Raw genomic sequence first — 72,089 nt, forward strand, 5'->3', positions numbered from 1 at the left:
AGATTAACAGCCACATTTCTGGAACTCATCTATGCTAGGTACAATAATTGTGGTGGTAATGTAGGATATCACCACGTGTTTAAAAGTCATGTTCATGTGTTTGAACAACATCTAAATCAGTTTTTCCCACGACTGTATTCTGTTTCCGACACTGGGCACAGGCCTCGGCTGATGCTTCGGCATTGTTGGAGTGTTTTTTTAAAAAAACGGCTGTTCAAGTTCAGCCCAAACTGTGGGAACTTAGCATGTCAGGTTATCACTTGCATAAGTGATCTCCAAAATGGTAACCTTATATTTTCATTAAATGAATGTTAATCTAATGGGACTGTATTTTATATATTTACACGCGCACACACACATGTGTACATACATGTGTATGTACTATTGAAACAAAACCTGTCATTTGCATTTTTGTCATTCTTTACTGTTTTTGACATAATTGGAAATCACCAGCTTCCCTTTACATTGTATATATATATATATATATATATATATATATATATATATATATATATATATATATATACATATATATACTTAACATTGATGGTTCTTTAAGGGTTCTTTAGTAAAGAAAATTATTCTATATAGAACCGTGAACATGCAAAGAACCCTTTGCATGATTAAAGGACTCTTTGCATTGTGAAATTGTTCTTCATATTACCAGAAAATGTGCTATAGATGGTTCTATATAGAAACTTTTTGAAAAGGGTTCTACATAGCACCGCACAGTGTTCTTCTATTGTTACGAAAGTCAGGTTTGTCACCCTATTCAAAAAGGCTAGAACCATCTACAGCGCATTCTCCATCAGTCATCCCTTTAATCATGCAAAGGGTTATTTGAGGTTTTCACGGTTCTTTACAGAACCGTTTTCTTTACTAAAGAACCCTTGAAGAACCATCATTTTAAGTGTGTATATTATGGACCAAATCATTGTTTTATTCATCTTTAAATATAAAGATATAATATATATAAACATATTAAATATAATATTATATTTATAATATATTATAAAGAATATAAATATATATATCATTTTTATATTAATATAAAGAGCTGCGAGTGCTTTCAAATGAGCTATAAGATCTTGATATGACAGCGACGTCATACGGTAAACAAAGCCTATAGTGTGCAGTAACTATACTGTAAACCTACTGGAATGTGGTTTTATTACACACACCATTAATCTCTTCATAGAGAAAGATGTCAGATGACACAGAAGACCCATTTGCTGATAATTAAAGAAATGATGAATGTCTTTCATTGTGTCTTAAAGCTGTAAAACATCTTATAGAAAACTTTCCCATAGATAGATAACATCTCCGAACTGGAGAGGGAGGAAAGAGGTGAATGCAAGTTTAGTCCTGAAGAAAAAAAAAAGTTTTCACACATCTGAAAAAGAAACCTAAAAAGCTTTTCAGTCTGTTCCAGCTCAACAATACAGATTTTAAAGGATAAGCGAAAAGTGCACTTGTAATCAGCAGAACCAATTCTTGTGGGATTTAGCACAGACAAAAACAGATAAACAGAAAACTATTTACAGAACTTTTAATTTCCAGTGTGTCATCAATGATTTATTTCTCATCACCTGCTGGGAGTGCATAAATATTAGGCACTTGGGCAACGTATGTGTGCATTATTTTATTCAGTGAAAAGTTTCTGCACTTAAGTACAGCAATAAAACATTCTTGGCTTGGACAATGAAAAAAGGCAGTTCGGAAAACTGATTTATTTGTCTGTTTGTCTTTGATAGAAAACATATCTCTATTATCTGTCATACGAAATGCACACAGATGTGCCAAAGCTTCATGAGCTCATTACATGAGTCATTCTCTAAAAAAGCCTTCTTTGATTGTATGTGAACTCGCTCTATTAGCAGGACGAGCTGCTCTGCTTTGCGCTTGAGGCATATTTATGTCACAGTGCATCAAAGGCTTAATGCAAAGGAAAGCATTTATAACCCGAGTTGCGTACGGATCAAACTTATGCTTTAAAACCACTGAAATATAAGCAGTTGATGACTGCGTTTAGGATACAAGTGATAATTTACTTTCCTCATCTTTGGTAGCTTTAGGCTGGCTTTACATGGTGAAACGTTCATGCAGCTTGAAACAGTTGCTTGAAACCTACACGAAACTAAACTGCACCTGAGTAGAATAAATTGTCCTGCAACTCATTTGAAACTCGGCCGCAACAACTGCAACCATCTCAACTTTGTGGAACAATTTTGATGAAACAGCTAACGAAAATGGCAATAACGAATCATGGTATCACGTCGAACGACATACCATCGAATTATTGATTTTACCAGATCAATGGACAAGAAAGTAAACAGAGGATGGTTTATTGAGTGGCTGAAAGGTAGTTTTATATTTAGTTTCCTGATTCATGATAACAAATGTGAGTTTTTTAAAGCTAATGCTTCTGTAACCAACTGCGTTAACTAACCAGCTAATGTGAACACCTGTTTAAACAGCTGCTTGTGCCACCTTTTCCTCTTCTTTAGCTTGCTCTCATGATTTACTTACTGTTTTCTCTTCTTTTGATGTCCCTAATTTTACACAGACCTCTGATTTATTTGGGATCCAAATTTTGAAATTCTTACAGAATGGGAGACTGAGATGTGCTCAACGATGAACTAGTTGTTCGTCTACACTCTTAAAAAGATGGTTCTTCAACGGTTCTTTAGTAACCAAAATGGTTCTATATAAAACCATGAATACTCACAGAACCCTTCGCGTGAGGGTTCTTTGCATTGTGAGAGTGTTCTTCAGATTGATGGAGAATGTCTTGTAGATGGTTCTATACAGAACCCTTTTTGAACAGGGTTCCATGAGCACCAAAAAGGGTTCTACTATTGTTACAGGCCAAAGAACCCTGTTTTGGTACTATATAGAACCTTTTTTTGGCTAAGATTGTAGGACAGAATGAGTGAGACATCAATTAGGCTACAGAATGTAATGGCTAATTAAATATTCATTTTCAAAAGCTTACCATACACACAACAAGTATACAGTAAACGAATCATAAACAGATAAAAGACAGATACATACATTTAGAAACAAACTAAAATATGCAAATTACACCTAATGAATGACTTTATATAGTGGTTACGATATGTATCAAACATACCAGGTGCTGATTTGTGGAGTAACTGAATATGTTGCGTGCAACTTAGTTTGCATGGAAATTATGTTGCAGGCAACTCACAGCATGCAACTTGTTGCATGAAAGTTTCACCATGTACAGCCAGCCTTAGATGTGTTCATACACTTAACAGTCTACAAAGGCTGAACACCATCATTCGGATTGTGGCTGCTTGGTAGAGATGCTGCTTCTTGTACCCATTAAATAAAATAGCACTCATGGGCTTCGGAACTCCAGACATATGTGACTCACTCCGATAACTACAGTTGGGTGGTACTGATCCAATTCAATATCGCAATATTTAAGCATTTAATGATATTTAAGATTGTAAAGATAAAGTTAACCCATGCTGACTGAGTATTGCATACTCTGTAAATACCCAGTAAATATTAACTAAACAGAAAGGAAACTTACTGTTTATTTAGTTGTAGGTAGTTTTAACTGTCCTTTCAAAACAATTCAAAGCAACAAGCAAATGACAGATATTGTCGTTATCTGTTGTTACCTGAATGCCATGTGTAAAGTGCACAGAGTTAGAAAATTAGAATTAGAAAGCAGAAAAACTTGGCAGCAGGAATACTGCAGTTTTATGGAGTAAAATGTTTTGCATATGATGCTCATTAATTATCAATACCACTAAAATACCACTGAAATAAATGTCATGGTGTAACACCAATACTGGTATACTGATATTGATTATATATATCGCACAGCACTACCCATCACCGTATTGTTATTCATCATTTTGCACTGTTTTCCACACAGTTACTGAGTAAAAAGCCTTAGGAAATGCTTTGTCTGTGAATTTTAAGGAGTTAAACTGTATTTTACGTAGAACTAAATAATGTATTTAACTAGTTAAATGGCCAAGAGCCACCAATGGGTCCAGACTACCTTTGCACAGTTTTTCACGTAATTGCTAAGTAATGAGCCTTAGAATGTAATGAGATGGTTAGTATGTGAATGAAGGAGGATTTACGTTACATTAAATGGCGGAGCTAGACTGGAAGCTTTTCTCAACGACAGAAATCCTCTCTTCCCGGACTTTTTGGTGAGTCCCACTGTGTGGGACAGTCAAAAGAGGCACATCATGCTGCGTCACCGTGAGACCATTCTGGGTTCCTGTGAGCCCCCTGCTGAGCTGAAAGCTCTGACCTTCACTGATGCTGGAGCCCTGCCTGGGACGTACAGACTCAAGAGTCTGCACCCGTCCGCTCTCCACAATCCGAACGCTTCCAGACCCAATCTCGGAATGTCCGAGGAGAACTTGAGGCCCGCTGGCTTCAACTATTGCAGCTTCTCTCGCCCGCTGGCCAGTCTTTTCCACCAGCACCTTGTTGTGGGTCTGCTTTAGACCTAGTGTGGACGCTCCCTGGGCAAAGTCTGCTCCCCTTTGCTCCACCAGCACCACATTCTCCTGCATGCCCATCATAGGTGAAGCAGCAACCAGCAGGGTGGATTGAGGCTTGGGGTCCACCACATAGACCGGCGTAGAGGTGTAATACACAGCTGGCTGTTGGATTAGCAGGGTTTGGCTGGGAACGTTATGGGTTAGCACACCTGCTGCGGATGTGCTGCTCCTCTGGTGATAATCAGTGGCTGTAATATGAGTGGAAGAGGCAGAAGTAGATGCAGAAGTTGAAGCCGAAGCAGAAGCATAGGTAGAGCTGCTTGCCCCAGCATGTGAAGCACCCATGGTACCTTCTTGCCTCACACCCAGATGTGCTCCAGCCTGAGCTGATTTACGTGCTGGCGGCTTTGTGACCGAGCTGACCTCAACATCGATGGCCGAGCCATGGCACAGCTCAGCCAACGTCTTGAACTGCGGCCCAAGGTCATTGAGGAATGCCAGGTCGTCTCCTTCGCTCAGTTGGCTGCAGATGTCCTCGAATGAACCATGTAGTGAAGCACCGTCGCCTTCAAACTCGTACATCAGCAGGCTGTCGCTTGCAGCACAGCCCGTCATGTTCTTCAACTTCTGTATTAAAAAACACAAAACTATTCAGCATCGAGCCTGGCACCAATAACGGTAACTTACAACAGTGATTTACACTTCAAACTTTATCCAGCCAAGAAAGTGACTCATTGCTGTGAAAAAACATTACATCTCCAAAATAGCAACCTTGAGGAAAAGCAAAAAATGTTCATAACTTAGTATCGCACGCCAGGCTTAAGCCAATAATCAGAGAGTTGCTTAACTGGACATTCTGGACCAGAACTAGAATTTAGTATGTTATTTATTGTGTTTTTGTCTGTTTTTGTCTGCCCTGTGATGGACTGGCGACCTGTCCAGGGCGTTTACTGTTTTGCCTTCGGCCCAATGACTGCTTTTAGCTTGTTGACCTCCTCATTTGAGTCATTTCTGTAATTTGAGTGATCTCTCCATTATAATGATGATTTTAGGAGTTATTACTATTATACGACTGAAATAAGTCTCTCCTGTATTGACCAGCTAATGAAAAACAGCCCCTCTCATCAAATGTCACTTGCAGTTTTTCAAAGTTTTTCAAAAGTATTTGTTTTTGTTTAAAATTACTTTTTAAATGGTTCACGTATTCAGTGCCTATTTTGCTGTTGCACTTTGGCGTATTGCCCAGTTCAGGTCATAGCAAAATGATAATTAAGCGTGTACACACAGATGTGTGGATAGCCAGTCAGAATGCAACTGACAAAATCCAGACAAGCGTGAAGAGATTCATTTTCAATAGATATCAGAAGTTAAAAAGGTACTTTAATTCTCTCAGTTTATTAATTATAAAGTAATTGTACCATTTCTAGTGATCGATTTATCATTAAGTATCAAGATATAAAAAAAAATTGAGATGTTTTCTTACAACAGTGATGATTTTTAAGGGTCACACTGAGCATATTAAAAAAAAAAAGTAGCGCAGAAGCAAACAATGCTTGAAACGAAGGTTTCTGGAGGTTTCATTATAATTCATTGCTCACGTAAGATGGTCTTTAGTTTGAAAAGCTGTTTCTGGAGGCTGGGATTTGTACAAAATGGGCTATTTTTAAACCACAGCCCCTGCAAAAAGACATTTACATGAACAAAAGGGGTAAGGCAGAATAATGAGAGCTAAATTAGTGTTACCATCATTCTGTGGGGTGTGAACATTCCTCCAGGCCACTTAACATTTACTTTTCCTGCCTTGTTGCAAAAGTGATGGATTTTTCAACAAAACTCTACAAGTCTGCCTCAGGAAACGTTTAAGTACAGGTTCATTTGTTTCAATATATAATCCCACTTGAACGTCTTGCCATTAAAGCCAAATCCTATCAGTGTATGACATTCTACTGTCGTATATCTTGAAGCTATTTGCATTCAGGCTGTGAAGCAGGGCTGGACAATACTGACAACATACCATATATCAAGGGGTGGAAGCGTGAAGGGTGTTCTAGTTCAGAGCTTGAAAACCTAGGCAACTAGCTCAACCTACAGCTTATTCAGCCAATGAAAAGTCCCGTTGCTGCCATAGGGTCTGCCCACCCATTCTCCATGGTAACGTCTGTCAGTATGCCATATGTTTGGAACGTGAAATCAGCCAAGAAACTTTGCAATCGGTCATAAAAGTGCTGCTTCATTTTCTGATTTTCTTCACACATTGTTGGAATTTGACTGAATATGTAGTCTACCCAGTGTTATTAATGTTATATATCACAGTATCAGATAATGTAGAAGTTATCATTAATAAAGTTAATGAGCCCATGCCTCCTGTTCCTCTATATCAAAAGAATGTCTTACAAACCCTGATAGCTTGTTTTGATTACACTGTTTTGTTCCTTTTTTCTTGTTTTTCTTACGTCTTGTAAACAAAGTAACTTACTATCCTTTTCATTTTTTTTCCCCAATTTCCTCCCTGATTTAATCATATCCAATTCCACCCACTAGTTAGGACTCCCCCAGTCACACGATACCACCAGCGCTAGGATGGAGGCTAGCACAAGCTTCCTCCGAGACCTGTGAAGCGGCACTGCATCTTTTCGAACTGCCACTACCATAATGTTGCTGGACAGCTGAGCGCGCTTGGAGGACAGCGCCAACCACCAGATCTGTTACATCAGCTAACAGACGCCTGTGCTGGCTAGCATCGCGTTGGGTGATGGGGGAGACCGGGGGCCATCCTACCCACACAGAGAGAGCGAGGCCAATTGGGCTCTCTTAGACTCCCAGCTACGGATGGCTGTAGCATCACCAGGGATTGAACTCACAATATGATGATAGGGCCAACATTTAGACACTTGCACGACTCGGGAGCCCCACTTTTACGGAATTATTCTTTTAAAACAGTCTGAAACCATCAGCAGGCACTGCGGTTCCGCTGTCAGGTCCTGGATACCATGACTAAAGTGTGTAAAGTAAAAACTAGCCACTGGGTAACAAGGACACCACTTTTTTATGGGCATTATAGTATGTTTATAATATTTATTGTCTGCCAAATACCGTGTAAGCTAAAAACATCACTAACACTAATAAGTATGAAATGATATATTAGTATAGACTATATTAGTATCCTGTATCACTTAGCCCTACTGTCAACATAAAAAAGTACTAACCTTTGAATAGTAAGAGGACAAGAACGCTTCAGACAGTGCAATGCCTTCAAAGGCCCCCAGCCCCTGAAGGTCATAGTATGTCTTGAATGCCATTGAAGAATCCATAGTACTGTTAAAGTCTTTGCCGTACTGGTGATAGTACCACTCTTCCCAGGTGTTGAACATCTCTCTTCCGCCGCTTCCACCTCCGGCCCATGCCCCATTCCGCTCCCCTCTGCTCCCCACTTGGCCAAATTGACCCCCAGAGTCCAGCTCTGTGGGGATTTGTAAGAGCGGGATTTTCTGTTGGAGTACAGGGAGGCGATTAGGTCAATCAAATGAAATTCTGCTTATCAACATTTTATGTATATTGATGAATACTCTAGGTATCCTCATGTATATTGATAATGACAGCATTCAACTGCGCCCCTTTTAGAATGTGAAAAATAATATCAAAATGTCAGAAATGATTAGAATAGATTATAACAATATTCAGTTAATAAAAGTATTTAAGTACATTTTCGCTGTTTTTCACCAAAACAAACGTTTTATACCATAAAACTCCAGAAAAGCATATGCATATGGGGCTGGGTTGTTAATTGTACCAAATCGGTTAAATAAATTAGTTAAATTAGTTAAATCAGTTTAATTTCAGTTTACATTAAGGGTAAGCTCCACTCTAGAGAAGCTTACTGAGTCATAATTGCTCACAGTGGTGGTGATAGGAACCAGATGTCTGAAGCCTCCCTCACAGAAACGGATTACCTGCAATGGTTACAAACTTGCTGCCTGATGTCTGAGACATTGTTTTACAATAGTTTAATAGATAAGCTTTTGTCCTGAAATGAATTTCCTAAATTCCATTCCTGGTGGGGAGGTACACTCAGTGTGGTATGAGGCAAAATAGCCCCCAAAGAAAACAAATTTTTCAGGTTTACCACTATTTATCAGCATCAACATTACATATAAAACCTGTGAAGACACGTTTAGGTTAACTAGCGGTTAAAAGTGGCTATATCTGTGTTATAGACATTGGGACCCCTGGTTCCTATCACCACCACTGTAAAAATGTCTCTCTACAATGAACTATTTCACATCAGAACACTTTGTTTAAAATCAACAGTTGAATTATGCATCAATTTTGAGAAGTCAGTGGAATTCCCCTTGAACCCCCCCCCCTTTATTCAGTGATTCAGAAACCTTAAGTGGCCCACTACAGTCTGAAACATGTAAACAAGTAAACTGCAATGCATGCAGCAGACCTCTAAAAGCCAGCATGTAGTTCTATCCACACTACCTTATCCTCCCCTTGGCCTTCAGTGTGATAGGTGATGAGGTTTTGTGTTTGGTCCACAGGGAAAGGTTTGAAACCCGCGATAGCTGCGGCTCCTCCACACACGCAGAACAGCATGAGCAGCGGAATCACTGCAAGTACATTCAACACTTCTCAGTATTTCACACTTTTCTCACTGCATGGATTCATAAGGTTTCTTTTCTCAGGTACAGCAGGTTCAATACTCAGTCTGCCACAAGAAGCTCAAAGTTATCCCTTAGAAGAGGAGGGTTATACCTTCATTTTTGCTGTACTGTTCAATTGAAATCACATAACACTGTTGTCAGAAGAAAACCTTGTATCTCCAAAATGGTAACTTTATAGGAGGAGGAAAAAACCTACTTCACTTTTAATGTAAGTCAATGGAACCAGACGTTTTACCAAGTCATTTTGGGTCATATTTTTTGGTCCATTCTTCATGAAATTTACACACAATGTAAAGGGCAACAAGTATTTTCAAATTATGTCAAAAACTGAAAAACAAGGTTTTGCTCCGATAGCAGCGATAATGAAATATTTATATACGCAGTAAGTTATGTAATTATATACACTTACATTTAATGCTAATTATGTTCTGTTTACATTCAATTTACATGTACACTTTGTCAAGCTAAGAGTGAGAAATAATTATACAGTCATGTGCAAAAGTTTGAACACCCCTGGTCAAATGACATGTTTTGTTGATTTTGAAGTTAAAATAAGTGAATACACCCTCTACAGGGAACACACTTAAATATGACATTTTCCTGCCAATTTTAACACACAATTTCTATTTGCTGACTGAGTTTAACATACTGGGGAAAAAAAACATGAAATATAAAATGTGCCAAAACTTTTGCACAGACTACATTTTAAATTTGTTTTTTTAAGATGTTAAAAACAGCAAATACACCATAATTGTGCATTATAATGTGTAGAATCGTGTTCTCTCTGTAGAGGATGTGTTCACTTATTTTCAACAAAACATGTCATCTGATCATGTTCATATATGTAAACATTTAGAACTGACGAATGATGGACCGATGTTTGTGTGCAGACAGAGGTAAGTGCACTCACACAGCAGAAGCAGCAACCCCAGCAGCATGATAAGAACTCCAGCTGCTCCCAACCTCACATCCGAGCTCGTCCGTCTCTTCGGAATACACACCTTCGCCTCGTCACACGTGCACACGGACAGGTGAATGACCTGATTATCGCTGCAGAACTTTCCTTGCTGGTCCTGCACCTCCAGGCCCATCGTGTAGTGTCCAGGCCACAGGACCTCCTGAGACCGCAAAATGGCCGTAGTTTCTGAAAATGAAAACAGTCAACTACACAAGAGACTATCGGAAAAGAGTAAAAAAGAAATAATGAAAATAATTCTAATGAAGAATGGAAGTAGATATCATAGCAAAAATCTACTTTACATAATTTTCCTCTCGAATCTTAAATGTAATCAGTCAGCTAAGACATTAAGTACGGTGCTGTGCAAAAGTCAGAGACCACCCTTTCTTTTTTTTCCAGTGCGCACTAGAGTGCAGTTTTAGGGATGTAGTCTAAATTTATAACTGGGAGTACTTAGACTGTGATAAGTGGAAAATGCAAACAACTTCTAAGACTGAACTTTGGAAGTGTGGAAAAATATCCCTGCAGATTTCCTTGGATGACTAAAGGAAAATGAATGAAAAGAACGGAAGCTGTAATAAAGATAAAGTGTGGATACACTGAATATTACGGAAGTCTGGAGAGGCCATGAGGTAATTATAATTTTCTAGACTGTTGTCTTGAGTTAACTATCTTGTGATCTTAGGCTCACAAAGTTGTTATCTTGAGATAACATGTTAATTGCCTTGTGACCTCAAGATAACATAGTTGTTATCGTGAGAAGAGTTAATTTACTTGTGTTATCTTGAGTTGTTGTCTTGAGATAACAAGTTAATTATCTTGTGATTTCAAGATAACATAGCAGTTATCATGAGATAAAGAATTAATTGTATTGTGCTATCTTGAGTTGTTATTGTGAGATAATGAGTTAACTATCTTGTGATGTCAAGATAACAAAGTTGTTATCGTGAGATAATGAGTTAATTTTCTTGTGTTATCTTGAGTTGTTATCGTGAGATAATGAGTTACTTATCTTGTGATCCCAAGATAACAAAGTAACAGTTATCTTGAGATAGCGAGTTCATTATCTTGAGATCTCTAGATAACAAAATTGCTAACAAATTTGTTATCTTGAGATCACAAGATAATGAACTTGTTCTCTCAAGATAACAATCCAGAAAATGTAGCAACAGCTCATGGCCTCTCCTGACTTCTGTAAAATACTGAAAAATCAGATATTAGTTTTAGTTGTTGAGGCTTCTGTGTAAATTTCTGTTAAATGTGTTTCCTGCATTTTTTCCTGGTGCTAAAAAATAAAAAACTTGTAATTAATGGCTGTTTTGATTGTAACTTAAATAAATGAAGGGGGTTTCTGACTTTTGCACAGTGCTGTATGTTGCATGGCCAAAAAACGCCAGTTCCAGTCATCCTGAACTCTGAATTCTCCCTGTACTGTCGTGATGTGTGAAGATAACAGCATGTCAAACTACTAAAAGCCTCATAAGTGAGTCTATTTGAGATGAATGAAAACTCAACAGGCTTTGAGGCCAGTTTGTGATGATTTGGACACGCAGTTTGTATGAACTGTTGGCATAAGCTTCCATTACCTTTGCATTATGACAGCCTTGTAGCTCCAGTGCTAAGCTAAAGAACCAAACTATAGACACCAAACACTCCACGGCTGATAGACTATGTTTGGTGTAACTGTGTAAATTAGATTTTTGGCCAGACCTTCATTTTAAGGTTATTTGTGTAGCACATAATTGGCTAAATGAAGTGCTGTATTATTGTTACAGTGCAACAGGTTTAAGAGAGTAACGTCACCATTCAGACGCTCAATGCTCCATTTCTCCTTCGTGGTCTTGGTGACCACCTTGAACTCAAAAGGTTCTCCATTGGGGAAATCGTCCCTATCTTCGGCAGTGACGAACAGAACACTGTCTCCGTAACACATCGTCTGGGCTGAGCTGGTCAGCGTTGGGCAGTGGTCGTTAAAATCCTCAACCTGAATTGCGATGGTCCCTGTAGCAGTTTTGGTAGGATGACCTGCGGGAAATGGCCTGGTTATGAGTGACATATTCAAGACAGAGGGTACTTACACTCGTACACTTACACTCTTTCACACATTCTTATGGAATATATCACGTTTGCACTGTAGTTATTATATCAAATATATATACAAAACTGCACATGAACACAAACGTTTATGGATGCGTGAAATTTGTATCCATGGAAAAAGAGAGGAATACAAATAATCATTCAGTGAGTTACCAAAATCTAAAACTTTACAAATAATTTTAATGTTATGAGAATAAAACTGAGAAATAGTGATAAAAACATTGTTTTTTTCCTTTCGTTTTCCTGTGCTGGTCAAATAGCATTCAAACAGTTTGAGCAGTTGGGAATCGATTTGTAATCACTATTTATGCTGAGTATAAAGACAGAATACAGCACTCAAGAGCGTCTTTACTACAGGTGTAAAAAAAAAACCTTGAAAACACAGCATTCTCAGGATGTGGACACACCACTGAGATCGATCTACACAGTACTGTATTAACCATAACTGCTGCAATATCATTGAGTCCACACTCGTTCTGCTCAGTGCATGTGGTCAGCATTGGCCTGTATAATCATGCACAGTGTATAATGATGGTATAATCATTAGTAAAGCACCCAAATTAAAGTTCTTGGATAAAACAAGACTGAAATTTAGAAAACACTGTGCAGAAACCAAAACGTATCACTTGATTCAATCTAAAACATGTACTAGGATGTAGTGGAATTTTACTGCCAATGTATGAGTACAACAAAATTTCGTTTTCCCACTCTATTTTCCATAACACTGTTTTCAAAACAGCTCCAAATGCAATCCATGTTTTGAATATACAAACGCTTCAGTCAGCTCCTATTTTGGCAGCTAGCATACCATTAGTGATGCAGAGGATTTTGGCATAGTATGTCCCGTTGCGCAGGAACTTGGACTCACGATCCGGGACTTTGTTGAGTCTGATTTCGGCCGTGTTCTCGTCAATGATCAACCAGTTGTCGGCATCTTCTCCCTTCACGTATCTACGATGATAACAATTATAAGCTTTTTTTTTAATCTTCCAGGCCCAGTTCTAACCTTAACCTGTTCTAACCTTAACCAATCATATACAGCACAACACCTGGCCTACCAGATCAATCTATACTCTACACATAACCTACACTTACATATTGCTGCTGTCGGAACAAAACCTTGCATTTCAGCTTTTGGCATTTTCAGCTTTTGACATAATTTGAAAATATCTGTTGCCTTTTATGTTTTGTCTATGATGAATGGACCAAAAGAAACAGCCCAAAATTACTTGGAAAAAAACGTCTGGTTCCTCTGACTTACATTAAAAGTAAAGCTTGTTTTTTTCCTTCTCCTGTAAAGTTACCAGTTTTGGAGATACAAGGTTTTGTTCCAAAAGCAGTGATATGAGGCCTTGCTGGCAAGAGTGAGGTGGATACAGGCATAAACACTGTGAACTGTGAAATATTCCTTGGAAAATGTCTCGGGATGCACCAATATGGAGATTCTGTGCCAAATTCAATATCTCATTATTCCTGTTCCTAGCTGCGATAATATTGCAAAATGTAGGCATATGCAAAAGTTTGGGCACCCCTGCCAAATGTTTTGTTGAACTTAAAAAAACTAAAGTCAATACATCTTCTACAGAGAACACACTTCTGCACACCTTAATACACAATTACTGTTTATATGCTGAATTTAACACCCTGGCAACAATGAGGTCTGTGCAAAAGCTGCATTTATATTTTTCCCAGTATGTTAAACTCAGCAAACAACCAGAAATTGTGCACTAAAATTTGCATAAAAAGGTCATATTCAAGTTTATCCTCTGTAGAAGGTGTGTTAACTTATCTTGACTTAGAAAAAAAAAAAACACGTAATTTGAATGGAGGTGTTCACATGTTTACACATGAATGTATTTCTGTATGGTTACAAATGCACAAAAAATAAGAGTGAACATACAACGATCAGGCACAACATTATGACCACCTCCTTGTTTCTACGCTCATTGTCCATTTTATCAGCTCCACTTACTATATAGGTGCACTTTGTAGTTCTACAGTTACAGACTGTAGTCCATCTGTTTCTCTGCATACTTTGTTAGGCCCCTTTTACCCTGTTCTTCAGTGGTCAGGACCCCCATGGACCCTCACAGAGCAGGTACTATTTGGGTGGTGGATCATTCTCAGCACTGCAGTAACACTGATGTGATGGTGGTGGGTTACTGTGTGTGGCGCTGGTCTGAGTGGATCAGACACAGCAGTGCTGCTGGAGTTTTTTAACACCTCAGTGTCACTGCTGGACTGAGAATAGTCCACCAACCAAAAATATCCAGCCAACAGCGTCCTGTGACCACTGATGAAGGACTAGAGGATGACACACATGAGCTGCTGTCTCGGACTTTACATCTACAAGGTGGACCAACAAGGTAATAGAGTGGACTGTAGAACAGGGTAAAGGGGGGCTAACAAAGTATGCAGAGAAACAGACGGACTACAGTCTGTAATTGTAGAACTACAAAGTGCACCTATATATATGTAAGTAGAGCTGATAAAATGGACATGGAGCGTAGAAACAAAGAGGTGTGAAGCAGCAAATAAGAGAAATAACTCACAGAAAACCATTCTGTAGATTTAGGCTACGTTCACATTACCAGGTTGAAGTGACACAAATCCGATTTTTTGCCCTAATGTGACTCAGATCTGATGTTTTCAGGGCTGTGTGGACACAAATCTGATCTGTTCACATACGACCTGAGCCACTTTCATATGTGGTCCTAGATCGGATACATATCTGATGGCGTGCGCCATCATTCAGCGTTACCATGGCAGCAGCGCCGAACAGAAGTTAAAGCCTGTAAACAGTGGAAAAGCAACACATCTCAACATTTTCGCCTTCGTCTCGCTCTAATAATGAACAGCTGATCAGAGTTAATTATCTTCACAGTGAAGCTCGTTAGTTTGTGCTGATGATGCACGTGATTCATTCACGTGACGTTACTGAGTAGGATGTGCGCATGCGGGTCATTTCCGGACGCCGGTTCGTTCACATTAATAACAGACTTGAATCACTTACTTAAAAGAGGGTGAACCATCCTGTTAGAGAGATCGGATTTGAGCAAAAAATCGGATTTGAGCAATGAGGCTGAATGTGAACGTAGCTTCAGTTAATGTTACATAGCAACTACACACATAACACATACCACATTACATACTCATACATACATATACATAATACATAATTCCTCTATAATGCTCACTCAGCCATGTCCTTCTCAGACTCACCTGACGTTTTCAACTATTTCCAGCGTGTCGCTGTCTATAGCCGTGTAGGTGGCTATGATTTTCTTTAGGTTGATGGTGGTGCTGTCTTCAGAGATGGAGATGACTTTGACAGAGGGATGGAATCGAGGCCCCTCAGGCTGGTTGATGACTCTGATCTTAATGGGGTAGCTTTGAGGTTTGATGATCTTGACCGAGGAGTGATACTCCGCTACGTTGGAGACTGTCACTTGCATATTGATCTCTTTCAGCTCTTCATAGTCCACATGCTACGATATAAAGAACAATCAGTGAAAGTCCAATTGTATTAAGTCCTCTAACAAACATCAGAAACTCACAGTCTAAAATATATAATGTAGTCTAATATAAATCATAGCACTGGTGTAGAATTACCCATAATTCCTTGCACTAACTTCAATTATTTACTGGAAATTTGTGCCTTTTATGATTTTATGTTTATGTTTAGGTTATGTTTCCCCCTTTTTCACCAACCTAAGAACACCCATGATAAAATTACCAATGGTAAAATGATATCAGAGCCTCTCGTGGTTTACTGCTTATTTTAATGCACATAATATGCCCACTAGTTTACCTTCTTGATAATCAAAATGCCCTCATTGGTTTTGTTGTCGGTGGTGATGTCGAAGTATTTGGCCTCATTTCCTGAGATGATCTTATACACAGCCCGCCAGTTATCCGTGTACTTTAGATCATGGTCAATGGTCTGGATCCGGACCACTTCCACATCCATGGTGTTCTCCTCCACACTGCCCTCATACTGCCAACAAAGGAGTTTCAACTGTTCAGCGGATACTTGTATTTCTTGCGCCTCCTTTATTATCATATATAAAGTCATATGCAAAGGTTTGAACAGTCCTGGTCAATTTACATGTTTTGTTGCTTTTCTAAGTGAAAATAAGTGAACAGGTAATGTAACATCATATCTATCAGTATTTCATTTGTCTACTCTTAACTTTTGTGCTAGAGAACACACTTCAACATGGCTTTTTATTGCACATTTTACCACACAATTTCTATTTATTTGTTGAGTTTAACATACTGGAAAAAATAAACATAAATAATAAAATATAAAACATAAAATCTGCCATAACATTTGCACAGGCCACATTTTGGTATGTTAAATTCAGTAAATAAACAGTGATTGTGTATTCAAATGTGCAGAAGTGTGGAGGATGTGCACATTTGACCAGAGGTGCCCACATCTCAAGTGCTAACCTCTCTAAATGAAAACATTTAGAAAATGAAAACAAGAAGACTATGAAAACAAATATATATGAAAACAGCAAAACAATCTTACAGATGCATTCTGCAACACTGGGACATTGTCGTTGACATCAAGAATATTGATGGTCACTGTTGTCGTCGTTGTTTTTCCATCTGATTGTCCGTTCATGTCTGTGGCCATGATGGTCAGCGTGTAGGTTTCATGTACCTGTTCAACAAGACAGTTCACATTTTATAAACCCATTGAAAAGTAAAAGAAGAACCTAGTTGCTTACAAAGCAGCTTCCCTAAATTCCAGTACCTCAGCTGGTAAGCCTTTCAAAAGAGTCTTTATTAATGTATAATTGTGTGTCATCAGCATAGCTATGAAAACTGATATGTTTCCTAATGACTTTACCAAGAAAAAAGCAAAGGCACTAAGACTGAACCTTGTGGGACTCCACAAGAAATGCTGCAGTTTTTTGATGAACGATTTCCCAGCGAAACCAAGATTTGTCTCATCTGTAAAGTCTTAATATCTACATAAATAAATCCATTTTAAAGCTCAGATTGTCACTTTCACTACCTTTGACATCACAAGAAAAAAATCAACTTATTTCAGGCTCCTTTGGGTCACCATACCCATTCTCTTTAACCAAGCTTCCAGTATGTCGACAATGTCGACTAATGCTGCACTGCTTTTCCACACCAAAGTGCCATCAGAAGATTTCAATAAGAGCAGTTTCATGGCAACCGACATTCTCACCTCTCTGTCCAGCGTATTCATTTGGACGTAGATCTTGCCAGACGTTCGGTCGATGTAGAACATGAAGGCTTCACGTGGATTCTGCTCGTAATGCTGTAGGAAATCGTTGAATGTAACGTATTTGGTGCGTCTGCATCAGTAGCCGTGACGTTAACGACATAGGTGCCTGGGAAATGAAAGAAAACAGAATAATTCATTACAAAACTGACTGTTTGGAACGAATGTTTTTAATTATAGGTTTGTTGTAGATACATTTATTAAATTTTCCAAATACAGCGCAAGAAATAACTTTATAAGTTTCAAATCATTTGGAAGAAGCTATATGAAAGAAGAAGCCAGAAATAACAAATAGAGCTGCAGATGATTCTACAATGACTGAGAAAGCTGTTTAATATTGAGAATGAAGTTTGAACAGAATTAATATAAAGAAAGCCGGGTATTTGATTAGTATTAATATTGATAACATTGATTTTGAGGGATAAAATGTAAATTAAGTACAAAGCCACTCGCTGAGCACAAGTCATTCAGTCATTCAAAAGAAGAAAACATCTATTCAACTGAAGATTACACACAAGCCTTTAAATCTATCAGTGCGTAATTTGTCCACTCTTTACTTTTGTGCTTTTTACTGCCAAATTTAACTTCAATCTGTCCAATCTTAAAACTAGCCAGTTACAGCTGTGTCCTCCCAACAAAAGCATCCCAAAGAAGTCAATGATATCATATTCCCCTTTAAACAGACACTAACATTCACACAAGCAACTACCCAAACTCACCTCAGCTACCTTCAAATTTTTTTTCATGAGCATCTACAATGGCTAAATGTGATATTTCTGAAGAGATTAGATATAAGATAATCCACTGGCATATGGAAACAGAAAGTCAAAAGAAAATAAGTGAAAAAAAAACAAAAAAAAACCAGGAGTTTCCATAAGTGGAGTTCAAAAAATGATTAAAATTGAGATACAGAGAAAATGTAAGACCATGTTTAGACTGTGTGGCTGTCATGAAGCCCTTACTGAGAAAGGAAAATACACAAAAACAAAGAACATGTGTAGAATCTGGGATGTGGAGTACGGTTTAATGGACCGACTAGTCTAAATTTGTAACTGAGATTGTGAGAAGCTGAAAAATCAACCAACTTCTAAGAGTGAACTTTTGAAGTGTGGAAAAATGTCCCTGCAGATTTCTTTGAAACACTGAAAAGACATGAAGCTGTAATAAAGGCAAAGGACGGACACATTAAATACTGAAAGCTAACATGTTGTTGAGGATTCTGTGTATTTTTTTTTGTTTTGTTTTCAGCTTTTTTTCTTACTGACTACTTCGACTAGAAATTGAATAAATGAGTGGTCTCTGACTTTTGCACAGTGGATAATTACCATATATAATTTATTTGTAAATGAACAACTTTCGGTTGTTTACTGAAACGTAAAATATTAAATAAAACGTCTGAAAATTAATAGTGGTGTTTAATTTAGAACATTTCAATGTACACTGTTGAATAATATGCCAAATTATTAATTAGTCTTTTATATTAGTGAAAAAACTGACAAAAGAGTCAAAACTTTTAAATAGTAGTGAATGTATGTCCTTATAAATGAAAACTTTGGGAAATACTGCAATCATCAAAGACTGCAGTAAAAACTACTCTGCCTGGAAAATGTAGCATATAAAAATCACGAGATCTTTTTGCGTATCAGTCATAGACAACAGGGTTAAATAAATGTCCCCTTTAAAAATTGAATGTACTATACAGCAATTTAATATACAGCAACAGTGCACTGATCTGAAAGTGGTGATTTAACTGCATTAATTTTAAAAATTATATGACTATAATTGATCATAATAAAACTTAATTGTTTTGGCCAAAATAAAATTCTCTGGCTATTTTCAAATCTAAAAAATAACATGATAAGCAGCTTTTCCAGTCATATTCATGCAGCTCAGTCAGGTTGTAAATTGTACCAAGGTAACTGAATAGCGGCAAATTTTGAGAAATCATGATATTCTGAATTATTTCCAAAAATATTAAGTCAAACTAAATTACTGTGTCCACCCATAATACAGTAAAACAAATAATCCCCATACCTTTTGCACTCAGTTCATAGACAGAACCAATGGGCTGAATATTAAAAACAGGACTGTTGTCATTATCATCCAAAACTTCAATTCGCAGGTCAATGTCCTTCTCAGCTCTAGTGCCATTTTCGAACTTGGCTATCCCTTTTAGCTAAAAGACAAAACATACAGCAACTTACAAATATGTGCAGGAATAGGCAACCCATATGGAAACCCATAAGGAAAAACACTGGTATATTTTACAAAATGTGTGTCAACTTTGTAATGCAATTCCACATATGTTTATACATTCAATATATTCATATTTATGTGCTTATATTGGCATCTATTTAAGTATCTAGTTAAGTATTTTTAGCACCTATATTTTTATATGAGCAAATACACTGACTGGCCACTTCATTAAGTCCACCTCCTTGTATTTACACTCTTTGTCCATTTTATCAGCTCCACTTACCAAATTTCTAGATCTACAATTACAGACTGTTACACCCCTTTGACCCTGTTCTTCAATGGTCAGTACACCCGACAGGACCACCAGTGAGCAGGTACTATTTGGGTGGTGGGTCATTCTCAGCACTGCAGTGACATTGACTGGTGGTGGTGTGTTAGCATGTGTTGTGTGGTTCTTTAATGATACCCACAATAGTCTCAGAATTTCTCTGACGTAATTTCTGAGATTGTCATATTTCTCGAGATTGTCATATTGCCCACCCCTAATTTAAGCCAATTCAATTTGCTTTCATATTGTTAAATTCAGTATTGGTTTACGCAGTTTATTTATGAATTATTTAAAGCAGTGAGCAGAGAATGTGGTGGGGGTGTGTATTTCTGAGGAATTTTCCAAGGACCTGATGATGACGTATTACTGTAACAGCTTTTGTGAGTCATCACAACTACTATAAACAGAACAGCTGAGAGGTGGGGAGTTAATAATTCTAACACTGATGTATTCATTGTATTCACTGTATTCTTTGTTTGTATTACGAATAAACTGCACACAAACGCTAACCACCATTATTCACAACATGAGGCAAAAACCTACCTCACAGAGGTTTCACACTAAATGGTTATTAATGTGCTGTCTAATGTCCGAGACATTGTTTTCAAATATATAATAGTTTAGTGATGATGTTTTGGTCTAAAACATATTTTTAAAGCTCTAGGTTCACTGCTGGTTTTGGATATTAAATAAAACGACTGTATTTGTGACTCCTTGTTTCTATCATCATCACTGTCCCATCAAACCACTCTGAAATACTTTGTGCACATTTCAACGATTAAAATATGCAGAATTTTGGAAATTTAAAAGCGACTGCAAACTGTTATATCACAGCAAAAAAACTATATTGCATTCTTTTTCAGGATGATGCACAGTTAGAAAGAAGATGCACTTACATGGTAAAAAGGAGTTGCCTCTCTGTCTAAGATGCCATGGATCCTCACTAAGCCTGTTCGTTCATGCACAGTGAATAAATGCACCGGGTCTTCATCTGCTCCAGGTCCTTTTAGAGAGTAACGTATCGTAGCACTGGTCTCCTCGTCCGATCGGATCTGAAATCAAACACATGGACTACTCATTAACACAAATCCTTCCAACCCTTAGCTACACTATGCACTAAGTTGCATTTAAATATGCTATCTGTATATATATACATACACTTCTTTAGATTAGAACAAGAGCTACGGGGCTAACATTGCTAACAAACACTGGACTCACAGTGGTCACACAAATAGCCCAAATCTTTTCTGTAAATACATCCCCAAAACTTCTCTCAGGTTAGGCAAACTTGCCAGTGATGGTTCAGAGCACACGGTTGTTCATTTTTATACAACCCCATTTCCCAAAAATTTGGGATGTTGTGCAAAACGTAAATAAAAACAAAATTCTATTGTTTTTTTGAAAAGTATTTGCCCATTTTGAATTTGATGCCAACAACACGTTCTAAAAAGGTTGGGATGGGGGCAAAAAACAACTGGTAAAGTTGTGTAATACTAAAAACACACCTGGGGGTTAATTGGCAACAGGTCAGTAACATGATTGGGTATAAAATAGCATCTCAGAGAGGCTGAGTCTTTCAGAAGTAAAGATGAGGAGGGGTTCACCACTCTGTGAAAGCACAGCAAATAGCGCAACAATTCAAGAATAACGTTTCTCAATGTAAAATAACAAAGAATTCCTGCTTTTCATCATCTACATAATAACATTAAAAGATACAGAGAATCTGTGGAAATCTCTGTATGCAAGGGACAAGGTCAAAAACCAGTATTTGCTGGCCACGATCTTCAGGCCCTCAGACGGCACTGCATAAAAAACAGACATTATTCTTTAGAATAAATCACTGCATGGGCTCAGAAACATTTCTGAAAACCACTGTCTATGAACACAGTTCATCACTGCATCCACAGATACTAGTTAAAACTCTGCAACGCAAAGAAGAAACTGTATATAAATAGGATCCAGAAACGCAACTGCCTTCTCTGGGCCTGAGCTCATTTAAAGTGGACTGAGGGGAAGTGCAAAAGTGTCCTGTGGTCTGACAAATCAACATTTGAAATTATTTTTGGAAATCATGGACACTGTGTCCTCCGGGCTAAAGACCACTCAGCTTGTTATCAGAGCACAGTTCAAAAGCCAGTATTTATGATGGTATAGAGGGTGCATTAGTGCACATGGCATGGGTGACATGCACATCTGTGAAGGCACCATTAATGCTGAATGATATGTACATGTTTTAGCAACATATGCTGCCATGGATTTGCTTATTTCAGCAAGACAGCGCAAAACATTGCTCCGTATTAAAAGAGTTCAGGTGCTAAACTGGCATACCTGCAGTCCAAACCTATCATCACTGATAACATTTGGCATATTATGAGATGAAAAATATGACAAAGGAGACCCCGAACTGTTGAGCAGTTGAAATGTTATGTCAAACAAGAACAGGAAAACATTTCACTTTCAAAACTACAGCAGTGTCTCCTCAGTTCCCAAATGCTTACATAGTGTTGCTAAAAGAAGAGGTGATGAAACACAGTAGTAAATATGGCCCCATCCCAACTTTATTGGAATGTGTTGTTGGCATCAAATTCAAAATGTGTGTATTTTTCAAAAAACAATACAATTTCTCAGTTTCAACATTTGATATGTTGTCTTTGTACTATTTTCCTTTAAAAATATGGTTTACATGATTTGCACATCATTGCATCCTATTATTACTTACATTCTGCACAGCGTCCCAACATTTTTGGAAATGGGGTTGTAGTTCACAGTAAGTCATATTAATACCACTAGTGTCCTAAACCACACTGGCAAGTCTGCGTGACTTTAGCGAAGACCCGGATGCCGTTTGAGTGGGCTGAGAGCAGTTTGGTTGATTTTTACAGAAATTATTGTGTGAGTATTAAATTCTAGTGTTTGTTAGCAATGTTAGCCTCATAGCTCCTGTTCTAAACCAAGGAAGCAACTCCAAACATGTCCAAATGTGTCTATCAGCTTATTTAAAAAGCAAGCTCTCAAATCAGATAGTGCTGTCATAAGTCGTTGAAACTCTTGACAGAGTGTAAGGTCTTTGTTCTAGCAGCAATGACGTATTTTAAGACTTTTTAGATGTAGTTGATCTGTTTTTCTGATAAAGTATCTCACAATCTTTATGGCTTGTTATTGTTCAGTTTGTATTGCTTAGTATTTTTTAAACTCTTATTATTCAGCTTATTGTAGTTTAATAATATAATCAGTGGTGACAGCCCTACTATTACAGCAAAAACCGTTTAGATCAAAATCCAAAAGTTTAGATTAAAATCCAAAAGTTTAGATTAACCCTTTATTGCATGAATTATTACATAAACATGGTAAAAATGTTTTAACATGTTTTTCTTATTTAAAATTGCTAAAATAATGGAAATAGTTGAATTTTTTGTTTTTTAATTTTAAGTGGGGTATTTGGTAAATTGTTGCCATATGGCAACAATGCGCAATCACACCAAAGCACCATAAAATCTAAAAAAAAGCACCATAAAATCTAATTTTTCTCTAAAAACATCTTTTTTAAAAACATGACCAAACAAATCCAACTTATACTTAGTAAAAACGTATGACCCAGTATTCACAAATATTGTAAATGAATACATTTTCAATTGGTATTTGGAATGGATGGTAATAACAACATCATACTAAGAATTCCTGGTCATGTGACGTCATAAATTATTTGTTGTTTAAAAGTAAAAGACCCTTTTTCCACAATTAAATAGGAAACCACAGATTTTATATTACTGCTTTTTAGTAAAATTGAGATAAAGTAATTGTTGCCATACGGCAACACCGTGCAATAGAGGGTTAAATCTTCAGCACAGTTTTAGACAGTCACCACCGCCTTATTTGGACAGAAATACATGTCTATCAAGGGTGGTGTGCTTAACGCTTCCTTGCATGTGCTCTACTCCACCCACCACCTTCCTCATAGCGATACATGACCATGACTTCTTTACTTGCATGACTAGGACCCTTTTTTATTTTCCAGTCACTCGAAGCAGTTTCTGTTTTGGTAGTTGTTTTGACGACCTGACGTTCACATCGATGAGAAGATTTTGCATATGCGGGTATTTTAACTCCCATAGCCAGCTGTCCACTCCATGCAGGCTGCAAGTTTGTATTAGTCTTAGTTTGCCTAACCTAGGGGTGGAGAACTCTGGTCCTGGAGGGTCAGACAACAGCACCATTTGGTAATTTGCTCAAAGACACTCAACTCATTTCGTTAGTTAATTAGCTGATTTAGTTGTTGTGTCAGAACTGAGAAATCAGCAAACTGTGCCAACATGCAGTGGGGAACCCTAAGGGCCTTCTAGGCCTTCAGAGAAGATCTAATGATTTTTGAGAAATAAAAAAAATACAAACTTGTTTAGTTCAGTTTTATTTAATATAATTGTACCTTAACTTTGCACATATTGTAGTAATGCTCTTATTTCATTCAGTTTTGGCAAACAAGTTTTGTGAAAACAATTGTGTTACATATTATTGTGTTACATATTATTAATTCCAAACATAAAATTGTCCAATTTGGCATTTTTTATCTCTGTACTATCTACACAGATACAGCTTAGTGAGCTCTCTCATTGGTTAGAACTTCAGGAGCTGAATCGAAGGGTTTACATGATAGATAAACCATTAACATAATGAGGAAGTAATAGTGGAAGCAGTGGAAGCAGCCGATCATGTTTTACAATTTGTGGGACTGATTTCGTGAGAACAGAATGTCACTCTAGGCCACCTGGAAGTTTGAGATACACCACTGACTGTAAATTTGAGCCATGTTCTAACCAGGTTTCAGTCAGTTAGGTAAACAGCAGCAGCAGATCTCTTTACTGAATCAGTGTAAAACTGCTACAAGGTCAAATGTATGTCAGTGTCTGTTACAGGCTTGAACATACAAAACATAAAACATGCTGTCACTTTTTTTTATTTGAACATGGCAGCTGTACTTTACATGTTGTGGAAATTTCATAAATGGACCAACAGAAATGCTCAGAAAATAGTTGTCATAAAATTTCTTAACTTTAACTTCCATTAAAAGTGAATGTTTATTCCCTTTTCCTGTAACATTACTATTTGGAAAAAGGTGTTTTTTTCTAAATCGATGATGTCATTTACAGCCTTTAAATGTCTGCAATTGTCCAAAAATGTTCTTGAGAATTGTTTTTAATAGCCCAGCGCTAACATACTATTAGAATCCCATAGGGGCAGAAATAAGCATTAAAGCAGAGGTGTTTTCTCCTCAAACTGAAGGCCTAGCACTAACTGTCACAGCTGCAACATGCCAGTAGTCTCTCAGTTCGGTCCTCATGGTCCCCCACCCAGTCCATTTTGTCTCAACCCGTAACATTACATACACAGGCATTTAAAAAAAAAAACTGGTAGAATGCACCTGGTTTGGGGGTCCATGAGAGCCGACCTGGGAATGTCTTTGAAATGAGCTTTGCAGACAAAACAACTGTGCAAATCTTCTATCAGAGAGAAGATCACTGTTATTAGCCCACTGACAATTATTTTCCTTATTCCTTTTTTGTACACTGTAACCACAGTTCTGAGAGGATCAGTATAGCAGTTAATCTGATATTCATGGCTACAATGTAGCACACAAACAGTTCTTTTTTACTTAAATGGAAAACAATGTCACCCTAACTGCAGTTGAGGAAACAAAGTTTGTATATGCTGACTCTGTTCTATAGGGAAATGGAAACATGTGGCATAATTAAATTAGCCCTTGTGTTATGTTCTGGTCATAAGACATTCATGAGATATTTATTTGGGTTAAAATAATGAAACTTATTACTTTTGTCTACATGTGTAGCTCTCTCTCTCTCTCTCTCTATATATGCATATATGTATATATATATATATATATATATATATGCGTGTGTGTGTGTGTATATGTGTATATTATATATTATGTATATATAATATATTACCTTTTATATAATTTTAAAATGTCAAAACATTGTGTTTTTTTTAGCACTGGCTTGCAGAGATGTTTTTAGATGGCACATAAAGACAGTGATGAAAGACTGAGATTAAAATGCTCTGCTTGATATGCTACAAGCTGCTGGACTGGAAAAACAAGTGAGAACTAAAAGCAGCTGGTGAGATGTGAGCTAGTTAATGCAGTGATAGCTCACCTAAAAATACATACATATATATATATATATATATATATATATATATATATATATATATATATATATATACATATCATCAGAAGCCACATTAAGTGACCTTTATTATGCGCACAAATGCTCAGTGAGTCAGAAAGATCTTACTTTGGCGATGAATTTCTCTGTGGTGTAATCCACATTCTCCTGCAGTTTCTTTGGAGGGATGATCCACTCCCTCTTCTGCCTCCTGAGTGTCTTCTGTCCTCCTCCATCAGCTTCAGCCTGGGCTATCTGTCCCAGAAATACATATTTTTACATGTACTAATTCAGAACTCTTACTTACGCACACTATAAAGAGTGACACACTGAATGTACTTGATTCAAATACATATATCATTGCCACCTCAAATATAACATATATATGCAAATGTAAAACACATTACACCAAAACAATTATTGCTATAGGTACATAAGCAGAAAGACAAAACTGTGCTGATGTAAAATAATTTATTAATTGGGAAACTATGTATACATTTAAATTGACTAAATATGCTGAAATTTAACTGCAGTGAATTTACAGTAAATTGTGTCATTCAACAACAAATTTCAGTAGGTAGTCGGTCAGCGTCAGTGAGCCAATAAGCATGCTTTGTCCAAAGAAGAAGCTGATTGTCTGTTTCAGTATACAGTCGTATGCAAAACTCCCCAGGTTAAATTACATGTTTGCTGATTTTCTAAGTGAAAATAAGTCAGAGGTGGGCAATATGATGGTATTTTATTGTTATTGTAAAAATATTTATTATCATGATACACAATACTTGTTTATCATGGCTGTTTTTAAATGTGGCACTATTAGTGCTTTGGATCTATGTGAAAATGTAGTGATATGTATCATGCATCGTGAAAAAGCATTGTGATATATTTTTGCCATATCGCACACCACTAAAATAAGTTCACACATCCTCGACAGGAAACTTAAATATTTTCAAATTTTAGTTTCTGTTTATTTGCTGAGTTTAACGTTAGTAAAAAATAAAACACAAAATATAAAATGTATAAAATATAAATATTTATAATATTCATCACTATTTTGTTTTTCCCCACATTATGTTAAATTTGGCAAATAAAAATGGATGTTACTAACGTCAGCGCTTCTTCATTACCTCACTCTTATTTCTGTTGAAGCCCCACTTTCAGTTTGTGATTTAAAAAAAAAGAGTATTGCACAAAATATTGTACAGGAATCGATATCAATGTCACGGTATCGTAAAATCCTGAACAGTAGCCAGCCTGAGTCAGGATAAGAATCAAAGTTTTGCAAAACTAGGGCACACTTTATATTTTTGCAGTATGTTAAACTAGGAAATTAAATAAATAGATAAATAAATAGAAATTGTGAACTAAAATTTTCAGGAAAAACGTGATGCTTAAGTGTGTTCGCCGTGGAGGATGTGTTAACTTAGTTTCATTTAGAAAGTCAACACAACATGTAATCTTACTGGGGGTTCTCAAACTTTTGCACAAATAAGAGTGCACATCCAAAACAGGTGTGGACCAAAACAGCACCCATGAAAATAAACCTTCACACAAAAACAAAAAAGAAAATCAACTTCTTTTACAAGAAAAAGCTCTTGTTAACTGTGCCATGAGAAGCTTGAGTGAAGCGAGACAGTTTCTGCTGTCGTATATGACCTTGACCGAAATGACGGAAGAACCAGACACGGAAATATCGAGCTGCAGTGACCACAGACGGACAAACACGACAGCCAACATAACAACAGTACTAATCCAATAGGATCTTCAGCTTTCATTAGACAACAGACAAAACTCTTTTTTTTCTTTTCCCCAAAACTGACCATAAAGAAGAAGCTGAAACATGCTTAAAATGTTTAACAAAAGCTTAACATTATCATAACTAATCAATTTAAGTGATATAAATATTTTGAATAGAGATGTAGGCCAAAATATTTGGAATCTCTGTTTTACATGATCCTGGAGCTCCTGCACATTTCAGTGCTCAACTGTGCTCCTGCAGGGCCAGAGTCCAGCGATTTCTCTGCACTAACACACCTACTGCACCTACGAACTACGTGTTAAGATAAATCAGGTGTGTCTGAACAGGGAAACAGTCACTGGTTTTATTGTTTTCACTCTAACACAGTGGCCCCCAACTCCCTGCACTGTTTTAAACATGTCTAGTCTGATCACACCTGATTAGAGATGGCACGATACCACATTTACCATGTCTTACAACGCTGCCTGATTTCTACCCCACATGTATGTGTCTTTTTTATGACGCTGTATTAGCAGATTAGTTTGAGGCAGGAGTCGGCAACATGCGGCTCTTTTACTGCCCTGTTGCAGCTCCACAGCAGAATTAGATTTGTAGGTAAAAATAAAATAATCCTCGTTTGCAGTAAAATAAAGCTCTGCTGATCGTTCAACACATTTTCAACAATAAACTGTCTTAAACACTGGGGTTAATGTAGAACTGCTAATTCACCCTTTAACCCTAAAGGTTGGCTCGCAGACTGCTGGTCATCATAGCAACAACAACAATCTCGCCCAGGCTAGTATCTGACGAAAACGGAAAGAGAGAGATTTAAGACAAACATTGATCATTTGGAGACGGTTGGACTTGTATTTATAATCACTCCAGCTGGTTTCCTGATATGTATAATCTGCAACGAGAAACTGACAAACACTAAAAAGTCATGAAGCTGAAGTCAGCTTTTTGTTCGAATTTTCCCGTTCCACCTTAAATGGTGCAGCAGTTACACTCTGGCACCTCAGGTTCTATTTAAGGTATAACGGGAAAATTAGAACAAGAAGCCGGTGAATGAGAAGCAACTTCAGCCTCGTAAAAAAACAAACATTGAGACACGTTTCACAAGAAACTGCTTTACTTTGGAGGAAAAGTTTCCTGCTGGAGATGCGAGAAGAGCAGCTATAGCTGAGCTAAAGCTTAAAGCTTTAAGAGCAAATTAAGTCTGCGTTTTCATTTATATTATATTTTTTAGTCCATCCTAGGACATTAGCTAGCACATATTAAGGCATATTTTCAGCCAAGATGGTAAAACGTTACTTAAACAAATGGACATAAAATGTTGTGGCTCCCAAGGTGGTTTGATTTTTGTTAAATGGACAAAATGGCTCTTCTTAACATTTGGGCTGCCAACCTGGTTTGAGCTGTTTAATGCTAATTCCACTAAATAAGCAGCCTCGTTCTCTTTCCTGGTTTAATGCTACTTAGTATCATTTTTGCTCTATGGGTGAAATCATTCAGGTTTGGGCACAGGGAGACGAGAGTGGTACGGACAACAACTTGCTCGATGTCTTTGTCATTTTGGTTTAGTATGACAGCATATCTGTGGCTGAGCCTCAGACCCTTAATCCATATATAGTGAGGGGCATATTTCAAGATTATAAGAAAATGATGGCTTCTACACCCAAATAGTGCACTTAATGTTACTGGTTGTTGTACAGCTATGACCGAATCCAAATGACTTAAATTTAGACATTCAGTGCACTGAATGTGTTTGGAGGCCATTATATAATGACCTACATAGTGTGCACTACATTGGAAACAACAAGCCATTTGCAATGGGGCCTATATTTTGCCCAGCTTTGTTCATGCTACAGGCTATTAATGCTGTCTTACATGAAGCAACAGTGTTCAGTGTTCTGTGTTTCTACTTGTTTTAAAGACAAGAGTGCAAAATACACACATAATAACTACTGAAGGATATGGCCATTTCGTTATGGCTCAACTACAAGTTTAAATAGCAGAACAAGGCATGAAAGTAATGTTTTCTATGCATGCTTGACAGCGGTGCACAAGCACGGTGCAAATCAGGTAGGGGACGCAGGCTTTTATAGTAATGAAGTGTAAAAGTAGCTGTAAACTTCTTTCAGTCATCAGAAATGTTTTCTTTCTTTTTTGTGTGTATTAATCTTATTTAATATGTGAGCCTCCTTGCTGTACTGAATCTATAGGCTTAGTTTTTTTTTTTTATTTTTCATTTCCAGGTGATATTATTGACATTCTTGATTGTAAATTACATCTTACGAAAAGCTGGGGGACAGGTTGAGTGGTGTGGCTGATTTAGGCTGGAACTAAACTGTGGGCAGAATGGTGATCTCTGAAGTCCATATACATTCACTCTTGCAAGTTATGTAAATTTTAATAAATAAAATACATTATTTTAAAATAATATTGTATCCCAAGATGTGTTCCATCCAAAAAAAACAAAAATAAACAAAAGTATCTATTTTTTTCTACATAATTTGAACTTTCTAGCTGCCATTTTCATAGTGTCCAAATTTCATGATGAATGGACTGATAAAAATGTCTTAAAATAGCTTGAAATAAAATCATTTTGCATTAACTTACATTAAAAGTTAGGAATGTTTGGTCTCTCCTGTAAACTTTTAGAGAGGCTTGTTTTTCTTTGGACAGCGACAAAATGTAAAAGCTTAATACTGGCTGGTTGTAAGTGTTACAGATGTAAAAATTTGTGGAATATGAAATTTGTGGAATCAATAAACCCTCGTATTTCAAAACAGGACATGGAACATTATCTTAACTTTTAATGGGAGTAAATATCTTATAGCAGTCTATGACAACGGAAAACCTGAAATCCAGATCTATCTATCTATCTATCTATCTATCTATCTATCTATCTATCTATCTAACTATAGATAGCTAGATAATGTGGAAATTTTGACCCTTCATGGAAAAGAACTATAACAATACAGTTTCAGGTGTTATAGACTGCTATAAAACCGTAATACTACAGTAATAAAGGTGAAACAACAATAACAGATTATAAAAGCACCATAGAAATCGTACTGATTCTTATAGTTTATGTCAGTTAAGTCTTTTTGTGTTGTTAATGGATGTATTGATTTTCTATGTATATATTTGATGTACTGACTAATAGAACTTGCTTTAAAAGGACTGAGCTGAAGAACAGAATGGATATATAATGAAAATCCCCCAGTGTGAACCACAGAGGGCCTCCAGGAGCAGATGTGGGAAACACTGCCCTCTCCTGAAGTTTAACTCGGACACTGCAGCTCTGATAACGGTGTCCTCGAGAATGCGGACCGGATCCTAACAAACTTCTGCTTTTACAGACAAGTTAAGAAGCCACGTCGACCTCCAAACGAGTCGTCTCGAGGAAAAAAAAACGAGGAGAAAATTTTTCCCTCTCAGCGGAAACCAGCACCAAACCCACCAACACAGCAGGCGGGGGTCTTACCGTAGTTGTGATGACGACCAGAAAAGCGCTGAGCAGCAGCAGCTTCGCCATTTAAACCTCCACGAAGAGTAACTCCAAATTCCGCTCTTCAGTCCGCCGTTCCTGCTGGATCTCTGAGTCTGACTGACTGACACTCTCTCTCTCTGTCTCTCTCGCTCTCTGTCTCTCTCTCTCTCTCTCTCTGTGCTTTGGCTCCTCAGCAGCACACACAGAGCAGATAAGATCAGATGGGTGGCGCTGGATTCTCTCCAAAGGTCTTTTCACCCCACCCGTTTTCGGTCAAGCCCCGCCTCCTGCGCTCTGATTGGCTGGTTCTCTGGCCGCGTTCGAAAAGTGTACAGTAAACTTTAAAATTTAACTAAAATTTAATATGGACAAAAATAACTTGCCAGTGTTGTGATTTTGAAATTGAAAACAAAACAGAAAAAAAGCAGATTTTTCGCTTTTCACTTTGGAATGATCTTCAATGCTGGTTCTCCTCAATAATGTTTTTAGGTAGAACTGAAGAAACACTTTTTATGGTGAATAAAAGTGAATGTAGAGATGTATTTTTGGTAAATAATGTCATTATCTTAAAAATGAAACCATGGGCTTTTATTTTTTTATTATTTAGGCTTTTATTGGTAATGAAGTGTAAAAGTAGCTGTAAACTTCTTTCAGTCATCAGAAAAAATTTCTTTCCTTTTTTTGTGTATGTGTTTATTAGTAAGTAAGTAAGTAAAGTTTATTTATATAGCGCTTTTTACAACAGGTGTTGTCACAAAGCAGCTTTACAAGGAAATGAGCATTACAAAAAGAAGTCCGGGTCCGAGCCCCCATGAGCAAGCCAGTGGCGACAGTGGCAAGGAAAAACTCCCTAAGAGAAACAGGAAGAAACCTTGAGAGGAACCAGGACTCAGAAGGGGAACCCATCCTCCTCTGGTCAACACCGGATAGTAAACATTGTTAGTATAAAGTATTATAGTACAAAAAACAGGGTAAAACGTGAAGGAAACAATTAATTTGAATAGTTCAGTTCATGCAGCAGAAGCAGCAGCATCAGTGGGGTCAGGTTGTGAGGGTGAGGTTTGCACGGTGAGCAGTGGCACCCGATCAAGGCAGCAGAGGCAGCAGCATCAGCAGCAGGATGGGCAGCTGTTCAACTCGGCAAAAGAAAGAGAGGAAAAACACAGTCAATGGGTGATTGATTAATTTGAATTAGTTTGAATGATTGATTGGTTCAAGTGAATAATTTTGAATAGTTCATGCAGCAACAGCAGTAGTATCAGTGGGGTCAGGTTGTGAGGGTGAGGTTTGCACGGCGTTGAACAGCAGGAGGCTCAATGTTGGTAACCCGGTCCAGAGGGCTGGCGAGCAGTGGCACCCAATCGAGGCAGAAAAGGCAGCAGCATCAGAACGCACAGGATGGGCAGCTGTTCAACTCGGCGAAGAAAAGAAAGGAAAACACACAGAGAGGAAAACACACAGAGTTAGTTCTGTAATGGGTGACCGATCACAAATTACAGTGTTAGCAGAGACTCTGGCAGGTATAGAACTAACAGGGAAAACTAATTACCAAAGGCTTGAATATACAAGTAGGTTTTTAGCCTAGACTTAAAGACTGAGGCTGTGTCTGAGTCCCGAACATTAACAGGAAGACTATTCCAAAGCTGGGGGGCTTTGTATGAGAAAGCTCTCCCCCCTGACGTAACTTTATTAATTCTGGGTACTAATAGTAAGCCAGCACCTTGTGATCTAAGTAGGCGGGATGGTTCATAGTGAGATAGAAGTTCACTCAGGTACAGCGGGGCGAGTCCGTTTAGTGCTTTATAAGTCAGCAAGAGAATTTTATAATCAATCCGAAATTTTACTGGCAACCAGTGTAAGGCTGATAAAACTGGGCTGATATGGTCAAACTTTCTGGTTCTAGTAAGAACTCTGGCTGCAGCGTTCTGGACTAGCTGAAGCTTGTTAATGCTTTTGCTGGGACATCCAGCCAGCAGGGCATTACAGTAATCTAGCCTTGAAGTAATAAATGCATGAACTAACTTTTCTGCATCCTGTAGAGAGAATGCATTTCTCAATTTAGCAATATTGCGAAGATGCAGGAAGGCTGTTCTAGTAATATTAGTTATATGTGTGTCGAAGGACAGATCAGGGTCTATAATGACACCAAGGTTTTTTACATATGAGCTTGATGCAACTGAGAAATTGTTAAGTTTAAGTGTTAAATTAGACAGTTTGTTTCTAGCTGCTTTTGGACCAAGAAGCAGAACCTCTGTTTTATCTGAGTTTAGAAGGAGAAAGTTACTCGACATCCAGTCCTTTATGTCTTGTATACAGTCTTCAATCTTGCTAAGTTTAATTCTATCATCTGGGTCGCTTGCTAAATATAACTGAGTGTCATCGGCATAGCAGTGGAAGTTTATGCCGTGTCTACTGATAATGGTGCCCAGTGGTAGCATATATAAAGTGAATAATACAGGTCCTAAAACAGAGCCTTGTGGAACACCATATTTTACTTTTGTGAGAACAGATGATTCACCGTTTATATTAACAAACTGATACCGATCAGTGAGGTAGGACCGGAACCAGGAAAGAGCTGTTCCTGTTACCCCTACAAGGTTTTCTAGTCTGTCTAGTAAGATAGTGTGGTCTATTGTGTCAAATGCCGCACTAAGATCGAGGAGGACTAACAAGGACACATGATCTTGGTCAGAAAATAATAATAGATCATTTACAATTTTTACTAGTGCTGTTTCTGTACTATGATGTGGCCTAAAACCAGATTGGAATTTTTCATGTATTTGATTCCTATGTAAAAAGGAGCTTAACTGTTTTGCTACAACTTTTTCCAAGATCTTAGATATAAAGGGGAGATTCGAGATGGGTCTATAATTTGAAAGTTCGCATGGATCGAGGTTAGCTTTCTTAATCAGCGGTCTAATCACTGCTAGTTTAAGAGATTTTGGGATGTACCCAAGGCTAAGAGAAGAGTTTATTATTGACAGAATAGGCTTGGTTATTTCTGGCAGAATTTCCTTGAGTAAACCTGTAGGAATCGGATCTAGCATACAGGTAGATGATTTCGCGGAAGAGACTATTTTAAATAGTTCATTTTCTTTTTTTTCTATTAATCTTATTTAATTTGTCAGCCTCCTTTCTTTACTGAATCTATAGGCTCAGTTTCTTATTTTTCATTTCCAGGTGATATTATTGACATTCTTGATTGTAAATTACATCTTCCAAAAAAAAAGCTGGGACAGGTTGAGTGGTGTGGCTGATTTAGGCTGGAACTTAACTGTGGGCAGAATGGTGATCTCTGAAGTCCATATACGTTCACTCTTGCAAGTCATGTAAATTTTAATAAATAAAATACATAATTTTTAAAATGATATAGCAAAGAAACTCTCAGTCATGCATGAAATAACATAGAAAATGAATACAGTTCCTTTTTAAACCCATATTGAGCATTAAAAGGGTAGTGATACAAAAGATTTTTATTCAGAAAGTAAGAAAAAAATGATCAAAATAAGGATTTGTGATGATCAAAAACAAGTTAATAGAGGAATTTGTGGAATCCTGAATGATGAAAGTAATTCATTCCAAAGATACAGAAAATAAAACTCTAAATAAAAATATAAATACTCTACTTTTAATGTAAGTCAGTGGAACCACACGTTTTTCCAATGGTTTCCAATATAGAGCCATGAAATTTATACACAATGTAAAGGGCAAGAGGAATTTTTTAAATTATGTCAAAAACTGAAAAACACCAAGAATGGAGATAGAAGGTTTAGTCTCTACAGCGGCGATATACTCATACTCATATTCGATCTATAAGAAATGTTATTGATGCATCTCTAGTTTTGTTGTGGAGGGGGAGGAGACGCACATAGATATTTCTATGAAATGCTCATTTTTCATCTCAGTGTCCAGTGCAGGCAGCAGTTTGGTCTTGCTGACCAGAATAGAAAAAGTAGCTGGAACAAACAAACAAAACTTTGTTTCTGGTCTAAATGCTGAAACACGCTGCACAGAAGCATATATATTCTCATATTTCACGTGACGTCACACTGTATATTCGACGTCATTTTGAGGACTGAATCAGGGAGTGACAGCTGTAGTGCGATGCCTTCAATTTGCTGTGTGAATGATTCACCTGAAGCCGAGAGACACACAGACCTTTAATTCAGTGTTCTCAAACTCCAGGCTTGGAATGTTTATTACAGCTGACTAGACCAGGGAAACAAAAATTATGCAGTGCAGGGGTTGCAGGACTGGAGCTGAACTCTGCACTAACTGCACTAGCAAACCTCTGTCAAAACACAATGTAGTTTTCCGACCCACAAGATTCAGTCTTATATTTAATGTTTATGTTTCTCCATTTAAACGTCATTTAAATCTCCAGTCAGAGAGTAAAGTTATACCCGGCTGTTTGCAGCTCCGTTAGGGGAACGACTGTTTATCTCTCGGCTGTTAACATTAGCAAAAGTTATCTAAAGGCTAACATTGTTCACATCTGTGTTAATCAGCTGATGTTGCCTTACCCTCCTATGATGATAGAGTTTTTTCTCCTCTTTATGCCACACCATGGGATCCTTCACCCACCCAGACGTGAAGAGCCAGTGGGCTTCTGTGCTTTTAAATGCTATGAGAGACTCTCCAGTATAGGGAGAGGGGCTGTGTATAAGATAAATGTAAATGTCAAGAAAAGACAAACTTTCTGCCAGTTTAAATGGGAGCAGCAGTTTGGGGGAAACTGTAAAAGAATCACAGCCTATTTTATCAACTGTTTTGAGGTAATGTTTTTTACTAGTTATGTTCGTGCGGAGCAGCAAAGCCAGAAATTCGGTCCCAAATATGGCAGCCACAACAGAAAAATCACGTGACTGAAACCCTAGGATACAGCCTTTCAGAATGCAACTGACAAAATCCTGTGGCCAACACCGAGTGCAAAATATATCACACGCTCTGTTTCCATGTGGGCGCAGCAACTGAGGCTGGGACTACTTTTATCACAATCTTTACAACAGGTGTTGTCACAAAGCAGCTTTACAGAAAAATCCGGGTCCGAGCCCCCATGAGCGTCACCAATGGTGACAGTAGCAAGGAAAAACTCCCTAAGAGCAAGAGGAAGAAACCTTAAGAAGAACCAAGGCTCAAAAGGGGGACCCATCCTCCTCTGCTTGACACCGGATAGCAAACATCATTAGTATAAAATAAAAAATATTAAAATACAGAAACAAGGAAAAACAGGTGAAGCAATGGTTATAATTAGATAGTTTGAGTCTGTGCAGCAGCAGCAGTATCACCAGAAAGGTCAGTTCATGCAGGTGAGGTTTGCACAGGACCGTACAGTGAGAAGCTCTATGGTGGCCAAACCGGTCCAGAAGGCTGGCGAGAAGTGGCACCCGATCAAGGAAGAAGAAGCAACAGCATCAGACCGCACAGGATGGGCAGCTGTTTAACTCAGCAAAGAAAAAGAAAACATGCAAAGAGTTAGTAGTAAAGAGTGATCACAACTAACAAATCTCAAGAATCGTCTGTCAGACTGCTGTCATAATTTACAGATCACATTACTAATAGAATATAAGAAGGTGATCTGAAGCGCTTTTACTTGATCTTCATAAAGCAACATAAATACTACAAAAATATTAAATTAAAACTGTGCTACTTTTTATCCAGAATTAGTAGCATCTTGTCTTTCTTTTAGTGAAAAATATTTAAACACATTTTAGGACAACAAAAGGTAATATTTTCTGTTATGATGAACGTAATCTCAAAGCTGACTCGCGACAGAAGACACACCTCTCTGTACTGCTTGAATCATGGAACTGAATGTGTTCCCACACTTTGGAGTTTGAACAAATGCAGTGTGGCATAAGAGTCTGTATTTTTGGGCTTATTCAGTCTTTTTAGTGTATTTCATGTAGATCACAGCTTTCACACAAGTCATGGTGCTTTATTTTCCAGCTGTTGTCGGCCACAGCTATGCCGTACATAAATCGTCATTGGTCTCAGCTCACGTCTCTTGTCTCTCATTTTCTCTGCTTGCACACACACAGCAGCGGCACCTAGTCTCACCCTCTACAATAATAAGCTAATATATTGAGACTTTACAACTGGAAGGATGTCTAAACTTTTGCAAATGCTATTTTCTATTTGCTATTTTTTTATAGTTCAATAAATATAAAGTGACTATACATGACCATGTCATTGCTATTCTTAAAAGTATTTGTTGCAGAGGTTGTGTTTAGTTTATTTCATGTACCAAAACCTTTGCACATGACTATATCTAAACAGACGCATTGCTGCGGGTTGTTGTTATTTGAAAGGTGTTATTTATGCAGTGCTCCAAATTGGCCCACAGGCTGCAGTTTTCTTAACTGGGCATGTGAAGGTAAGTGCGTATTAGAGTCAGAGGAGACGCTCGAGTTCCAGAAACAGCCATTTAGTAAATCCAGTTTGATGAAATCAGAAAACGGTGCTGGTCTCAGGTTTGATTTGTGCTCACTCGGGTGTCAAACTTCACCGGCGCTGGAGAGATTCTTGTGGCTGAGCGAGCTGCTAATAGAAAAGAGAATACAGGACAAATAGAGTACAATGAGCTCTGAACATGACCTCTCTCTCTCTCTCTCTCTCTCTCTCTCTCTCTCTCTTTGATGGATTTTCTCATGTTCACCCACACACAATCACTCTCATTCATTAACATATTTAAGTCAATCCACTGTACAGACAGTATTAGTGTTATTGAACATTATTAATGTTATAATAAGAATATACACAGCACTTTGCAAAAGTCAGAGCTCACCATTGTGATTATTCAGTTTCCAACCTAAAACCTAGGCATAAGTTTAATAAGTTCAATTATTCAGTGTCAGAAAAAAAGCAGGAAATATCTGTTTAACAGAAAATTACACAGAAGCTTCCAACACTAAGTATAATATTGAATCTATCAGTATTTATCAGCCTCATCAATATTTGTCCACTCTTTACTGCCATTTTAACTCTTCCATCCTTCCAATCTTCAAATCAGCCAGTTACAGCTGTGTTCTCACAACAAAAGCCTCCCAAAGAAGTCACTGATGTTGTATTCCCCTCGAACAGACACAAACATTCACACAATCAACTACCCAAACTCACCTCAGCTGCCTTCAAATTTCTTTCTCATGAGGTTCTAAAATAACTAAACATGACATTTCATGGGATTTCAGGGGATTAGATGTCTATTAGATATAATCCACTTGCATTGAAGCAGAAAGCCAAAAGAAAAAAAAAGTGAAAATACAGTTGTTCAAAACATGAATAAAAGCTAAAAAGAAAATAAGACTCCTAGTGTGAATTTGAAGGGGAACATAATGTCAGTGACTTATTTCAGAACAACTTCAGTTGAGAGGACACAGCTGTAACTGGCTGGTCTCTCTCTCTCTCTCTCTCTCTCTCTCTCTCTCTCTCTCTCTCTCTCATGGTCCCCCTCACTTCCTCTCCCTCCCTCTCTCTGTCTCTTGCTGTCTGTTGTGCTGTTATGTATCAAAACACTACCATCATAACTCATTTTACGTGACCATTTCCCAACCTCTCCTTATCCATTATAATTAAACAGACTGTTTTTGTTACTGTACTGGATATGTAAATGAGCTCTGTTCTGATTGGCTGCCCCGTACTCCACCTAATTTGAAAAAGCAGCAGAAACGCTGCTTATAGATCACTTAAGTCATATCTCTTTTTGTAGTCATGTCGACATGCTCTTATACCTATACAAAGAGCTTCGTGTCCAAAAGTAATTTCTCTGGGAGAAGCACGATTGGAGTTTTCAAAAATTGCATCTGTCACATCAGGTGATAATCAAAAATGTTCCAAAGCTGATACATTTTGTCTTATGAACAATTTTCCTTCAAATATCACCAGATCCTCTGAATTATGAAGTCGTGAAAAAGTTAAAATGTGAATATTGCTACATGCAAGTTATGCTGCTGTGCACTGAATGGACGTCATTAGACTGGCAGCCTCCTTAAAAACTTTGCAAACCAGCACACTTTGCTCATGTGATAGTGCATTCCCATGCACAGACTGAGGGCAGATGAAAGAACTCAGAACAAAAGAAGCAGGAATTCCCTGTTCAGTAATGTAGGTTACAATGCAGTTCTTTGTTCTTCATCTGATGCTCATTACAACATGATCGATCTTTCTCTTCTGTTCATAGCTTGATTTGACAAGCTCTAAAGCTTAAAGTTAACTGCTCTCAGGCTAATTCAGTACAGACTCTGCTTAATATTGGAATGGGAAAATTCAAGCAAGGAGCTGGCAGATAAGCTTCATCAAGAGTTGAAAAACATGAAAGAGATGAAAGTCATGAAAGGTTGCTTTGTTTCTGCTTGACATTAACCTATCTTTGCCTTTTCACAGAACCCATAGGCCAGTATTGCATCATTTAAGGTGGAGCAGAAAAATTTGAACACGAAGCCTTGTAGTTAACCAGTAACCCTGCATTCACACCTGCAGCGACACAACACAACAAGGTATCCGGAGGTCATTCATTTTCAATGACAACTGGCAATTTCTGGCAATAGGAGGCAGCGTGAACTTTGGGAGTTGGGAGGAGTCAGTGACATGACAAAGTTGAGCTGAGTTTAACTTTATGTGAATAAGGAGCAAAGAGACATGGCGATTACCAATAGGAACTGAGCATTGAGCAGCATAGTAGAGGTGGAATAAATGGCGGCGGTGCTTTTGCTACAAATAGACAGTAATCTTGTAAAAGACCAGACATGTTTTCCTCAGATACTGACTGCACAGATACAGGGATTAAATAAAAATAAGCACACAATGCATCTGATTTGTGCTTGATGTCAGTGAAACAATGGCAGCCAATGGTCGGTTTGAGTTCAGAAACGCCCACATTTGACGAGCGATCAGCGATTTGGGCGACAAAATGTGAAAAGTCGCTGTCGGGTTGAACGCAGGGTAAGGCTGGTAGTATGTTTTTATAAGGAGATTCAGGCTCCTTTTTTGTATGTATGGGTCTATATACCACGCTATGGTAGGACATTTTGACAAGGTAACTCATCAGAACACTGCCAAAGCCCACCTAACTTTTGTGTAGTTTAGTAATGTCAAACTGATGCGCAGTAGCATTAGCTCACATGGAGCAATATACACAGTGGTGCACGAAGTACACAAAACATGTACTTGAGTTAAAGTAGAGATACCCAGGGTAAAATGTTACTCCAGTAAAAGTAGAAGTTCCTCCCTTTAGACCTCCACTTGAGTAAAAGTACAAAAGTATTTTCCATCAAATGTACTTAAGTATAGAAAGTGAAAGTACTAAAAGATTAATTAAGACTCTAATGCCCTATTATCATTTTTGTGACAAGACTCTGCTTCATTAACAAATTTTAAGTGCAAATACTCCAGTGTCACTCTTGGTAAACCAATCTGTTAATAGAATGTCATTAATTAGTCTGACACTGATGTTTATTAAAATTATCATAAGCACAAAACACTGAAGGCAAACAATTTCCATTAGGTAGAACCGAGTGGCTCTGAAATAACCTTTTGAAAACAAGCAAAGTTTTTGGTTTAAGTTTAATAAAAGCTTTAAACACAGGTTCACAAATGAGTTTTCCTTTACTATACTGCATCTTTACGTCTCTGTTCATAAACATAAACTAGCCGAAAACAAAATTACTATAAAATTATTTAGTGTTTGTATAAATTCAGAAAAAAGACACGTCAGTCACAACTGCATTTCTATATTGTGGTCTATTTACCCACAAAGTTGAGAGCAATATGTTATATCTGTTCACTAATTCTTTGATGTGTGATTGTCAGTCAGTGTTTTCATTAACCCCGTCCTGCTTTACCTGCTAAAGTGACCTAAATATAGTGTGGATATGCTTGCAGTGGGTCGGTACGTCCAACAGGTCAAAGCAAGTTCAGAACAAAGTGAGTGCTGAGCCCTGATTGGTGCGCTTGCTTTGCACTTCTTTCGTTTTGACATATTACATTTTTATGTGCACAAAAGCCGAAGGAACAACATATTTCGCATAATATAGTGGAGTGAAAGTAAAAAGTCGCTCAAAATGGAAATACTTAAGTAAAGTACAGATACAGGAAAAAAATACTTAAGTACAGTAACGAATTATATTTACTTCGTTACTGTCCACCACTGAATATACATATTTCGACTCTTTAACAAACTCATAATTCAGAGGATCCTACGGAGCCCTGCTGGTGATAAATAAAAATAATACGTGACCACGCCTTACTAACGCATGGAAACGAGATCCTAATGCATGATCACAACTTAGCAAGGTGGGGGAATTAGATAATTAAGTTGTGACCACGACTTAGTAAGACATGATCTCGTTCCAATTTAATTATCTCATTCCCACACCTTACTAAGTCATGGCTACGCATTAGGATCTCGTTCCCACGCCTTACTAAGTCACGGCCACACATTAGGATCTCATTCACACATTATTTTTATTTATACAGGGTGTCACCAGCAGGGCTCTGAAGGATCTAGTAATATTCAGGAGAAAAATGTACACAGAAGGTCCTGAACATTTTTATTTACCACAGGGTGCGATTCCGTCCATCGAAATCGAGCTTGGACTAGATGCACGACTACAGCGGTCCACAACGTGACTGTGAGTGGGTGGGGCTAAACTTCTGCAGGCTTGAATAGATGGATATATGTAAATGTGTTTGTGATATCGCAGAACCATTCTAAACAAGCTGTTTGTGCATCTTAGTTTCTTTTGGGGAAACTGGGGAAAGTTTATTTTTCCATGATGTGCGCAAGCTATAGAGATGTAACTCATTAACTCTTTAATTGGCTCCCTCAGGTGTGAGTGCCAGGTGCTGGGTGTTTCTCAGAGCTCTGCTGCGATATGAGTTGTTATCTGGGTGTGGCGAGAGAAAGCTCAAAGATAGCCGTCATGCACAGTTTAGTCATTCATTCCTATCATGGCTGAGTGAGAATATGCCTGTGTGGGTGAGAGGGTGGGCAGGGTGGAGAAAGACAGACCGAAAGTCAATGAGAGAGAAAGAGAAAGAGATAGAAAATATGTTTTTTCTTAAACAATCTTAGCTTTGCATGTAAAGCGTCCTTTGTGGTGTCACTGAGGCCTTTTCTTGAGAAAACAGCTTCTACCAAACACATCTCTGTCTCAATTGTGTCTGTGTTTTCCTTTCAGCAGATCAGTTATGACATAGATGAGGGTTTCAGGAGGGTGTGTTTGATGATGAAAATGCCCACGTCTCTGCCACCATTCAGATTAATCATTAACTTGGCTGGAACAGTGAACGCACGGCCCCTGCCTCGAAGCACTGCTGTTGAATAGAACAGTGGATTATATAGAGAGACGTGTTTGTGCTTGTGTTTAACCAAAGCTGAGCTGTAAATGACAATGCTGCAATTTTGGCTTTTGCGCAACTGCATCACTGTCATTTACCGAATGATGAAAAATCTCCAGATTTTGATGATCAAGATCAGCTTCCTTAAACTAGCTATACGCTGCACAGTCGAGTCTCAAAGAGGCTCCATGTTACAAAAACAGTAATAAATGATTAACTCTCAGAGGAACCAGATGGTGTATGCCTCTTTGTGAGTGTTATTTCATTATTTCTCTGTTAGAAGTTGGAAATGCTGCTGGCAATAACATTGTATAACTGTTGTGTAATACTCAGTAATAACTCACTGAAATGAGCACAGATATTCTGTCTAAACTTGTTGTTGGTAAGTAGAATGTGAAATATTCTGTGAGGATTTAGTTATTGTTGTGTGTGTAGCCTTTGTTTTGTGGACAGAAAAACATTGTCATGCTTTTATCGTGTTCTGAACAAACTAAAGAAATAGAAAAAAAGTTGAAATGCAGATTCAATCTCTGTCGATATAGAATGTAAATCAATTTTAAATGTAATTCGTTACACAGCTAGGAATTTATAATCGTGTAAATACCCATACATTTGTATCATATAACTATATATATAATGTAAGTCAAATGAACAGAGAAAGACAAAAGTCACTTGATCACTTGAAATGGCCATTAAGTACTGTTCTTGTTTTTTAGATATTTCTGAGATTAGATGGTCTACAAGATCATTGATTTCTGTAAGGATGGAGAAATTCAAACAAAATGAGTCAAAAAAAAAACAGTTCCCAGAACCGAAGCACAAAAATGATTGAAAGATACAGAGAAAATGTGACTCCTAACAACCGCCTACAAGACCTGTTAGACCACCAACACTGTCCTCATCAGATAAACAGCACTTAAAGCTTTCAACCTTGAGAGAGAGGAAAAAACAAGCTCCAGTCTCGCTTCCGATCTGAAAAAGGTCCACAGCTATAGCAGTGAAAATCTGCAAATCATGTTTAGTGACTGACCACTCCAGAGCCCAGACCTCAACAACTGAATGCTTATGATAACTTGGGTCATTAGGAGCAGACAATGCAACCAACTTCTAAGACTGAACTTTAGAGGTGTGGAAAAATATCCCTGCAGATTTCTTTGAAAAACTGAAGTACAAACTGTACAATGTGACATTATATTTAGCTGTTGAGGCTTCTGTGTTATCTTCTGTTAAAGAAATGGTTCCTAACACTGAAACATGAATGACTTGTACTTAATGGACGTTTTGACTGAAAATGAAATAAATGAAGGGCCGTCTCTCTTTTGCACAGCACAATAACATATTATAACACAGTGAGAATAAGAACTAGGCTTCTAAGGGTTAACTGCTGTGCACTGTTCGGGACTGTCCCACCACAGCTGGCCTGGGATAAAGTTTTACGCTGTAGTTTCTGGGCGGCCTGACAGGCTACTCAAACTCTATCAGACAAACAAAGCTAGTTGCCATGGAGGGAAAGATGCGGAACAGATAAGGGCCGTAGGTTAAACTGCAGCATGGCTAAAGGGGACTATCAGATATTTTTGTTTACCAGTATAAAGCTTGACTTTGGCTCAATAGGTTCCCTTGGCAATAAACAAATAAATAGCTAACTCCAGGTAGCGTGACACATCTGGCTAAACTCTTTGGCACAACAGTGGCTGTAATCCACATTTCAAAACCTCAACCAACGCCTAAATCTTTTACTCATACGTTGCATCTAGAAAGCTTTCAATCAAATGCTGGGACTGAAGAAGCGACCAGCAAGATCTGTCAGCTCTTATATGCAAAACTGTCTGATTTCATTCTAGGCCTATGCAGTCAGGTGGGGCAAATGGCTTTGAAAACATTTTAAATTTTCCATTTGCCATTCTGAAATGGATAGATCAGTTTGGCATCTGTGCATTCAAAGCTGTAGTAAACTACTCGATTGTGTCCACCTCACAATAGAATTCAGTATTTCTGTGCTGAAAAATCATTGTGCTGTGGATGGAATAATATGTAGTGCTGAATGCTGTGTGCTGTGTAAGAGGGTCCTAACCTTGCCGATAGGCGAGCAATAAGGATTGTGTTACGAAATAATGTCACCTTGTAACAGAGAAGAGGGCTGGAATTCCACTGAGGCAATTCAAGCAGATGAGAAAAGTGGTTTCTGTGGGACAGAGTTTCAGTCTCTGGTGTGTACTTTGAGCTTTATGACTTTGCAGCCTGTTTACATGCACAAACAGCCATATAACACACTAAAGGAAACAGAAAAAATGGAAAAGCATAATAGGTCACTTTTAACCTCAATTCTCTGCTAATTGACCGCTGAGAAGCCATCAAAACTGATGTGAGGTGGTCTTTGCTCGAAGCTTGAGCACTTAGGTAAGCTGTATAAGCTCTTATTCTTAGGTTTGGCCATCAATAATAATCCGATAACTGCAGAAAATCTGATTTTGTCAGTAATCTGGTCAACGTGTTTACATGCACTTAAGTAATCAGATACTTGGGAAACTCTGGGTCTACATGAGTCAGGCAGTAATCAGATTTCTGCTTTGCAACCAGCCAATAAACTTACAGAAGAAGACGTGACATAAATGTAACGTAAAACTCGATCTCATGCTGCAGCTTTTTAAAAAACTTAAATCGCCTGAAACTATGAACATACATCATCTAGAATATGGAAAATTTAGCATGTAAGTGGTTTCAGCGTCACTCCAAAAGTGTTTTGCTGCCATCTCGTGGCAACCCTCCTTGCTTATTTCCGGTCCCGCTGTCTGATTTTGCACATGTGCAGACTGAGAAATCTGAAAGAAATCAGAGTAAGCATTTACATGCACTGAGAAATCAGATTACTGAGCTAAAATCCAGCTCTCTTTATCAGATTTCTTAATTGGATTTCTAGATCTTACTCCGATCCAGGAAAGCAAAGTATGCTGTTTGCATGACCATTTGAATAATCAGATAACTGCAGAAATCTGGTTATGATCGGATTATTGAGTACATCTAAACACATTCATGCTTATTGTTGTGTTAGCAGAAAGAGCATAACCCAGCAACGAGTAATTCCAGCAGAAAAAACATGGAAACAATGAAAAATTGCATATTTTATCATAATTTATTTTGTCCACTGTTTTATAAAGGCTATAAGCCACTGGAGGCCGTGCATTACAGTGATTTTATCACAGGTAAGGCTTTTTTACCCTGGTAAAATCACTGTAACGCATGGCCTCTAGTGGCTGATTGCTTTAATTAGTGGTTACTGGAATCAGTAACATAATCTAAAGCACTGCACAAGCTGAGACACAAAATGTGAGCTTTTTTGTAAAAATAACCTTGTAAACTGTTCGTTTCATAGTCGTTATCAAATGACAAAAATAAATCTGCTTTTAGTGACAGTGCAGAGCTGGAGTTTATTCCAGGACATTCTAAAGCTCTGCTCGCTTGTGTCACTCGACCATTTTAATCCTCTAGTCTTGATCCGCCTCCATTCAGCCTAGACCTGTTTTTGAGTGTTCAGGTAATTTTAGTTGTTTCTTAGTTGATTTTTTTTAAGTTCCTGAAGTGTATTTTGTGTTCTGTACTGTTTTAATGACATCCATATGCTTCATTTTGCACTTTTAACAGAATTATACTGACTCTTTTCAATTCCTCCATTGTAAACGAGGCTCGCTCTCACTGTACCTCAAGTAAAAGCTGGTTATGATTTTAGTTATGACTAAATTTAAGCTGTTCTTTTACATTTTAACTTTCTCTCTTTCCCTGAAGAACCATATTGGAAGCGTTCTGCAAGTGTGAAGATCCTTTTAAAGGTTTAAAGAACCACATAATGTAAAGGTCTCATACCAATTTTAGGGTTCTTACTAGAACCTTTACTTTTTGTGGGAGATCCCTTAAACTTTAAAAGGCTGATTCCAATCATGTATCTCATTTATGAAAATGGGGTACCACTTTAAAACAAGACTACCCTTATAAAGTGTTTATGAATGGTTTTGTTAATGGTTAATAGTCATAAACACTTTAAAAAAATCATTGATAAGCAGTCATAACACATTAATAAAAAGGACAAAGTGATGATTAAGAATTTATGATGAGGCTGACAGGTTTAACGCTGACTGATGGAGATGACAAAGTAAGACTAGTAAAATCAGAATCTGAGGTTTAAACATAAAAACAAATGAGGGTTCACTATTAGGCAAACAACAGGTCACTGTTGCCCTTTTTATTAATGAGTTGTAACTGCTTATCAGAGATTTTAAGGTCTTTATAACCTAATTAATGACATTAATAAACTCATTTTAAACAATTTATGAACACTTTATAAAGGTAGCCTTATACTAAAGTGGTATAGAAAATGGTTCATCATTGAAAGATTCTTTAGGGAACTGAAAGTGGTAAGCCCTGAACAGCTCTGAGGGTAATTTTCCCAGTAAGAAGCTGATGTGGATTAAATTATATTTTCTAGAAAGTTTCCAGTTTGATCAAACACACGCTCAGCTGATTAACTGAGATATTTAAAGACGTGTTGATCTGTTTGGATGGAGCAGCACAGCGAACCTTCTAACTGCTGCTGGAGGAGAACAGAGGAGAGAAAGACTCCCAAGCAGGATTTCAGTTCAGCAGATTTAACTGGAACTGTTATTAAATAGCCGTATCTTCCTGCATCAAATTCCATGTTTGGTGAATTTCTCTCCTGTGTGTGTGAGAAAGTGGGATTAGCTCTTAATCCAAATCAGTGAAGAGTCGTATTCCGTCTTCAAGTCATGCAAAGTGGCACTGCATCTAAAGCAGTGTCATGGGACAGCTGAACACACTTGGACAAGTTCAAATATTTGCACAAGACTGAACAAATAAATCTTTATTTGTTGTTGTCCTTTTTGTAGTTGAGGGGAAGCTTATAAGCTTATAAGCTCTCATAATGTAATTATTTCTTTTGTCATCTAACACTCCTCTTTTGGCTTCTGTGTGGTGCAGCAATAAAAACAAGCTATTTGCATACTACAATTTGGCTCAACCCCAAACGAACTTTCAGTTTTCAGCAGTAAGCCAGCATTCCTCTGAGCGTACTTTGAATTTGAAGCTCTAAATACACAAAATATGTGCCTAGGGGATCTGTAGAAGTAAGATCTGATACCCCAACAGAGCAGAGGATGAGTATTTTTTAAAGCCAAACACACACACAAAAAAAACATAAAAAAAGATTGAGTTGAAGAAAAAAAGCCAAACGCACACACAAAAAAGCTCAAGTTGAAGAAAAAAATGGTCTGTCATTGTCATTAGTGTGCTGTGTCTGATCCACTCAGACCAGCACAACACACACTAACACACCACCACCACGTCAGTGTTACTGCAGTGCTGAGAATGATCCACCACCCAAATAGTACCTGCTCTGTGAGGGTCCATGGTGGTCCTGACCACTGAAGGACAGAGTAAAAGGGGGCTAACAAAGTATGTAGAGAAACAGATGGACTACAGTCTGTAATTGTAGAACTACAAAGTGCACCTATATAGTAAGTGGAGCTGATAAAATGGACAATGAGCGTAGAAACAAGGAGTCATAATGTTATGCCTGATCGGTGTAACTGCAATGGATTATGGTAAAATAATGTTTCCTAACTAAAGGTACTGATGACAAACCCTTGAAGGTCCCACCCCAGTGATGTGAGGGGTCCCACCCCAGTGACAGTTTAATACTTTTTTCTGAGAGTGTATTTTTTCCCCTTAGGTCCACTTGTAATTCTTGTGTTGTTTTCCATACCAAAAACAGTCATAATTCACTTTTACATAGCCAGCCTCTTTTTATTCCATAGAGTTAACCAGGCTGTTTTTGTTAGACTGATATATGTACACTGTTCTGATTGGCTGCTCTGTATTGTGCCTCATTCAAAAAGCAGCCTGGAACACTTCTTATGTATATTACATGTACACATTTACATGTTTTATATACACTCCATATTCATAAACATGTAAATGTGTCGGTTCTTCGGCAGCTGCATTTACACTTATAAACCATATCGAGAAGCGAATGCTTTTAAAAAACCATTATGTTTACATATTGCACCAAACTCTTTTACATGAAAAAATGCAGGGCCTTCAGGAACAGGACTGGAAAACACAGCTCTGAAAAACGATCCAATGAAAAGTGTTTTACACTGTCAGAAATAAAGGTACTATTATGGGAAAATATTTTGCTCATCAAGTTACAAACAATGCAAATACTTCCTCAAAAGCACAGCATTATTTTAAGATCCAACTGTGTAACTTACATTACATACACCTTCATTGCAAGTTTTTGCAGTGGATTATGATACAATTATGTTCCCCAATTATAGGTATTGAAGACGTACCCTTGATAAGAAGACTACAATACCAGTGACAGTTTAGTACCTTTTGTCTGAGAGTGTAGTGAACCAAAACTGGCCCATGCAAAAAACCCTTTTTGACACCTTTAAATTTAAGCGTGCATGTAATTGCCTGTTTGTATGTAATTACAGTCAAATTGTGTAGCACAATCATACAGTAATGTGTAAATATGACTTTTACAGAATATAATATGATAATTTAAGACTCTTAATAGGTTGATTTATTAGTTAGGAAACAATTTGTCATTTCCAGGTAGTGTAACAGTAGTGTGACAGGTGTGGCTAACCTGTTCTTGCACAAGGCTCACAGTATTTCACCAGAAATCTCAACCAGCGTAGCACCGAACGGGGAGTTATGTTTCATTGTTCCAAGTGTGATGTGTCAACAGAAACCAGACGCTCACGGATATAAAAGACAATGGTGTTTAATGTTACCAGGCAATTAAACTAGAAAAGGGCTGAGCAAAAGACAAAGTCACAAAAACAGGCAAAAGGTTCCAAAACACAGATCAGTCAGAATGGGCAAAAGTACAAAAGGGACGAAGCAAAAAGGCAGAATCGGACTAAACAAAGCAATGGTCAAAACACAGGATAATGGCAGTCAGAATACAAATGCTCAGTAGTTTACAAAGAAACAATACCTCGCACTGGTCCTAACTAAAGCCCGGGCTTATAAAGTAAACTACTCTGTCATATGACCCAACACACAGGTGATACCCAGTTAGTATTCGGGAGAGTTGGAGCGCTGACTGGAGCGTGAGTGAGCGTCCGAAGTCACGAGCCCCCACTGAACTGTGGGCAACGGAGTCCGTGTCGGAGTCAGAGGCTGAGGGAAGTTGATCAGTAATGTGATCTCCCAGAGAAGTCTGGGAGATGAAGTCCGTCTCTTTCTGAGAGTTCACCGAATGCGTGACAGTAAGGCTGAAATCATTGTCCAAAGTGCTACACAGCTTGAGAAACACATCTTACATTATTTAATTACGTGCAGGGTTGGGCAAAATTCTTTGAAAAAGTAGTGATGGCAGGTGAGTGAATACAATGTCCTAAATGTTTCCTTTAACATGTTCCATTACAATACATACACAGTAATGCATTCAGGATACATTTGGAATACATTAACAATAAATCTTCATAATGCAGATGGGTAAAACTGTTTTACTGCCTAATTCACACTGCTCCTCACTGTTAGTGGCTGGCAGTTTTCTTCATATAATTAATCTGTTAATACGTATCATGAAAAATTCCTTATCATTAAAAAAAAAATCATAACTTTTTTCGCTCGCCATCTGCTTCAGTCCACTGCTGCTCCCACAATCCCATGAGCAGGAGTCCAGTATGAATACTGGTTTGTATACTTATCACTTGCAAACATCTCCACAACTGAGACATATTATTACTTTGATGATTCCCTTAAAAAAGCTCAGTAACACTGAGATTAACCACCTAAAATCACAGGCTTACTATTTACTAAGGCTTATTATTCAGTAGCTACAGGGACTTCAGTGCAAACTGGCTGAGCTATTCTTAGGTTATATAAGTGTGTAATATATAATCACATTTCTCCTTCTAGCAGAGACCCCATGGCACCAAACAGTGCAGGTGACTGGCAGTAAAGAATGAGGCAGTATTAACACTGCACTGTGAATATACAGTGTAGTAAAGTGTAATGCTATGTTTAGAATAATACAATGTAGAAGACCATGTTTGGGATAATATAGTATACAGTGACTTCTATACTATTAGATATTCAATCAAATCAAAAGTTGAAGTCAGCCACAAAGCATTTTAAACTTCATTTAAATTCACTGCAAAACAATAATATCCCAAAAATGTGAGCCTAGTACCGATTCTTTATTCAGTTAACAAAAAGGCCACATAGGCCACTATATTTAATTCATATATAAGCTTAAATAACAGTGTAATGCTGAAACTAATATGAGGAATTGAGGTGGACCATTGGGGTTTGAGGAATCAATAAAGTGAGTGAAGGCTTTTTACATATATTTCAGTAGGAGTACAGCACTGTGAACAAATGAAATGCTCAACAAGAAGTGAACTGACTTCACTGTTGTTCTTTTGAAAGCTCTGGTTGCTTCTGTGCTTTTGGCTTGTGGGTAGCGGCTGCTTTGCCAAAAGGGAGGCACTGGACAGTGGGATCAGGTCTGGTTCCAGAACAAAATCAGTGAGGGTCAGAGGTGCTAGAAGTACACAAGTTCCTTTTTCAAGTAAAAGTGCTTTGGTAATGTTGTGAAGTATGGTTTAAATTTGGTACTCATGCCAATGTATGAAAGTACAGGCTCCCAGATGTACTTAAAGTAAAAAAGGAAAAGTATTTGAGTAAAAAATAATGGTTAATTCTAGACCTGCATTTTTGTGTCAAAATCATAAAAAATGACAGATTTTAAAATCACTTTTATACTAGGCATTGTTTATATTTATTAGGATATATTATTTCTATTTATTTATTATTCTATTTATTAGGAATTGTTTTTTGAACGATTCAGGTCAAACTGTTCTTTCAAGTGAGGCCATTAAGGGGAATTTCTTTCTGACGTAAGTGTGCCTTCCAGAATATGTGCTGGCCTGCCACTTTCACTTTCTCTGGATTCCATGACGTAATCCATCTCATCTGCTGCTTCTCATTACGTTCTTTTCTTCTGTTTCTGGTAGATGTGGAGGCGGCCAGTCTCAGGTGACCTGTACAAATGTGGAGATATATTTCTCAATGGCTCTCCCGAAAGACACATACAGAGAGCTTTTCTGAGACATGCTTGGCATGAATTAATATCTTTATTATTACATTCCATCAAAGTCATTTCTGACTCTTGCCCACCATATAGTGTTCCTCCAGATTATCCTGTCTTCTGTTTGGGTTTTCAAGCTTCTTAATAACTTGTTCATGATATCTCTGATTGTCTCTGTCCATTTTGTCGTCTTTTCCAGTGAATCGATTCTTCTGAGAATATGTCCAAAATACGAGAGCTTCAGTTTAGCTATCTGGACTTTGAGTGAGAAGTGAGGTTTGATTTGGTTAAAGATCCATTTGTTTTTTGTCTTTGCCATTTCTAAAAATACTTTCAAAAGGTCTTCTTCATTAGTGGTAAAGTTAGCAGTGTGTTATAGCACTATGTAATAGTATAGTTTCTTTATTTAGATAGATAGGTAGGTAGATAGATAGGTAGATAGATAGATAGATAGATAGATAGATAGATAGATAGATAGATAGATCATGTATTATAGCAGCACAAAGTACAGTAAAGAACAAATCAAGAGGAAAAATTTTACTATACATTAGTATACAGATGCTCAAGTAATAGTAAATAAATGAATAAAGAATATTTAAAAAATAGCATAAAATATACAATGTGCAGTAAATAATTAATTAAGTTGCATAAATATTACACAGGTGACAATGCAGTGGTGTGTAGACACATCCAATGAATCGGGTAAAAATGTCCAAGCAGAAAGCCAAGTACAATTTAAACTCACACAAACAATGCACTGTAAATGAGTACAATAAGCATATAATGATAAGTTGCATAGACAAAGCGGCAGTACAGAGTAATATGAGCACAGAGATGTAGTAATGTCCAGCTGGTGCTCAGTGAGCCTGTCCTCTCAATGAGTCTGTTGCTGAAAGTGCTCTGCTGTCTGACCAGTAGGTCCTGGAAGGGGTGTAATGTGTTGTCCAGGATAGCAGTTTATTAAGTGACCTCTTTTCCACCACCCCCTCAAAACCATCCAGTGAGCAGCCCAAAACTAAGCCAGCAATTTTTGCATCTTACCCTCTGATAATGCCTCCCCAACATATTGCTGCAAAGAAGACCCGCAACAACAGACTGGTAGAAGATCGCCAACATCTTGCTGGACACATTAAAGGCCCTGAGCTTGCTCAGAAGGTAGAGTCTGCTCATTCCCTTTCATGTACACATCCTTTGTGTTGGCCCTCCTGTCCAGTTTGTTGTCAAGCAGGACACCCAGGTGTTTGTAAGTATCTCAACATTCAACATTCTGAACCATGATGGCAACGAGACTGAGTGTGGTCCTCTTCCACCACCATCTCCTTGGTCATGGTCACACTGAGAAGTAGATGGTTTCTCACACACCATTCAACAAAGCTGTTCACACGGTCTTTGTATTCTTCTTCTTGCCCATCCCTGATGCACTTGACCACCACAGAGTCAACAGCGTCATCCACGCTAACCTGCTGTTGATAAGCATACTGCAGGGCGTCCAGGAAAGGGCTGACCTGAGGTCTGAGATGTGACAACACTCTTTCCAGGACCTTCATGATGTGGGATGTGAGGGCCACTGGTCTATAGTCATTGAAATAGGAAGTAGATGACTCTTTGGAATGCAGGATGTTTTCCAAAGCACTGGCACCCGCTTTTGCTTAAGAGAGATGCTGAAGAATCCCACATAGCTGAGCGACACAAACCTTCAGTACTCTCAGGCTGATTCCATCTAATCCAGCATCTTTGCCCAGGTTCAGCTTCTCCAGCTGTCTATTTACCTGGCTGGATGTCACCTCTAGAGGGGGACATGGGTCCCCCAACAATGGCTGTGGGGTGAGGGAGTGGGGGATGCCGCTACTGATGAAGGGGGATGGTGTTGTGCTGAACTTATTAAAGTATACATTCAGCTTGTTTGCTGTATCCAAACTGCCCCCAGTTTGTTGTTTTGTCTTGAAGCCAGCAATCTGCTTCATACCAGCCCACACTTCCTTTGCATTGTTCTGCTTCCTTCCAACTTCCTTCCAACTTCTGTAGGCCTCCTTCTTCCCCCTCAGTCTCACCTTCAGCTCCTTCTGCACACTCCTTAGTAATTCTTTATCCTTCAGTCTAAAAGTCTGCTTCTTCCTGTTCAAAATTCCTTCAGGTCCTTGGTGATCCATGGTTTATTGTTGGGAAAACAACAATAAAAAGTTTGAAGTCTCATGATAGCCAAGAGTATGATATCACTCTCAACTTCCGCATCAGCTCCCGGTGGGATGTAAACAATAACAATAATTGGGATTGTGAATTTCCTCAGCAGATAATACGGACGGTACCCGATAGCCAAAATCTTATCAGACATATAGCATTATGCAGATTAATTATAATCTTCATACTAGACAACCAGAGCTGTTGAAAGTCATTATAAAGCCTTGTTTAGCAGATTCCCCACCACTGCTCAAATTGCTTATAGCGTACATGATTGAAAAAGAGGAAAGCCACACCACCCAGATCTTACTAATGCAATGCACATATATAAAGTGAAATAGAATGCTTGCTATTGTATAATTCATATACACATCTTGACTCTGTTCCTACTTGACTCCTTAAGAGTGTTTTTGATTGTGCTTAAAACTATATCTTAACCAGTATAAACTGTTTTCTGTCAACAGATGCTTTTATAGATGCTTTTAAAACTGCCTTGGGCAGCATTGGTTAGTGCTGACGCACAAAAACCTTCTATTTTGGTCTTATTGCATCCTAGTGCAGCTTTTAATAGCACTGATCACAAGATTCTAGTCCGTCGTCTTGAATGCTGGGTCGGCCTCAGGTACAGTTTTAGAAGGGTTTAAATCATATTTAATGAAGTTTATTGGTATCACTGGGAAATTATTCATCAAAAAAAATACTTTACTTGTGGAGTCCCACAAGGTTCAGTTCTAGGGCCTTTGCTTTTCTACTTGTACGTGTTACCTCTAGGTGATGTCATTAGAAAGCAATATCAATTTTCATAGTGCTGATGACACATAATTATACATTTCCATTCCTCCTGATAATCAAGACTTTTCTTGACAGGCTTACCAGCTGTGTGTCAGATATTTCTCAGTGGATATCACAAAATATTTTTACAACTTCCCTCAAATCTCCACCAAAAAATGATAAACTGATCCTTAAAACTGAAACTCAGAAAGTTGCTTTATGAGAAACTTGGTTCTTTAAATTCATATACCAAAGCTGAAATATGAAACCTGGGTGTGATCTTAGTCTCCGAGCTCTGTTTTATGCTACGTATAAACACAGTCACTAAAATATCTTTTATCATTTGAGAAATATTGTTAAAGTTCAGCCTTTTCTTTTTCAGAGCAACACAGAGAAACCTGTTCATGCATTCGTCACAAGCAAAGTTGATTACTATAAAGCTCTTTTTACTGAGCTTCCTAAAAAAACAATCCATCCTCTACAGCTTGTACAGCACAGATCCTAACAAAAACAAAAACAAGAGCTCATATCACCCTATATAGAAATAACTTCTCAGACTGCCTGTATCATTCAGGATAGAGTTCTGCTACTAGTTTTAAGGCTCTAAATGACCTTAAAGTACCTCACAGTCTGTCTGTCTGTTTATGTTCCAACATGTTATCATAGATCTGGAGATACTGGCCTTCTGCACACACCTTCCACAAATGACAGAAAATACAGAAAAAAAGAGAGATACTCTTTCAGTTATTCTGCCTCTAAACAGGGGAACTAAATTGCATCTTTTATTAGACAGTCAAACTCTTTAAATTAGCAATTAATCAAAATTTCTATATTTATCTTTTTAATTTGATCTGTGCCTCATATTAAATTAATGCTCTAGTTTCATAGAGTTCTTCTTTCGCTGTTATGCTTTACCATCTGTCTATAAAAGCATTTTGAGCTGCCATCAGTATGAAAATTGCTCTACAAATAAAGATATTATTGTTATTATTGTTATTATTATTACATTGCGTGCAAATGATTACTCAGTATTATAATAATACTCAGTAATATTAAAACAATTGCTGGGATACTCAATTACTGATGTAACAGTGCTAATTCAGTGAATCACTTTTTTCTGTGTACCATTGCTCAACCGCCACTTCCACGGTAAACGCTGACCAGAGATCAACTATGCAATCAACTGCTGTTCCGAACTGGGTGTGACCACCTGTTGTCAAATTTTAAAAGGTTCACAGACACCACCCACCCTGATGCTTCCTAGAGATCACTTTCACTGAAAGTCATTAAATGAGTGACAGCGAGTCATCATCCCTAAGAAGGAGGGCGAGAGCAAGACGTGAAAGCAAAACAAACAATAGACATGACCTCAGCACCAAAGAGCGTGGAGCAAGACAAGCATTAACAGAGTTCTACAATAAAAAGTTACATACAGTAATGTGCAAAAGTCAGAGACCCCCTCTTCCTTCAGATTAGATGTAAATAATTCACTTGCATGAGGAAAGGGAGAGTGAAAGTTAAAGTACAGTTTTTTAAAACTGAAGTTTAAAAATGTTAAAGGATTCAGAGAAAATGTGACTCCTAACAACCACCTGGAAGACCTGGTAGACCACCAAAACTATCCCCTTCAGATAAACAGCACTGAAAGCTTTCATCTTTGAGAGAGAGGAGAAAATCAAGCTGCTTCAGATCTGAAAACATCCACAAGTGTTTCTGTCCATCCTTCCACTGTGAGAAGACAACTCAGCACTATGGGTCTCAAAGGATGTGTAGTTGTTATGAAGTTCTCACTGAGAAAAGGAAACAAAAAAAATAAAATTAATTAGAAAATCGAAACTGGACCTCTAAGATGATGAATTGATGAGTCTAAATTTGAGATCTTTGGTAGTAATAGAAGGCAGTACGTTAAGGCCCATCTCATATATTACATAATCACAATTATTTCAGAAGATCGCAATCATTTGTGACTGCAGTCATTTCTGCAGTTGTTACACTGTCAGAAATAAACGTTCCATGCAGGTACATTCTTTGTTCATTAAGATACAAACAATGTAAATTTTACTCTTAAAGGTACAACAGTGGCTTTAAGGTCCAACTGTATACCTTAAATACGTTTTCACAGTGGAAAAGCCCTAAATATGTACATAGAACTCATAGACTGGTGAGTTTAAACTTGCAATTGGAATTACTTAGATCAGAAAACGCAACCGGCATCTATGACTGAACTTTGGAGGTGTGGAAAAACATCTGTTCAGATTTCTTTGGAAGTCACCTGAAGAGAATGAAAACTGCAATAAGGTGTGTATACCTGGCTTTACTTGTTCTTATCTCAAGCTAGAATAAAAGTAAGGCTGTTAGTTGTAGAACTGCTTTTTAACCCCTATTTTGCCATAATAATCTGAGCTCTATTTAAGCCAGACATGTTTTAAATGTCCTTTTTGTCCAAAGGAAGAGGGCGTGATGAAGAATTTAAAGAGGATTTTATCAGCCTGCTCTGAAATGTGACCATCTCTTGTAAACTACTCACAAACATTACTCTTGCACAATAATGGTAACCTGTAAAATTCAATCAAATTAAAGACTTTTAAAGTGCTTTGTAGCACTTTAAGCATTTCCCACGTTCATGATTTAAAAGAGCACCTGCTTCAGCATGTCCAGTACTTGTTTCGATACAAAATTATGTTTTGTTAATGCTCACTAAAAACTGGCATGTTACCAAGCAGGCTGGTTCGTTTTCATCCACCGTGGTGTTCTATCTGCCATGAAAATATTTGCAGATCAAACATAAAGAGTAGGAACTCCCTGTCTTGACGTCTCACTGCAAGGCAACATACATTTTAGGATAAAGTAACTTTTAACCCATTGAATTTGAAACTTATTCAGTTAATAGTCTTAAGACTTATTATTTAGTAACTGTTATGAAACGACTGTAGATTATGTACAATCATATGCAAGTTTGAAGACACACACTTTTAATATACTATTACTGTTTATTTGCTGAATTGAATACATTGAAGAAAAAATAACAATGTACACAATACAAAAAGTAACAATAAAAACAAACAGAAAATGTGGCCTGTTTTATACCTGTCCCTAATATGTTAAACTCAGCAAAAAAAAAACAAAAAACAAACAAACAAACAAAAAGTGCACTAAAATGTGCAGAAAAATTGCATTTAATGTATTCTCTGTAAAGGGCGGCACGGTAGCGCAGTGGGTAGCGCTGTTGCCTCACAGCAAGAATGGCCTGGGTTCAATACCTGACCGGGAGACCAGGGTCCTTTCTGTGTGGAGTTTGCATGTTCTCCCCGTGTCTGCGTGGGTTTTCTCCGGGTACTCCAGTTTCCTCCCACGGTCCAAAGACATGCAGTCAGGCCAATTGGACATGCTAAAATTGTCCCTAGGTGTGAATGTGTATGTCTGTCTGTCTGCCCTGCGATGGACTGGCGACCTGTCCAGGGTGTTTCCTGCCTTCCACCCAATGACAACTGGGATAGGCTCCAGCACCCCACCGCGACCCAGAAGGATAAGCGGTTTAGATGATGTATGTATGTATTCCCTGTAAAGGATGTGTTTGCTTATTTTTACATAGAAAATCATTAAAACATGTAATTGGAGCAAGGGTATTTCAACTTTTGCATATGACTGCAAGTGTGGACCTGCATACTCGGTGGCTACTCATTCATCTAATCTACATTTGGTTGTCCCAAGTATTTGGGCCACCTATATAGCTCTGTTTTGATGCATGTAAATAACTGGCAGTGAGAGCTAGCCAGGGTAAAGTACAGCCTCCACATGGTGGAGTTAGTTTCAAAACAGTGTTATACTGTAACTAAGCCTCCCAAAGTAAACAATGTAAACAATGAGATAATTTGCCCAATTCAGATTCTGAGAACTTGAGTTACTTTTTTAGGTCGGGGTTATTAAAGATGTCATCCCAGCGCTCATTGGGCGGAAGGCAGGGAAACATCCTGGACAGGTCGCAGTCCATTGCAGAGCAGACACACAGACAGCATCCCCAGTTCACCTGACTGCATGTCTTTGGACTGTGGAAGGAAGCCCATGCACACACAGGGAAAAAATACACTCCACACAGAGAGAACCCTGGTTGCCCTACTGGGGAATTGAACCCAGGCCCTTCTTGCTTTGAGGCAATATAAATGTGTTAGGTTCCATGCTGCTTTCTGCTATGTTCAACTAACAAAAACAATGATATGTCAATATAATTTAGTGAAGCTGTTACCGTAGTGCTCAGTTGGTGTAACAACATTCAGCAACAGGGAAAATAGTAACTCGATCTCCAAACCACCAAAAAACAAATCTAACTAAAGGTTAACTAAAGGCCTGATGACAGATGCATGCAATGAATAACACACTGAGAGGAATGAAAGCACACAGTAGGTGAGAAAAACAAGAGGGATGGGCATTCACATGCAAATATGTGGTGCCATGAGCCAGAGTCAACAGGCTTTTAAACCTAACAAACACCTGTCAAATAAAGCTGACAAGCCACTGTATCTCAGTGAAACAACACAACTCAACTCACTCATATATATATATGTGTGTGTGTGTGTGAAGAGAGAGGTGATTTAGTGTTGTATGCAAAAGTTTGGGCACTTCTGGTCAAATGACATGTTGATTTTAAATCACAATAAGAATTCACACATCATCTACAGAGTAAAACACTTCTGCACATTTTAATGCACATTACTGTTTATTTTCTGAATTAAACATACTAAGGGAAATAAAGCATAAAATGTGGCCTGTGTTTATGTTCTGGCACATTTTATGTTTTGTTTTGTTTTGTTTTATTGTATTCCAGCATGTTAAACTAATATTTTAACTTAGAAAACCAAGGGGCCAAGGGCACCCAAACTAGATCATGATACAGCAGGCTAACAAAGAAGAATTAATGCTGATTCAAGCTGTAATGCTGGGTTTGCAAATCAGACACGTGCAGATAAAAACGAACCCGGAAGATTTATTTAAAAGGATATAAACAGGGTTAACACCAGACCAGGTCAATAACCAGAAGAGCCAGATACAACACATAGGAGTAGGCGAAAACGGAGTGGAAAAACAGGCGAGGGTCGTAACTGTAGAAGAATCATACACAAAACAACAAAGCCAAAAACAGAAGCGAGAATCGGAAACCGGAGAAAACAAAGCGAGGTCGAAAGACGGAACAGCAATCAGGAAAATAAACGGCTGGGTATGCACTGACGGAACAATGGCAACAGTTCGCAAAGACAAGGTTCAAACAGACAGGTATATGTACAGAGCAAAACAGGTGGTGAGGATTAGTATTCAGGTGACTGTGATCTGCTGGGTGGTTTGTGATTGGCTGGAAGAGTCTCGTGACTGACTCGGATTCTGGGAAGTGGAGTCCTTGATGGTACGAGTGTCTGACTGAGAACCAGGAAGCGTGACACAAGCATACCTTTGAAACCTCTGTTATGTTAAAGATTTCTTTCCCTGAAGTTCACTTATACAATGTTGCAGTTTTATGTACCAAAAATAGTCATAATTCATTTTTATGTGACCATTTTCAAACCTTTCTTTATCCCTTAGAATTAAACAGGATTTTTTTTTGACATATGTAAATGAGCTCTGTTCTGATTGACTGCTCAGTATTGCGCTTTATTCAAAAAGCCATCTGGGCTGAAACACTCCTTATAACTTCAGCATGAGTGAGTGGGGCCAAACTGCTGTTGGCTAAACAGGTGGACATTTGTAAATAGGCTGGTTTTCATGACATCAAAAAATCAGAATTCAAACCCGGCTGTTTTTGCAGCTTGGCTTAAATATATGGACTGAATGCACTGGTGAATGAATGACACATTTTAAAACTTTAACAGTGTTTACATATTACATTACGGGTGTGAAAATTCACTTTTCCATTAACATTAGCTGGCTAGTTATCTAGTTATTTAGCCAAGCAAACTGGTTACTAACAAATAAGCAACATTATTGCAAAAGACTATCTTCTGTTTTAAATGAAATGAGTAGAATGTAATGCGTTTTAATTGGCTGTTTCATGAAACTTAAGATGGTTGTGACGGTTGCAGCTAAGTTTCAAATGAGTTTGAAGTGAATTTCAGGAACTGCAGTGAGTTGCAAGTGAAAGTGAATTTCTAGCAAGATTTAAGCACCTAAAGGTTCACCAGATAAAGTCAGCTTGAGGGTCAGAGTTTGTGTTTCTGTGCTTGGCCTTCATGGTTCTGTGGGTTTGACTGTCAGTTCAATAACTAATAACACAAATACAGACAAGAACTGTCCTCTCCTCATTTTAGGGCAAACATGCAGAGACAAAGTACCAGTATCAACAAAGCTTAAGCTGCCACAGAAACAAATACACCCTGTTTCAAGCCCTCTGGCAAAGAAATGTTTTAAAGTGATACTTTGGCGAAAGTTCGAATTTACAGTTTTCCCCTTTTAGCCCAAACATAGTCAATAAAGCATGCTTGGTCTCTGAAAATACTTCTTTAGTATTACACTGGAGCCACTAGGCTAATGTAACTAACATGTAGTGGAAGCTTATACCCCACCAATTACTATTAAACTGCAAGACTTAGGCCCAATCCCATTTCACCCCTCGCCCCCACCACTTAGCCCTTACCCCCTCCGTTTTGCACGTTCATGTCTAGGGGTAGGGTGTCCTGATTTTTGTTGATATAGAGGGGTGGGGTGAAGTGTTAGGGCTACGTGGCCCTCCAAACTGAGGTTTTTCAGACACACTCCAAACAGTGTGTTATGAGAAAAAAGAAAAACAGGCAAGATGGCTGTGCAAGCAACTAAAGAAACCCACAAATGTGAGAATTTTCTCTCCTTTTTTAATATTTTTAAAATTACGATAACCACTGTATTATCTTAGTTTAATGTTGTTTCAGTGTATTATGGTCCTTTTCTTTTTTACAAGCATAAAAACTTCAGAGTAGACTGATGTCTCGGTAGCTAGCTAGCTAAATTTCCAACAGTTACATTGTGATTCCTCACGCATCAGAACTGCTGCACCATTTAAAGTGGAATGGAAAAATTCAAACAAGAAACTGGTGAATAGCCGACTTCAGCTTCATATCACTGATGAATTAAGGGTGAGCAATAACAAATAATTGCCCCCCCCCCTCCTCTTTGAAGGCATATGATTCCCTAAATGTAACTAAAGCCCAGCAGTGAGGAGCTGAACTTTACCCTCCTCTGCTATCACTGCAGACTGGCAGGGTCGCCTACAGAGCAGCGCTAGTAGCCTGTTAATGAAGCACTGTCCTTTTTGTTTGAGGGTCCCATTTCGTAGGGGAAGATTTCAACCACTACCACTTGTAATTCAGTTCCAAAGGGCAAGGTGACACTCAAAAACAAGAGGTAGGGATAAAAGTAAGAAATTGGATTGGCTCTAAATCATCACACAGTGAGTTGTTCAGTGATCGGAGACAGACGTGTTTATGTGGTTTCTGGCGCTGTATGAGTTACTGTCATCTATAAATATGGATTACGGCACATGTAATTATAGGGTACTTTGGAAGCCCCCCAGGGTTAGATCTAATCTCTGCACTTTTACTGAAAGGCAATAGTCTAATTAATTCTGAAAGTTCATCTAGATCACGGCATTCCTGTTGTGGAGTCAGTTGATCAAATTTTTTGACATGGGATGAGAGTGATCTACACACTCATATTGAGAGGAAGAAAAGTAGCAGAAAGGTTTTAAAATATATGATCATGGAAGCACTGCAGACAGAGCAGTAGATTTAGTTTGGAGGGAAAAGTGCTAATTTTTTTTCTTTTAGAGTGGAATTCAACTTGTTTTTCAATCTTTCTGCTTAATTCTGTTATTGAGATGTAAACAAAGTCATTCAGAGTGGTTTGATGTGAAATGATTCATTGTTGAGAAACCAGGAGTCACAATGACTACAACACAAATATAGCCACAAAACCACCGGTGAACCTACACATCTTCTAAGTTTTTATACATGAATCTGAAAAAAAAAAAAAAAACCTTTAGTAAATCAATGTCTCAGACATCAGGTAATATATTCATAATAATTTCATGACTCAGTAAGTTTCTCTACAATGAATCAGTTCAAATCAAACCACTCTGAATGACTCTGTTTACATTGTAACAATTAAATCATACAAAATTAAAAAATGGGTGGAATTCCACTTGAAGGTGAAAAGATAAAGTAAGACCTTTGGGGCAAGAAGTTCCCCCAGAAAAGAGCCAAAAAGCCCCCTTTACAGTACTACCCCATAAGCCACTGACTAGCCATCTAGCTTTAAAGAAAAAACCTGCTAGTTACTTTGAATGCTTTAAGTTGTTATTGCTATTATTGATACCATATTACTACTACCATTACTACTTTTATTACAGCTACTCTTATAATAATAATAATAATAATAATAATAATCAAACAGCATAATAAGACTATTATAATATTATTATTATTATTATTTGAAGTAGCTGTGATAATAGTATTATTATGCAACTGATGAATTACAATAAATTATAAACATTTGAAATGTCAGTTCTGTTTATTAACCAAACAGATACTGTAGTACATTAACTGCATAATAATACAGTTATTACTCCAAGTAATAATAATGATCTGTCATTCTATTGCCAATCTTTACTCTACTTTATTAATGACATACATTGAATTGATGATGTCATAGACTTTACCTTCTACAATGTTTTGGTGAATTTTGTAATATAAACCTTCTTGCCAAATAGAATCAAATGCTTTTTTAAAATCTATAAAAATAAAAAACATGTAAATATGGTCAGTAGTGATGATTTGGGCAATGAAAGCCAAATTGTCCTTTACTCAAGTCTCTTGGTAAGGAAGGCCTGATTTGGGTATTAATAATACAGCAGGAAACCTTCCCCAGATAATCATCAAGATGATAATCACAATAGTATCATTACACAGTTATTACACATGTATTATAATGTTTGTTTGCTATTTTGAATGTTTCTGATTTTACTCTAATTTGCCATAGCCCATTAAAATGAAGTAGAATCATGGGGACATAATATAAGTCTGTGTGTTAAATGTAATATGCTTTGTGTTGTAAAACTTGGATGGCAACTTAATTTAAGATTCACCAGGGGGCTTCTTTCCCCAGGTAGAAGTGCAAGAAGCAAGAAGTTTTTCTCTTTTTTTGTGCTTTTGTCTTTTTTGTGTTTTTGTTTATGTGGTATTATCCTGTACATAATAATATTCATGCACAGATATTATTTAGCTTTACAGTAAATGTCCATTGTTCTTAAGGGAGGCTTCTCCTCCCATTTTTGTTATAGCCATAATAATAATCTGCATTAATAATTAATGCAGATTGAGCAAAGGAAAGCAGCGGAAAACAAATAAAAACAGAAAAATTAAAGAAATAAAATACACAACAGTACAACTGGTGCTACCACTACTACTAAAAAAAATGAATAATAATAATAATAGTTATTAGTTAGTTAGAAGGGCCTGGGTTCGAGTCCTTTCTGTGTGGAGTTTGCATGTTCTCCTTGTGTCTGTGCGGGTTTCCTCCCACAGTCCAAAGACAAAGTCAGGCCAATTGGACATGCTAAATTGCCTGTGTGTGTGCGTGTGTGTGTGTGTGTTCGTGTGTGTGCGTGTGTGTGTGTGTGTGTGTGTGTGTGTGTGTGTGTTTGTGTGTGTGTGTATTATTAAATACAATAATAAATAAAAAACATACATTAAATAAAACCAGAAAAACAAAAATAAAAACAATAATCAACATATCTGTCTATTTGCCTGCATGTATGGTTCAGGGAAAATTGTGAACCAAAAAAAAAGGATGTTTAAACAAACAATCACTTTAAAAATGCATTTCTCACAGAGCACACAAATGACAGGGCCTGGTTGAAAAGCATACTTTGGAGAAGCTGTGATGTTCACCACAGCCCTTCACTTATCAACAGTGTGTGAAAGTATGAGCTCACTGTGGCCCTGTTCCAAATCAGAAAAAACAACCCTCCCCCTCCCTTAACACTTCCTACTTCAAGATCCACGTTCACTGAGTTTTTATGTCAGTTGAAACTAAAGCGTTTAGCTTTCCTTTATTCCACATGGTGTTTCCACATGTAGCCACAGTCCTCCTGTAGGAACTCTTGAGAAGAAAAACCGAAAATAGAAAATGCTGACCACTAGATGTTGTTATATTCCTGATCCAGATGTTTATACACCCTTTGCCTGTGCTGAGTGGAAGAGAATAGGGGCCTGTTTTCCTCTGAATGGGACACTGCAGGAGGCCCTTCCCTTACTTTGGCCCATCCACACATTCCTGCACTCTTATGTGTGAAGGTCACATGGTCTCTCCAGAAGACAGACCACTCATTCTCCATTCTCCTGATAGCACCAAGAGAGCGCTGGGTTATTTATGGTCCAGTAGAGGGTGAGAAAGTAACACCTGCAAAGCAGCAAGCGCATCTAGGTTTTCTTGGCTAGCACTAAGCTAAGCTAAAGGCTAAGCTTTGGCATACTGCATCTGTGTCCAAGACTCCACTGTTTATAAAAAAATGATTCATATAGAAGACATTGTAAAATATATTTTGGGATGTTTCAGGGATGATAAAGTTGCATGAGTTTACATGTAAAGCTTAGGTGGGCTTTACATGGTGTGTGCAACTTGAATTGCTTGAAACCTACATGAACTTAAATTGCACTTAAGTTGCTTAATGTAAAGCATCTTGCAACTCACTTGAAACTCAGCCACAACTGTTGCATGAAAAGTTTCACAAAGCCAATCAAAACAACAACATTTTACATGATCACGTCTACATACTACATATTTTCAACCCCGGTTTTTCTGTGTTAACTAGCCAGCTAATGCTAACAGCTTAATAGCTGCTGTTAGTCTTCTGTTATCGTGCTTTATGTCGCTAGATTAATTGTCTCTTATCTTGATTGCCACTAATTTTACACATAACTCAGATTTATTTGGGTTCTAAAGGGTGAAAAGGGTGAAATTACAGAAGAGGAGAGTGAGACGCAATCAGTGATGAACTTGTTCTTCTAGGCCAGCATGTGTGACCCATATGAAAACTTTAATCATATCGGCCACCTAAACATTAATTACAAAGGCTTAACATGCAACAGATAAACATTCAAATAATGTAATAAATGTAAACTACACCTCACAGATGACTTTACAGTGACAGTGATACAGTCTATCAAAACATGTGAACTACTTACTCTAGTGGAGTAAGTTAAATGTGATGTGTGCAATTATGATTGTTTTTGAATTGCTTGTAACTGTCAAGTTGCACAGCGATTATGTTGCAGGCAACTCACAACATGCAACTAGTTGCATTAAAGCTTCACCGTGTAAAGCCAGCTTTAGTATCTGTAAAACAGTCATAAGATCACCATCATGTCAGCTGCACTGTTTAATGCAGAAACCTTTAAATTCATTTTGTGAGCAGCTTTTATTTACAATCCCAGAGCAGCCAGAGTGATGCTACTTGTCATCTTATGTATAAACCATAAATATCTGACTACAAAATCAAAGGCATTTTCTAAAAGAGCAAATAATAACTGCTCATTATCGAAGCTTGTTTATGTAGCTAGCACAAACTGATGAAAGCAAAATCTTAACAGGCCCATATCCTACATCGTATCCTATTGTATTCTATTTTTACCCCTGAGCTCCACTTATACCATTTGTGCGGTTTTGTGCATCAAAAATGGTCATAATTAATTTTTACCTGACCATTTTCCAACCTCTCTTTATCCCCATTTGTGAGGTCAGGCACTGATGGTGGACGAGAACAATCGACATTCCAGTTCATTCTAAAGCTGTTCAGTGGGGCTGAGGTCAGGGCTCTGTGCAGGAAGCTGGAGTTCCTCCACACCAGACTCATCAAACTGTGTCTCCATGGAGCTGGCTTTGTACATAGGGGCTCAGTCATGCTGGAACATGAAAGGGCCTTCCTCAGACTGTTGCCGAAAGAGTTGGAGGCATATAATTGTTTTAAATGTCTTCGTATGCTGTAGTATTAACAATGCAACCCTTCACTGGAACTAAGGGGTCCAAAGCCTGAATACCAGTCCCAGATCATTAACCCTCCTCCACCAAACCTTACTGTTTACCAGATATTATAATATATATATCACTGCTGTCAGAAGAAACATACTTGTATTACTACAACTATTAAATTGTTCGCACTTAAAAGCATCACTGCATGCATTTATTATAATATTTATTATTTATTATTATTTTAGTTGCAGTACAACTCACTAAGTAGCACTGAAGTACATCAGTACAGTCAATTATATATATATATATATATATATATATATATATGGAACTGGCTATATACGTATATATGCATATCTGTATATACTTGTTTACATATCTACTACCACAAATCTTAAGTTGTTCAGACTTAAAAGCATGACTAGATGCATTTATTATATATTCAATATCAATTGTGGCTTAAATATGCTTAAATGTTCAAAAATAATAAAATAAGTAAATATCAAAGTATGTTTAAAGTGTAAATATTAAAAATATGTACTTTTCAGGTTAAGTACGTGTTTAAAAGTACACTTAAATGCCCTTTTCTTTCACAAGGGAGGTCCTGGCTGCTGACTATTTCACTTTATTTGAAACCCATGTCACGTAGGCTGTGTGAGGTATCTGTGATAAATGCTCGGTGATAATCAATGGTATTTCACATAGGGAATGAGAATGCAAGGTGTGGCTGAAACACAAACGCGTAACGTCCAGTGTGTGTGTCGGTGTGTGTGTGTAAGCTTTGACCTGAACTCTGCAACAAGCAAACTCCCACCAGCCAGGCCCTATTATGATGGGCGGTGTGGCCTTTTGAAAAAGCTGCAAGTCTGCTGCTTAATACACCATTCATCTAACCGTGACTGTGACTGTGTTGAACCTTTGAACTGCCTGTAACCGACAGTGTTATGATTAACAGGATGCAAGAGTCACTCAGCAAACATGCATGAGTGCGCAACAGCAGTGCGGCCAACGGAAGGCCGAAAGTTGAACTTGTGCTGATTTTTTGGGAACTGGCTCCCTCTAGTGGTGCTGAACAATATTACACAAGAGAATAGCTGCAGTGCCTTCTCTTTCTGCATTGAGGGGGCCAAAGTGCAATGTTTTGACCTTTTTCCCACAAGGCTACATGTTTATGATGCCCTTTGAATTGTCATGATAACGCATTATAAGCAATGTTATATTGTCACTGCTAAAGAAACTCAACCTGCATAGTGCACTAAGACAAAAAACCGGCCTACTCTTAAAAAAAATAAAATAAAAATAGGTAATGTAAACACAATACTTATTTGGAGTGGAGTCATTTGTAATGTATTGTAACATCTTTGCAAGCTTCAAGTAAAGAGACAGAATTGGTATGCTTGTTAACATGGCTATAGATTATAATTGACATATATTTGATATCGTAACTTCATTATGAGAAGCTGTATTTCATCCATCCATCCCATTTCACCAACAACATAACATGTTATGAATGTTATTTATAATGCGTTATGTTAACAATTAATAAGGTATAATAATCTTCTAAACTGCTAAACTATATATCTTCTAAACTGCTTATCCCTCTGGGTCACGGGGGGAGCTGGAGCCTATCACAGCAGTGATTGGGTGGAAGGCAGGATACACCCTGGACAGGTCACCAGTCCATCGCAGGGCAGACAGACAGACAGACATATACATTCACACACACACTCATACCTAGGGGCAATTTAGCATGTCCCATTAGTCTGACTGCATGTTTTTGGACTGTGGGAGGAAATCTATCCACATATATCTCCACACTATATGACAAAAATATGTGGGCACTTGTCCATCACACCCCAGAAGAGCTTGCTGGACACCTCTTTCCAAAACCATGGGCCCTTTATGTCTATATCAGCCTCTTCTGGGAAAACTAACCACAAGATCATGGAGTGTCTCTGTGGAACATTTGTGCAGTCCGGCACTGATATTGGATGAAAACGTCTGGCATTTAATCAGCAAAAACACCAATTCCAATCCAAAGGTGTTCAGTGGTTCTGTGCAGGCCACTGGAGTTCCTCCACACCAAACTTGTCAAACCACATCTTTATGGAACTTGCTTTGCGCACAGAGGCTCAGTCATGGTGGAACAGGAAAAGGTCTTCCCCAAACTGCTGTCACAAAGTTGGAATTATATCATTGTCTAAAATGTCTTTGTGTGCTGTAGCATTAACAGGACCCTTCACTGGAACTAAGGAGTCCTGAAAAACAGCCCCAGCCCATTATTCCTCCTCCACCAAACTTTACTGTTGGCACTATGCATTCTGTTTAGTAGCTTTCTCCAGGCTTCTGCCAAATTCAGGTTCATCCATCAGACTGCCAGATAGTGAAGTATGATTCATCACTCCTGAGAACACATTTCCACTGCACCAGAGTCAAGTGGTGGCGTCCTTCACACCACTCCAGCCGACACTTGGCATTGCACACAGTGATCTTAGGCTTGTGTGCAGCTGCTCAGCCATGGACAGCCAATTCATGAAGCTCCCAACACACAATTCCGGTGCTCATGTTGCTTCCAGAGGCAGGGATGGCTACATACTTTTGGCCTTATACTGTACATTGCTTGAATCTAAAAACCAAAGTGCAAGCAGTCACGCCATGAGACAGAATCCACACCCTAAAAAAGGAGGATGAGCACAGCAATCATTTTGTTCTTAACTTACATTAGGGGATTTAATTGGAGGGCAAAACGAACTGCTTCTGATCCTCTAAAACTTTTACAAGCGGCGAAATGAGACTCGTCGTCTGAAGTCCGGTCAAGTGCCCCGAATCATCTCCCACAATCTCTTCCTGCTAACTCATTAGATCACAGGTAATGTCACAGTAATAAGGGATCATGCGAGGAAACGTGTCTCTATTCGTGTGGAAGTTGCCCAGCGGTGAGCAGCCATTTCAAGGGTTTCTTTCTCCAACTCCCCATGGGGCCAATTAGTGCCACCTCAAGGAGACGTTTCTCCAGAGCTGAACACCAAAAGAGCACCTCCTTCATTAGAGCCTACAATCAGGGACTTCTCAACAACAAAGTGGTACAGTAGCTCCAGCGCTTCAGGATCTCCTAAGATCCTGAAGGAAGTCAACGGGGGGTGGGAACATGTTCTCCTCTGCAGAAACACCAACAGTCAGGAACAATAAACCAACATGGCACGCAGCTAACAGATGTCTACTGGGATAAGTGGCTATATAATATACATCTGATGTCAGCAGAAGTACATTCTTTACTGAAGTGCTGCGTTGTAACTAAAGTGCTATTGAATGCCATTTGAATGGATTTCCCTTGGCTGGGAGGCACCTGATGGGGCCTAAAAGTTGACACAATTGGCATATTTTAATTAGGAAAGAGACTGTAAGGTAGCAGCTACTGGGATACTGGGGTTTTGGAACAATTGTTTGGTCAGCATTTCTCACTAAAATGTGGTTTGTGAGTTTTTTTCCCTGATATTTTTATTAGAGCAGGGCATCACAGCTGAGCAACCTGGTTTCAGTGACAGCTAACCAAAGCACACTTGGTTGTTTTGATGGAAATACATGCTGCTTCTAAAAGAAGTATTTTTTTTTACCCAGAGGTGAAGTTTGTGCATCTGTTTGTTCCCCAAACAGATGTAAGTCATTACTGCATGCAAACTCTCTTTATCCCTTAGAATTAAACAGTGTGTTCTTGTTACTGTGCCTTTTAAGACAGATATATGTAAATGAGTGCTGTTCTGAATGGCTGTCTTATATTGCACCTCATCCAAAAAGCAGTCTGGGCTGAAACACTCCTTATAACTTCAGTGCAAATGAGTGAAACTAAACTGCTAAATAGGCTAAACAGGCAGACATATGTAAATGTGTTGGTTTTCGTGACATCAAAAAACAGTGATGGCTGATCTTGAAATGTACTATCCATAACTGGACAATATGGATGGGGAGTGAACAGTACATTTTGAAATTTTAAAGCATTTACAGAATGCAAAACTGAATTTTCTGCAATGTTTGAAATAAGAGTTTGTAGTATTACGTTTCATGCTTTTTGAATGAGGTTCACTGCAGAGCAGCCAATCAGAACAGAGCTAATTTACATATATCAGTCTTAAACGCACAGTAATAAGAACTGATGAAAAAATTCTGAGGAATAAAGAGAAAAAAAATGTAATTTGGCTGCTTTTGATAAATAAAACCACACAAACAAAGTATTATTTTTCTAAATATATTTTGTATTTTACCCAGAAGTGTTTGTACACATGTAGTTTATCATGCTACATAAGCTTGTTGGTGTATTAGTTACCATAGCAACAAACACAATGCAACAGGCTTTATTTTCTCTCAGCAGTTCCCTCACAAGTTTCGCGCTACAATTTCAAGAGACGGACCTTTGTGGTGACGTCACCACGTAGCCTTTTTAAGGCGGTTCCGTTTGTCTGACCAATAGGCTACTAAGGAGGAGTCTTCATAGGTCCTACCGAGGACCTGCAGTACCTCAGCTGCAGCCTTTGGAACACAGCTACAGTGTCAGTAACCACACTAGTATGGTCTACGATGCAAATTTAGACCTTTTATTTACCATAAAAAACACTGTGCTAAAGTTCTCTTTAGGTAATACTTTGCCTTACAACACCATACATGTACCTCTCCACCATGAATATATTTTTCAAAAATCAGTTTTAGACCAAAACCAAAAACATAAAACAATGCTTCAGTCATTTTTTGTAACTGGTTCATGTAATAACTTTCTATGATGGAGATTTTAAAGGCATTAACATATCAGACATCTGGTTCCCATCACCACCACTGTGAACAATAGACACTAGAACAGAATGTTTGAGTAAAACCACTCTGAATGACTTTGTTTGCATCTGAATCATTAAATTACTCAGAAAAAAAACAGTGGAATTTTACTTTAACAACTCAACACAGTTTAAAATAATTGTGATAGTTTAGATATGCAGTTTGCACAGTGATAACTGGTGGGTTATAAGCTTTCAATACTTACTAGCCACATTAGCCTCATGGCTTCAGTGCAAAGTATGCATTAAGTGATGGACTATATTTGGGGTAAAGGAGGGGGGGGGGTAAATTTGAGTTTTCAACAAACTATCTCTTTAACAGTGATGTTTGAGAGGTGGCACTTTTAGGGGACAGCGCCCTCAGTGACTAAGCAGAATGAGTAAGGTGCAGAGAAGGACGGGGCTGTGTGGTTTCTGCTGATGGACAGGCCTGTCTCCCAAATGAGCCGATCCACC

At 38.0% G+C, this 72,089-nt stretch overlaps 1 protein-coding gene across 1 annotated transcript; it reads right to left on the minus strand.

Annotated features, from left to right (window-relative positions):
• Window positions 1–1,534: 1,534 nt before the first annotated feature.
• On the minus strand, window positions 1,535–31,613 carry dsg2l (desmoglein 2 like). Its single transcript, XM_036596156.1, is given in 15 exon segments — window positions 1,535–5,126; window positions 7,706–7,987; window positions 8,982–9,109; window positions 10,074–10,307; window positions 11,925–12,146; window positions 13,027–13,169; window positions 15,441–15,706; window positions 16,030–16,215; window positions 16,756–16,890; window positions 17,428–17,516; window positions 17,519–17,593; window positions 19,519–19,660; window positions 20,905–21,060; window positions 26,317–26,442; window positions 31,416–31,613. Coding segments are annotated over 15 exon segments (3,228 nt in total). The 5' UTR covers window positions 31,467–31,613; the 3' UTR covers window positions 1,535–4,133.
• Window positions 31,614–72,089: the final 40,476 nt, after the last annotated feature.

Source organism: Colossoma macropomum, unplaced genomic scaffold (assembly GCF_904425465.1).
Source record: "Colossoma macropomum unplaced genomic scaffold, Colossoma_macropomum, whole genome shotgun sequence".
NCBI lineage: Eukaryota > Metazoa > Chordata > Actinopteri > Characiformes > Serrasalmidae > Colossoma > Colossoma macropomum.